This window comes from Dreissena polymorpha, chromosome 2 (genome assembly GCF_020536995.1).
Source record: "Dreissena polymorpha isolate Duluth1 chromosome 2, UMN_Dpol_1.0, whole genome shotgun sequence".
Classification (NCBI taxonomy): Eukaryota; Metazoa; Mollusca; class Bivalvia; order Myida; family Dreissenidae; genus Dreissena; species Dreissena polymorpha.
The window spans coordinates 88995645-89067733 of record NC_068356.1 but is presented as its reverse complement, the minus strand read 5'-3'; the positions used below and the strand labels follow the sequence as shown (position 1 = coordinate 89067733).

The window sequence follows — 72089 nt, the reverse complement described above, 5'->3', positions numbered from 1 at the left end:
ACTTAACGCAGACTGACTTGCAAAATTGCCTCTACATTATAACGCTCACAAATAAAAACAACGTGAGCGTAAAATATGCATATGCACGTAGGAGAACTTAGCTTACCTTGGAAAACCTTAAGGCGAGATTATACGATTTTGTCAAATATTTATGAATTTATATAAAATGTGTAAAAAACGTATTATTTATATATTTCAATATATATTAAAATAAAAGTTAACAAGAACATGTGTCGAAAAATGCGAAATAGTATTTAATTCTGAAATCGAAAATGTATGTACAGTCGAATTCGCCAGCATGTATATCATGCATGTACGATGAGAATCTTAATTTAGTTTAACGGTTCATTTAAATTCCTGCAGCGATATATATTCATACGACACACGAACACTAACTCTGCTCCTAATAAAAAGACGAATGCTTCAGTTATTGTAGGAAAATATGTACGAAATGTCTTCGTCACAATCGGCTCGGGGCGCGCATTTGTCTTTGCTGCATCTTATGAAATTCGTCTTCAATGTATATTTGTCCTTGCCTATTTGGTGTTATTGTAACATATGTTATCAATATATTACAATTAAACAAATAAAAAAATCGTATAATCTCGCTTTAACAACGCAACTTTGTTTTCGTGACCAGCACTGCACGTATTACAAAGTAAAAGAAAAGTGTTTGTTTTGTATTGTGCATTCTATTGCGATTAAGGGCTTGCTAGTTTGATTTATGGGGCTCCATAACTGAAGAACTTTTTTCATTCAAATGTATATCCTTATGTCGGACTTCAGTCAGTAAGGCAATTGGTATACTTAATAAACTCATGGGTAGGTCAAACGCCGTGTAAGTACGTACACCATTGTAGGACTCGTACCTCCACATCCCGCTCCGAAGGTGAACGCACTATTAACTTTGCCACGGATAGGATTTATGTATTATTTTTATTTCTCACTGTGTTCTCTGTATAATGCAAAGAAACAAACACAAATACATGAAAACAAACTTAACATCAAATGCCGTTATTCTTTCTAGCGCGACAGCTGAATTCTATAACTAAAGCGATTCAACCAAATAAAACACATTATCCTGCCTCAGTTGCAAACATTGACCAAATAAAGCAGGGTCGGATAAACTAGTTGATATCCGGCAGTACATCACGTGACCGTGATCTAACCGTAAGTATGTATTCATACGCGCCGATTAACATGTTCTAATATTTGACCTTTGAAATTTTTTGGGACGCATCATGAATGTTATCGTAATATTATATATCATCATTTTTATCTTCTTTAAAATGTATTACCGAACCAGACTTCCGTATTTATCATGTTCATTTACTTGATTACGCATTTTATGACGTATCTAGTGTGACGTCATTTCTCAGACAAAATATACTATCTAGTTTCTCTCAGGATTTTAGGGACAACACTTTTGACGTGGTGGTTTTAACAGTATTTTTTAATATTTTAAAGCATCGAACGAATCATAAACGATTTTCGGAGTGTGTGTTTGCCATTCATAAGTGTTAACTTCGATAGGAATAAAATAATTCGCTACGACAGGATTACGGTTTCGTTAATCAGGTTTTGGGTCAGAATGGTTAGCATTCGATACAAACGCTATCAAAAAAGAGTGTGGTTTAAAATACTTTCCGATAATAGAGATGGAAAAACAGAAAATGGATTTCGACAAAGGGATGGAAGAACAGACAATGAATGTGTATATCGTTGTACATTTATTGTTATAAGCAATGGATTAAAGTTGTCATTAAGGTAAATAAAATTTAGTTTTTGTTTTGCTGATGCATTTTGTTTTCATTTTTTTACGAAGAAAAATATCACATTCTCGGTTCGTTTTTTATTTCTTCTCTTAATATTTTCGATAGGAAAGTATTAAAAGGAACAGTTTAATGTGGAACTATTTTTAGCGTGACACAATCGGTAGTTATTCGGTCGTCAGGAATGTAGGAGGCCCGACAAGAATAATTATATTGTTATGTAAATAAATCATTAGTCTTTGATAAAATGTGTCAACGGCATGAAGCAGGATAAATCGAATACATGGTTGGTGCCGAGATGGAGAAAGTTTATCCGGTTCGGCCCGAAAAAGAAAAATAGGGCTCGCTAAAGCTCGCCCTATTTTCTTTTTCTAAGCCTCACCGGATAAACTTTCTTCATCTCGGCACCAACCATGTATTCTCTATTTATACCAGGGGAGATTGTTTCAACAATGCGCGCACTATGATGAAACAAAAGGTATAGATTTTATAAGCGCTTTGTCTCTTCGTGTGCTATGATGTAGCTAAAGCGATGGGTCAAGCGATTTACCGACGTTTTGTCCCGCCGTACGGAGCCAGTGAGAAGGCATGTAACGAATTTATCTCACCAATTCAATCATCACGCAAACATCTGCAAAAACATTCCTTTATTAATACTGTTATCTAAACTGTGAAATTAAGACATCATGAGCAGCACAGTATTATAATGTGTTTGTTATCACGGGCACACATTTTTATAACTTTATTCAATGTGGTTTTATAACCGTTACATGGTCTATAAAGTGTCTCGTTTCGAACTATTTGAAATAAGGTTTTCTGCCATTATAAAGTAACAAACATTTTCTACTGTTCGTAATTAGATATATAAGCCGATTGTCGTGTTAAAGTAATATTTCTAAATTAGTTATGTATGCTGATTGCTATACGAAGTCCAGTTGATCTCTAAATAATGATAGCCTATGATGACGTTGATGAAGATTCTTAGACATAACGTGTTTAAGTGCTTGGCATTGAGTTTAGTCTTCATAAATCTGTTTATGCATGCAATATAGTGCAATATAGTGTTGTTTGATTTTTTGTTTTATATCTGGTTGGTAATTTTTTTTTAAACGCATACGCCGACGCTTAATACGATAAGCCCTGTATCAAAATATGTGACGAGAATAAGGACCTGTGATATATACATTGTATTTTTGCCATTTACGCTACTGTTGCAGTTCTCTGTTTTAGCATTTTGATGCCCGTTTTACAAACTGGAATATTTTGCTATTTCCGTACTGAACTTACACGAAAAATGAAATCCCGTATAGCAAAGTAGCGCACGCATGTAATCATCTGTCGCGGCTCACGTATCACATTCAATAAACGTTTGCGTTCGCATAAAACATCCGCTTTTAAATTTGTAATTAAATGTGTAGAATTTTGTTTTGACCGGCGTTTACTTGCTGTACGCAAAAGTAGTGCGATATGAAAATGTCCACGTCTTCGCACAGAGATTTGACTTGTTGTTTACGTGAATCAATATGCTTCCGTGTTTTTAGTTTCACGTCGATCATTGCCAGCTTAGAAGGATATTTCAAAACCGCACAACTGACTAACAGAGTTTACGTATATGAGCTATTTAAAATAAGGGGCATATGCTTAAAGACCGTCGTCATTTCTATCATGACCCTTTTTTTTCGCTTCATTAAATTTAGCTTCTCGCCAAAAAAATACACTACGTTAGTGCTAATGTAAATTATTGCTTTGAGCGACCGAAGCAGGAAATTAATATTTTGAAAGCAGTTGATTAGCGTATTAACGTAAAATATGCCCTTTATATTTTCTTTTCAACTTATACAGAATGCATAAAGACCACTGAGATCAAAGGTTGATACAAATCACATTGAATTCATCGACACAGGCGTTAAGTTATAATCAATATCAGTTCAGCCCGTAACAACACCAACTAACATATAATGAGTTTCATGGTAATTTTGAATTATTTATAGCTGTACATGTATACAGCGAAAACTAGGGATTGAAACGGAAGGTATATGTTTGTATGAAACATGCGAAGTGTTGTTATCGACTTGAGGCATCGCGAACAAAAACGTTTTAGTGCAAAACATGTTATGGAAAATAGAAATTCGGTAAAAATAAATATCATGTGTGAGAGAATTTATATCAAACCTAGATAAGGATGATCATGCAGCAAGAATCAAAGTGCAATAACACGTCCGTCTGTTTTAACATTTAATACAGTATTGTAATAGAGCGAGAATTACTTCTCAATTATTTCAGAAGCACAACTAATGGAATATGAAACGATTTAGCAATCCATGCATTTCCTTCCACCATATATAAATAAATAAATATTAATTATATTATTACTGCTTTTAAATTTTATTTTGAAACAATACAAAATTCAATTCAGAGTTATGAACGCTAGTCTAAACAAATAGTTTAACCATGTGTGTTTGGTTGTAAATATTATGTTGTGAAATATACCGGTAGCTTTTCATGTGTTGTTAAATTTTGGTTGTTTTGCTGATGACTAAGGCTTACAAACACCGTTGACGATGACACACACTTTTCCTTTTCATTTTCCTCAATGTACATACATTATTACCAGTTACTACGGAAGGGAAAAGGTATGGTTCGAACCTGGGAGCCTGCAAGCAAAGCTGTAGGCTCTGCAGATGACCCTCCGTTTCATCCTTGCCTTAAGACTCAAATTGTTGCGGCGATCGAGATCAACTTTTGACAGTCGTAATTAACACTAGTTGATATTGTCGGGATGTTATATACACATGAAAACTGCATAACGGCAATAAATTGTTTGATTGGAAAAGGTATATACATATAGATGCAATTTTTTATAATGATTGGTACAGCGCATGAAATGCATATGTTCGCGAAATGTATGGACGCTTGCTATCAAAAAGCGAAGCACAACTTGTTCATTATCTTTCGTTCATGTCGAGAGGTAGACTATTTAAGCACATCCACTTAAAATAAAAGGAATAAATTAGACATGGTCGATATTTTTTCAAGATTGTTTAGCACATTTTTTGTCAAATGTGTTACTGAACCATGTGTTACCTCCACATAGATTTGCTTATTTGCAATTTTACAGTATACTTATTACAAAAGACATACGTTTAAAAGGCGCTTGACGTATCAAACGGCGTGTTGTGCGTTTTACAGTGCAAAATTATACCGATTTCATGACGGCGTCAATTGCCCGGGAATCATACGCTACAGACAAAATGTTCTTTATACAATACAGTACAGCTGTCAATGACTGAAACGAAGAGATTTAGGCAAACATTGACATTTAAACATAATGTCAGAGGACTACTTAAAAGAAATTGTTACGGCAGAAATAACTGACTGGAGTGTAATTGCACGGGTCTCACAATTATTAACATATCATTTATTTATATTTTTGATTAGGCTATATCCTTTCAAAGGTAAAGACTTGCCTTAACAGTATAGCATCGATTTTGCAGATGGTTTGGTTGAGTTAGTTATAAACACAAACTCAATGAGTTTTATTTTTCGTAAACTGTTTTCGTATGTTAACAGCATATTAATTTATATTATTCAACACCTATTGTAAAGCAGTGCCAATTTGGTCTAACTTAACCGTATATAACTAAATTCATTAAACGAAAATTTGTTTATTTTTTTTATTTTTTACGTAAACAAAACGTCCCGTGTGAGATTAATAGGGATATCGTAAAGTTCACAACATAATTCGTCATTATTTTTAAAGATACGTCAATACTGCGCCGTCTACCTGCTCTTCGAGAAGACGACACAGCAAATATGCCGCTGATTGAAACAGATAGTATAGAGGAACATCGACCTTTTGTTTAATTGCCAGAGGACCACCTAAATCAATGTATTCCATACATAAATGCATTATTATTCAACATCTATTTTAATGTTGTGACAATTTGATCTTTTTTAACTTTACCTAATATCATTTTCTTCTTTAAACGTGGATTTGTTTTACGTTATGATTACTTAAAAAAAACATTCAAAAGTCTTAGCTGAGATTGGTTAACATGGTACTTAATTTAATATTTTAATGACGGTTATTCATTTGTTCTTTTTATTAAGAAACATCAATACGTAGACTGCGCTATTGACCTTTTCCACGAGATATCCGATAATGAGTGTCGACATAATACCGTATAAACGACATTTTTCAAAATGAATCGCAAGTTTGAAATCAACACAAGTCATTCAAATTTATAAAGAGTGTGTCTTAACGCTATGTTCGAGATTTGTGTGCACTTTTTATCATCCTATTTACTTTATAGAGATAACTTAGACAAAACAACAACAACACGGCCCTTATTTGACGTCCAGAAAGCATAGTAAGTATGATGAAAATAGTAATGAAAACTAAATATAAAGACAATTTGTAATCACCATCATATTAAATGAATATTGTTTGAATATCGAATTCCTATCTTACTAAGAATATTATGTCATTGTGGAAATTCCCTGTACAAAACTTTTGATTTTTGACACCATATACAAATTCAAAATATACAATAATTGATGAATATAAATAATAAATAGATCTGCGAGCAATGCTTTTTACTCACGAATTAGGTAGTCATTAAGACAGCCCTGTTGACCCGTACTTTGTTGTTTATTCATTACTTGTTACCCTAGCAGTTCACACGGTGTCAACAACTCTGACCTAAACATGGCAGGGGCGGTTCCAGGATTTCTGGTTAGGGGCGGGATATTGAAATATTTTTAAAACACATTTAAGGGGGGTCCAGGGGTCGCTAGGATCCCTAGTGGGTGCAAAGCCCTGCTAGGTGGTCCAGGGGGTCGAAGACCCCTGGAAGGTCCACGATTTTCGTGATTTTGAAGACATCTTTGTTGACATAAAATGCAGCGAAAAGAGAATCAATTTCAAAAAGAGGGATACATCTGAATCGCAAAGTTCGACTTGAAAAACCGGGCGACAGAGAGTCTAAAGTTAAAACATTTTGTGATTGTTTGTGATTAGTGGGGAAAGTTGTGTACGAAAAAGAAGGAAAACGAATTTAAATAGGTAATTTTTTATCTAGTTAAGTGTGAAACACCAAATGCATTGACTTACTTTGGCGATTTTAGGGGAGGGGGGGGCGTACGCCGCGTCCGCCCCCTTGAATCCGCCTATGCATGGGTATAGAGCACTAATGCGTTTTTTCGGCGTAGCTGGTTTACCCAGCTTTTCACCTTAAATGACTTTTACATAACGCCAGCACAAAGGATGTATCACTATTCAGTGTAAGGAATTCCGGACTACTCTCTGTATGTTCAAAAGACACAAATTTTGGCCCAGTTAAAATAACGCGTTTAATTCCATCTCGCAGAATTTCAGGGTCAGTACTCATTCACTAAATCTTCCAGGAATATCTATTTAACTATCGATAAACACAGTTTTGCTTTCAAGATGAGAAAACAAACAAATAGTATAATGTCACGATAAGAGGAAAATTATTAAATTATCCAACCACAAATGTTTTCCATACTCGGTCAGCACGTCTAGAAATGGCTCCTTAACGCCTGGATAGGCTGCTCTTATTAACTAGTTTGCTATTATGAATACAATTTATCGAAAAGCATTGTGCTAAAATGTGCCATTTACAATGCGGGATGAGATTTTTAATGACCCTCGCGAAAATGGGTTTTATTCCATATGCCCCCATCATATGTATAGCCCACTCAGCCTGCGCATTTCTCAGTCTGGTCAGGAGATATATAATGAGACCATAACACATTTGGTGATTTTATAGTGAACAGCATCGCCTCTGACCAGACTGCGCAAATGCACAGGTTAGGCTTAAGATACGCTGACCGAAACGCATAAGACCCAAAATAGCATGACGCGGCTATGAAAGTGTGATTTAAATGTCTCGAAAGAAAACTGCGTGTAAATTAAATATTAACATACGATATAAGTCGATGGTGAAGAAATGCACTCATAATGGGGCATGTTATGACACATATGATGTGCACTCACGTAGTATAATTTTTAAACACTTACACTAATACGTGGAACTCCCGTAGTATAATCTACTTACACGTATGTTTCGTTTGACAATGATAAGTTGATAACACACATTTCATGCGGTGAATATGTGACTAACAAGTTAACAAACACAATAGTTAAACTTTTGTCATCAAGTTAATTATTTAGAAAGGTAAATTGCAAACTTTATTTCAAAGTCAGCATTTACGCCGACTACCTTATATTTGGTTTTAGCGATGATAAAGCATTTTTGTTGTTGTCTACAATAAACCTGTAGTAATTGACGAACTCATGTTCAACGTTTTATTAATTGAGAACTGTGAATGTAAACAAACTTAACCTTCTACTATTTCGTTGTTTGCATCCGTGAATACAAAAGATCGCCGCTATCTTTTCAGAACAAAAGAATGTTTCCCAGAAAGCATGCACTATGAACGAAGTTACACAACATGCCACTAAACTCGTTTATCAGCATCTATTAATAGCCTCAGATGCGGTGGTTATCGTTCTTAGTTAGTTATGAGCAGACCGACTTGCAAAGCGTAGTACTAACCTTAGTTGTTCGCTTGCGAACAAAATAGCAGAAAAAAGTACACACAATCGAATCCAGCCGTGGCTCTTTATTACGTTTTGAATTCAACTTTGCGTTTACAATTACAATGATGTGAGGTCCAAATTAAAGCCATTTATTGTTTAAACTATCTGTTAATGAAAACGCGTGTTTCACGATACGAATCATCCGTCAATAAGCTAATATGAACAATACTTGTATTCCATTGGAATGTGAATGTGCCCGTAAACGTCTTGGGTTGCGTGAACGTAAAAATCGTCAGATAATAGAACTGTTAGCTATATTCGACGTGTCCGTTGCGTGAACGTGAGCGACTCACGTGTAGAGTAGATGTAACTTTTCTGACGTTCAGATTTGTTCACATCCACGGGCCCTTAAGGCAAAACTACAGATCATCATTCATGAAGAACATATAGTTCCTGTAGGGCAGTTACCCGATCACAAACAACACGAAACTAAAACGAGGTTTTTATTGAATTCTGCGGAACAGCGGGATGACTTCACACTTTGCTATCAAGTCCGTTCTGGCATTTGTTATAGTCACAATAAGCCAAATGTGACAACAACGTGCATTTATCAATATTACCGATATGTGATAAGGAAAAATTAATTGAAAAACTTATTAATTTTTTTTCCTTTAAATAATTATTTATTAAAAACAGCATGTGCATTGTAAACGCAAATACACACATTATTCAATTTCATGTAATATGCGAATAATAAAAATGTCAGCTTTTTACCCGGTTTTATGCGCTTAATTGATGCGTGTTCCCATTCATTAAACAAATGGCATTGAAAACATTGCTGTTACTACCCAGCATGTCGATCATTCTTTATAGTAGCCTTACATACATCATTACGGCGTACAATACAGATCATTAATTATATTATTAAACCAGAGGGGTAGTTTTTATATATTACTCTAGTGCATAGTTCGTTTCAATTCCTATTAAACATTTACAATATAATAGTACATAACTCAGTCTTTGCCTTTAAAAACAATATGCAAAAACTATGGACAGAAATGGGGATACCTGGTATTTTATTTTTAGTATTAATTTGCATTGACAAAATTCATATTGCATGCTGAATATTACACATTATTAGGGTCTGCGCTGTTTGCTAAAAGGGATTTCTGAGAGAAATATTCTAAATATAGAAATAAATATACTTGACATCCCTAATTTTGGAAATAAATTATTCCAATTTAGATGGATGGGAGAGTCCTAGTATAAATGGGTTAATGAACCAAATAATGGCTTACTGATCAAAGGTGATGTGGCAAACCAATTTTCTAATACACGAGTTGCTACTTCCATCTTTTAACTGAGAAAAACATTATACGGCGCAGATGTCCGCACATAAGTCGTTACTTGCCTTTACGGACAAACTTAATTAATAAAATGTTTCGGAACATACACGTTTTATTGTTTTCAAAGCTGCAAATAAACTTATTTATTTCCTATAGAAAAAAAAGGCGTGTGTTAAATATACATTTGCACGTAGGAGAACTTAGCTAACCATGGAAAACCTTGACCAACACTGCATGTATTAAAAATGAAAGCAAAGTGTTTGTTTATTATTGTGCACTATCGCGATTAAGGGGCAGCTAGTTTGATTCATGGGGCACCTTAACTGAAGAACTTCTTTCATTCAAATGTATATCCTTATGTCGGACGACTACCAGTAAGGCCATTGGTATACTAAATGAGCTGATGGGTAGGTCAAACGCCGTGTAACAACGTAAACTATTATATGAATCGAACCCCCACATCACGCGCCGAAGGTGAACGCACTAATAACTTTGCCACGGATAGGATTTATGTATTATATTTATTTCTCACAATGTCCTCTTTATAACGCAAAGAAACAACACAAATACAGGAAACAAACTTCACACCAAATGCCGTTATTCTTCCTAGCGCGACAATTTGATTCTATAACTAATGCGAGTCAACCAAATAAAAATATTTTACCAGGGGAGATTGTTTCAACAATGCACGCACTATGATGAAACAAAATGTATAAATTGTATAAGCGCATTGTCTCTTCGTGTGCTATGATGTAGCTAAAGCGATGGGTCCAGCGATGGTGTACACAACTTATTTAACTATTGTGTTTATTCTATTTCTTTAGCTATCAATATTTGTTACAAACAAACACAAATTGATGATAAGGATCTTAACAATGCTACGAAGACGATCAAATCTAAATGTGAGACAATATGCGCATATATACCTTTGGAGCCAAAAACAAGCAAGCTGCACTATCGCTTATAATTAATTTACTGTACTCAATTGTATCAATCAAAATTCTGCCTGTAAGACAACGCTACGTCCTAGCTCAATATGCATTTACTGACACGTTTATCCTACCGTTCGGGACCAGAAAGACAGCGTTTCGACCTTTCTCAATATTAATAAACCGGATATGTGTACCACCGTACTTGACCCGTGAGACAATGTTTCGCCCTTGCTCCATATTTATTAATCGAATATTTGTACCTGCGTACATGACCCGTAAGACATAGGTTCGCCCTTGCTCTATATTAATTCATCGAATATTCGTACCAACGTACTTGACCCGTAAGACATCGTGTCGCTCTTGCTCCATATTAATTAACCAAATTATAGTACATGTACCTCCGTACTTGACCCCTTAGACATTGTTTCGCCCTTGCTCCATATAAAGTAAACGAATAATTGTACCACCGTACTTGACCCCTTAGATATCATTTCGCCCTTGCTCCATATTAATTAACCGAATATTTTTACCACCGTACTGGAACAGTAAAACAGCCTTTCGCCCTTGCTCCATATTAATTAACCGACGTTTGTTCCGCCGTATGGAGCCAGTAAGAAGGAATGTAACGAATTTTTCTCACCAACAATTTGAAATAAGGTTTCCTGCCAATAAAAAAAACGAAGATTTTCTACTATTCGTAATAAGATTTATAAGCCGATTATCGTGTGAAGAAACATTTTCTAAATTTGCTGTGTAAGCTGATTGATATACGAAGTCCAATTGATCTCTCAAAAAGGATAGCATATTATAACGTTGATGAAGCAGATAAAACTTAACTTGTTTAAGTTCATGACATTGAATTGAGTCTTCATAAATCTGTTTATTCATGCAATATAGTGTTATTTGATCTCTGTTTTATATATGGTTGGTTAATTAAAAAACAAACGCCGACGCTAAATACGATACGCCCTGTGTAAAATGTGTGACTTGATAAAAAGGACCTATAAAATGTAATTTTGCCATTTACGCTACTGTAGCAGTCCTCTGTTTTAGCATATTGATGCCTGTTTTACAAACTGTAATATTTTGTTATACCCAAATGCTTAGTGCGAGTTGTTGTAGTACTGCAGCAAAGTGTGAATGCGCACTGTAAGACACGACATTTGTTTATGTTTGAGTTTTCCTAACACCGTATCTATACATACCATAATATTTTGTGAGATTGCATTAAACATTTCCGTAAAATTCGTGTATATAGTGTCGCTCTCATTATAAAAAGGAAAGTATAAATACATAGTCGTTTCCTTTTTAGCATGTTTTATAGTATCGCCTTCGAGGGTCACTGGGCTTAAGTTTAAAATTTGGCAATACATTCAACTTGTGTTAATGGAAATTACATCGTGGGTCGTTTTAACAAAGTATCAAGCATTTTCAATATGGTTGTGTATGGCAAGGCAGAAATCAGTGTGTTTTCTGACACTTATAAAATTAATTTCCGACATACTCAACACATTGAAGGCAAAAATTTACGCAATTCATTACAGAGAAAGATGATCGGGATTTCAGCAAGATTGGTACCAGGAAACTTCCATTACTTCTTATCCGTTCATAAAATTTTGTAAAAAATGCTTCTATGCAGAAAGCTTCTTACAACCAAAGCCCAGACAGATACTCAATATTTAATGATGTGAACCACTGGACCCACACAGGTTAAGGTTGATACAACAATGTCGTCAGAAATGCTTCCCTTCTCCAGGCCTTAATAGAAAAAAGACAAATATTAACTACAATGTAAAAATGCTTTGTCATGAGGACCCGGAGTAATGTCATTAAATCATACAACTATATGTCTGTATAAACTGTTTAACCTTAGGTTTAACCCGTAAATTAGCTAATATGATAAAAACTTGACTTGCACCTTTGAACGTGCAAGAACAAAGTCGTTTGAGTAGGCCATATAAAATGTGAATGTTTATATTATGCTGATTAGTACATACAATGATTGAACTCGTTAATAAAAACATTAAAACATTGTTGTTAGTTTTAATGTATCTAAGAATGAACAATATATTAAAACATTTGCGCCATGCTAACGACAGTAAGTGTTCCCGCTGTACACGATTGTCGCAATAAATCTTGGTGCAAAAACAATCAAAGACAGGTGCGCCGAAAAACACAAATATTTCTGTATTGCTATTTGTCGTTTCCGTGCTAAACTTCTACGAAAAATAAATTCCCGTAAAGCGAAGCGGCGCACGCATGTAATCATCTGTCGCGGTTCACGTATCACGAAAACAGTCGCGTTTTCATCTACGTTCGCGTTCGCATAAAATATCCGCTTTTAAATTTGTAATTGAATGTGTAAAATTGTGTTTGGACCGGCGTTTACTTGTTGTACGCAAAACTAGCACGATATGAAAATGTCAACGTTTTCGCACATAGATTTAACTTTTTGTTTACGTGAATCAATATGCTTCCGTGGTATTAGTTTCACATCGATCATTGACAGCTTGAAAGGATATTTCAAAACCAAGAAACTGACTGACAAAGATTTTTTAACGTATATGAGCTATTAAAGATAAGGGACGTATTGTCAAAGGCCGTCGTCATTGCTATCATGACCCTTTTTGTTCGCTTCATTTAATTTAGATATTCGCCAAATAAATACATCACGTTAGTGCTTATGTTAACTATTCGTATGTGTATTTAGAGTGACCAAAACAGGAAATTAATATGTTGAAAGCAGTTGATTAGCGTATTCAGATAAAATATTACCTTAATATTTCCTTTTGAACTTATACAGAATGCTAAAAGACCACTGAGATCAAAGGTTGATAAATAATCAGATTGAATTCATCGTTAAGTTATAATCAATATCACAAACTAACAAATAATGAGTTTCATGGTAATTTTGAATTATTGATAGCTGTATACAGCGAAAACTAGGGATTGAAAACGGAAAGGTATATGTTTGTATTAAACATGCGAAGTGTTGTTATCGACTTGAGGCATCGCGAAAAAAACATTTTAGTGCAAAACATGTTATGGAAAATTCGGATGACCATGCTATATCAACAAACCGAGCAGCAAGAATAAAAGGACAATAAGACGTCCGTCTTTTTTTAAATTTAATACAGTATTGTAATAGAGCGAGAATTACTTCCTAATTATTTCAGAAGCACAACTAATGGTATATGAAACGATTTAGCAATCCATATGTTTACTTTCACTATATATAATTAAATAATGAATAAATATTAATTAAATTATTAATACTTTTAAATTTAATTGTGAAAATATACAACATTCAATTCAGAGTAATGAACGCTTGTCTTCATCAAAGTATTGAAAGTACTGGTGGGGCGATTTTGCTCAAATTGTGTTGTCGTTAAAACACTATACACCGTGATGCAAACCATTCACCTTCTTTGAATAAAACAGATGGATTTAAGGAAGGGTGACAGGCTGTCAACATAATGTATGATTTAGCTATTGGGATTAAAAGTAAATGCTTCTTTTTAAAACAAGCCATTGTCGTACGTGCCAATTCATAACTGCGAAACGTTTGTGAACACAATTTTGATTATTATCATTTTAACTGGTGACCTAGGTTTTTACTCTGACTTAGTGTTATATGTATCTGAGATTTCTCGAAGACAAACGTTGTCATAAGGTTTCTATACATCATGTAGATTCAATTATTATTCACATATATATTCAATTAACTTATTTTCTGGATTTTAAGTCACACCGACACAGTGTAGGTCATAAAGCGACTTTATGAGAACAAAAAATAATTTTGTTGATACTGTTCTACTTTTAGGACGGGCATGTACGAGATTGTTTTGATTACTTGGAAAACATTAACTCAAATTAATTAGCTGCTGTAAAAGTGACAACCACAACATGTATTTCGTGTGTAAGGAAAAATTTCAAAACTGGCATGAAAAGCACGGGCGATTGTCATATAAAAACTTTGTAGAGCAGAGAAAATTGAGATGTTTACTTTGACAGTAAAAGATGTAGCGCGTGGTAATTAAATGTGTTGCCCATATCGCGAACGCAGTTGATTACTTAAATCGAAAGAACATAAATCCGCTGTATCGGTTAAGTGTAGATAGTTCAGTATTGAACCGATATTTCGTCGCTGTATACATCTTTCTTGAGGACTGCGTGTTACTCGGGTGCTAATGCCACAGTGAAAAGACGTTGCCATGGATAAAACGCGCTCATCGGAGCTATTGTGTTTGCGAATGCAGAATCTGGATGCAAAGTGGTTAAATGCAGTAACGGACTACATTCTTCGGTAAACGTATATTATGTTACCTAATAGGCGAATTGCAGAAGGCAATCGCCCCAAAAATAGCTTAACAATTTGTGTTTGGTTGTAAATATTACGTTATAAAATATACCGGTAGCTTTTTTTGTGCTACTAAATTATTTGTTGTTTTGCTGAAGACTAAGGCTTACAAATACTGTTGACGATTACACACACCGAAATTAATTTTCCTCAACGGACATGCATTATTACCAGCTAATACGGAAGGGAAATGGTATTGTTCGAACTTGTGAGCCTGCTGGCAAAGCTGTATGGGCAGGTAGAGGAACCTGCGAGCCTGCAGGCGAAACTGTATGGAGAGGTGGAGGAACCTGTTAGCCTGCAGGCGAAGCTGTACGGAGAGTTGGAGGAAACTGTTAGCCTGCATGCGCAGCTATATGGACAGGTGGAGGAACCTGTTAGCCTGCAGGCGAAGCTGTACGGACAGGTGGAGGAACCTGTTAGCCTGCAGGAGAAGCTGTATGGGCAGGTGAAGGAACATGTTAGCCAACAGGAGAAGCTGTATGGACAGGTGGAGGAAACTGTTAGCCTGCATGCGCAGCTGAATGGACAGGTGGAGGAACCTGTTAGCCTGCAGACGAAGCTGTATGGAGAGGTGGAGGAACCTGTTAGCCAGCATACGGAGCTGAATGGACAGGTGGAGAAACCTGTTAGCCTGCATGCGCATGCGAAGCTGTAAGAAGAGGTGGAGGAACCTGTTAGCCTGCAGGCGAAGCTGTACGGACAGGTAGAGGAACCTGCGAGCCTGCAGGCGAAACTGTATGGAGAGGTGGAGGAACCTGTTAGCCTGCAGGCGAAGCTGTACGGAGAGTTCGAGGAAACTGTTAGCCTGCATGCGCAGCTATATGGACAGGTGAAGGAACCTGTTAGCCTGCAGGCGAAGCTGTACGGAGAGGTGGAGGAACCTGTTAGCCTGCAGGAGAAGCTGTATGGGCAGGTGAAGGAACATGTTAGCCTGCAGGAAAAGCTGTATGGACAGGTGGAGGAAACTGTTAGCCTGCATGCGCAGTTGAATGGACAGGTGGAGGAACCTGTTAGCCTGCAGACGAAGCTGTATAGAGAGGTGGAGGAACCTGTTAGCCAGCATGCGGAGCTGAATGGACAGGTGGAGAAACCTGTTAGCCTGCATGCGCATGCGAAGCTGTAAGAAGAGGTGGAGGAACCTGTTAGCCTGCAGGCGAAGCTGTACGGACAGGTGGAGAAACCAGTTAGCCTGCAGGAAAAGCTGTATGGACAGATGGAGGAGCAAGTTAGCCTGCATGCGAAGCTGTAAGAAGACGTGGAGGAACCTGTTAGCCTGCAGGCGAAGCTGTACGGACAGGTGGAGGAACCTGTTAGCCTGCAGGAGAAGCTGTATGTACAGGTGAAGGAACATGTTAGCCTGCATGAAAAGCTGTATGGACATATGGAGGAACATGTTAGTCTGCCGGAGAAGCTGTATGCACAGCTTGAAGAACCTGTAAGCCTGCTGGAGAAGCTGTATGGACAGTTGGATGAACCTGTTAGCCTGCAGGATAGCTGTATGGACAGTTGGAGGAACCTGTTAGCCCGCAGGAGAAGCTCTATTGACAGGTTGATGAACCTGTTAGCCTGCAGGAGAAGCTGTTCGGACAGGTGGTTGAACCTGTTAGCCTGCATGAGAAGCTATATGGACAGGTGGAGGAACCTGTTAGCCTGCAGGAGAAGCTGTACGGACAGGTTGAGGAACCTGTTAGCCTCCAGGAGATGCTGTATGGACAGACGAAGAAAACTATTAGCCTGCGGGAGAAGCTGTATGTACAGGCGGAGGAAAATGTTAGCGTGCAGGAGACGCTATATGCTCAGGTGGAGGAACCTGTTAGCCTGCAGGAGAAGCTGTTTGGACAGGTGGATAAACCTGTTATCCTGCAGGAGAAGCTGTATGGACAGGTGAAGGAACCTGTTAGCCTGCTTGAGAAGCTGTATGGACAGGTGGAGGAACCTGTTAGCCTGCAGGAGAAGCTGTATGGACAGGTGGAGGAACCTGTTAGCCTGCAGGCGAAACTGTATGGACGAGTGGAGGAATCTGTTAGCCTGCAAGAGAAGCTGTACGGACAGGTTGAGGAACTTGTTAGCCTCCAGGAGAAGCTGTATGGACAGGTTGAGTAACCTGTTAGTCTGCAGGAGAAGCTGTATTGACAGGTGGATAAACCTGTTAGCCTGCAGGAGAAGCTGTATGGACAGGTCGAGGAACCTGTTAGCCCGCAGGAAAAAATCTATTGACAGGTTGATGAACCTGTTCGCCTGCAGGAGAAGCTCTTCGGACAGGTGGAGGAACCTGTTAGCCTGCAGGAGAAGCTGTATGGACAGGGAGAGGAACCTGTTAGCCTACAGGAGATGCTGTATGGACAGACGAAGGAACCTGTTAGTCTGCAGGAGAAGCTGTATGGACAGGTGGAGGAACCTGTTAGCTTGCATGAGAAGCTGTATGGACAGGTGAAGGAACCTGTTAGCATGCAGGAGAAGCTGTAAGGATAGGTAGAGGAACCTGTTAGTCTGAATGACAAGCTGTATGGGCAGGTTGAGGAACCGGTTAGCCTGCAGGGGAAGCTGTATGGACAGGTGGAGAAGCCTGTTAGCCTGCAGGCAAAACTGTATGGACAAATGGAGAAATGGAGAAATCTCTTAGCCTGCATGAGAAGCTGTACAGACAGGCTGAGGTACCTGTTGGCCTCCAGGAGAAGCTGTATGGACAGGTGGAGTAACCTGTTAGCCTGCAGGAGAAGCTGTACGGACAGGTTGAGGAATCTGTAAGCCTCCAAGAGAAGCTGTATGGATAGGTGGAGTAACATGTTAATCTGCAGGAGAAGCTGTATGGACAGGTGGAGGAACCTGTTAGCTTACAGGAGAAGCTGTATGGACAGGTCGAGGAACCTGTTAGCCTGCAGGAGAAGCTGTATGGACAGACGAAGGAACCTATTAGCCTGCGGGAGAAGCTGTATGGACAGGAAGAGGAACCTGTTAGCCTGCAGGAGAAGCTGAACGGAGAGGTGGAGAAACCTATTAGCCTACAGGAGAAGCTGTATGGACAGGTTGAGGAACCCGTTAGCCTGCAGGAGAAGCTTTACGGACAGGTCGAGGAACCTGTTAGCCTGCAAGAGAAGCTGTATGGATAGGTGGAGTAACCTGTTAGTCTGCAGGAGAAGCTGTATGGACAGGTGGAGGAACCTGTTAGCTTGCAGGAGAAGCTGTATGGACAGGTGGAGGAACCTGTTAGCCTGCAGGAGAAGCTGTATGGACAGGTGGAGAAACCTGTTATCCTGCAGGCGAAGCTGTTTTGAGAGGTGGAGGAACATGTTAGCCTGCAGGAGAAGCTGTATGGACATATGGAGGAACATGTTAGCCTGCTGAAAAAGCTATATGGACAAGTTGAGGAACCTGTTAGCCTGCTGGAGAAGCTGTATGGACAGGTGGATGAACCTGTTAGCCTGCATGAGAAGCTGTATGGACAGGTGGATGAACCTGTTAGCCTGCAGGAGAAGCTCTATTGATAGGTAGAGGAACCTGTTAGCCTGCAGGAGAAGCTTTTCGGAGAGGTGAAGGAACCTGTTAGCCTGCAGGCGAAACTATATGGACAGGTGGAAATACGTGTTAGGCTGCAGGAGAACCTGTACGGACAGGTGGAGGAACCTGTTTGCCTGCAGGAGGCGCTGTATGGACAGGTGGAGGAACCTGTAAGCCTGCATGAGAAGCTCTATGGACAGGTGCAGGAACCTGTTAGCCTTCATTTGAAGATCTATGGAAAGGTGACGGACCATGTTAGCCTGCATGAGAAGCTGATGGACAGGTGGAAGAACATGAGAGCCTGCAGTAGAAGCTGTTTGGACAGTTGGAGGAAACTGTTAGCCTACAGGAGAAGCTGTACGGACAGGTGGAGGAACATGTAAGCCTGCAGGAGAAGCTGTATGGACAGGTGGATAAACCTGTTAGCCTGCAAGAGAAGCTGTATGGACAGGTGTAGAAACCTGTTAGCCTGCAGGAGAAGCTGTATGGACAGGTGGGGGAACCTGTGAGCCTACAGGAGAAGCTGTATGGACAGGTGGAGGAACATGTTAGCCTGCAGGAGAAGCTGTTTGGACAGGTGGAGAAACCTGTAATCCTGCAGGCGAAGCTGTATGGACAGGTGGAGGGACATGTTAGCCTGCGGGAGAAGCTGTATAGAGAGATGGAGGACCCTGTTAGCCTGCAGGAGGAGCTGTATGAACAAGTGGAGGAACCGGTTAGCCTGCAGAAGAAGCTGTATAGACAGGTGGAGGATCCTGTAAGCCTACAGGCGAAGCTGTATGGACAGGTGGAGGAATCTGTTAGCCTGCAGGAGAAGCTGTATGGACAGGTGGAGGAACATGTTAGCCTGCAGGCGAAGCTGTATGGACAGGTAGAGGAGCTTGTGAGCATGCAGGCGAAGCAGTACGGAGAGGATGAGAAACCTGTTAGCCTGCAGGAGAAGCTGTATGGAGAGGAAGGGGCTCTGCAGATGAACCTCCGCTTCATCCTTGCCTTAAGATTCAAATTGTTGCGGCGATCAAGATCAACTTTTTACAGTTGTAAGTAACAATAGTTATACACCGTTATTTAATTCCATCACTAAAAAAGAGCATTTTGTCAACAAAATGACAATTTGTTGATATCGTCGGGATGTTATATATACATAATAATTTACTTATTTCAATGAATTATTTTATTGAGAAAGGTATCACAATATAGATGCAAAATGTTAATAATAATTGGTGCAGCGCATGAGATGCATATGTTCGCGAAATATATGAACGATTGCTGACAAAAAGCGAAGCACAACTTGTTCATTATCTTTCGTACATGTAGAGAGGTAGACTATTTAAGCACATCCACTTAAAATAAACGGAATGAATTAAACAAAGTCGATATTTTCAATAATGTTTTATCCGACTGCAAAGTGTGTCCTTAATTTTTATGTCACATGTTTTACTGAACCAAACGAGATTCTACACATGGATTTGCTTATTGGCAATTTTACAGTCCAATTATAACCAATGACATACGTTTAAAACGCCCTTGACGTATTTTGCCTTTTACAGTGGAAAATATAACAGATTTCATGGAGGCATCACCTGCCCAGGATTTATACGCTTCAGACGAAATGTTCTTTTTACAATACATTACAGCTGTCAATGACAATTAAACTAGGAGATTTAGGCAAACATTGACTTTTAAACGAAATGTCAGAGGACTACCTAATAGATTTTATTACGGCAGTAATAACTGACTGGAGTGTAATTGCACGGGACTCACAATTATTAACATATGATTTATTTATATTTTCGATTGGGCTATTTCCTTTCAAAAGTAAAGACTTGCCTTTATAGTATAGCATCGATTTTGCAGATGGTTGAGCTAGTTATAAACACAAACTCAATGAGTTTTATTTTCGTAAACTGTTTTCGTAATGTAAACAGCATATTAATATATATTATTCAACATCTATTGTAAAGCAGTGATAATTTGGTCTGTTTTAACTAAACCATATATAATTCAATTCATTAAACGAAAAATTGTTTTATTTTTTAGTTGTTTACTTAAACAAAACGTCCCGTGCGATATTAATAGGGACTTAATTTTTGATATCGTAAAGTTGGAAACATTATTCCTAATTATTTTTTAAGATACGTCAATACGTAGACTGCGCCGTTTGAACAGGGAGTCTAGGGGAACATTGACATTTTATTTAATTACCAGAGAACCAGCTAAATTAATTACAAAATAAGACAAAGTTGGCATGAGAATAAGCATACTGCTGCTATAAGTACGATAGGATGCAAAACAAAGGTTTGTATTGTGGACTCAGTTTGTTTTGCTATACTTAAGACTAGTCAAAATATCGCCGAACAGATGCTGTCATTTGCTTCCACTTTGATCGCCAAACATTTTGTAAAGACTTTTTTACGATTGCCTTATGTGGTACAATTGTACAGAAATGTTTACAATTTGTATCGCAACTTATCATTATATCAACTTATTTAGCAGTAATTTAGCGAATATTACCAAACGTATCGCAAATTTAATAGTTAATTTATTTACAACATTTTTACTTATTATTAATGTATTACTCATTTATCATGGACATTGAAAGTTAGCTTGATCAAAAACAAGGACTATAATGTGTGATTGTATTTATTTCTGTTAGTCTAAACGAGGTATACCCCCTATTAAGACGGTTTTATTGGCCATTTTAACAAACGTGTAACAACGCTGCAAAACCTACGCGTTAAGGGCCCAATGAAGACCGTCTGTTTTTGGCCTTCATTAGATTTGTTATATCAGATTAAGGCGCCTAACCAAAAATGTTTGTTACCTGCCAATACTCAAAACTAACCGTTTCATTGCAGGAAATATTGACCTTTTAGGTGAGTGTCATTTGAGTTTCAGATTTCTGTGCTTTAAGTTTGTATTTTTCACCAAAATGTATTAGACTACATCCTATATATTATGGCTATGCTTTAAAGCGAAGACACAACCCAATCGTACTTATTACACATCCTGCATGTCATCGTTCTACTGTGCTTAGTGTTCAAAGACGCGTTCTCATATGTAGCTATTGTATAATGTTGCCCTTATAAGGATCTTCATGTATATATTTGAGTTATGTATTAACCTACATGGGCGCCTCCTCCGCGAACCTTGTCAATTGGCATACATTTTTAAATACAATTTATAGTTAACATTATTTCTGTTCTTTTTCAAGACACATTTTCATAATTCTTACTGAATAAACAATTTATCTATAAATGTTTGTGCTATTGATATAAATCAATGTATATTCGGTAGTTTTAGTGATTTCTATTATTGATTGAGTGTTGTATCGTAATTCCGCATTAGATGATTATTATATTTTCGACAGCCCCTTGTGCACAACAGGTGTCGCTAAATAGCCTGTCGGTGTATGTGTATGCCAGTTTTGTTACTTCAGGGCGCGCCGAGTCAGTATGGCTTGCTCGACAGCGTTTTTACTGCTTATGCATTGACCAGTGCATTGACAGCCATGTTTCACGGTATAAGTTGTATGTACAGAGAAACATCCATTGTTCCTTCTGCAAATCTTCTTTATATTGGGAACCTTATGCCAATCAAGCTTGTTGGTATTCATTTTCTCAAAGTTTGATCAATGTAAAGGTGGTTATGAGGATGTGTTTCACTTTACCTTTTATGTAACGCAGTCGCATGTCGCAATCAGAAGATGACCACCGCTTCAAAAACAAAGCCTTGTTTAAAAAATGTTTGCTTATTACCCATTCCCAACACCATTCTAATCAAGTCTTTGAGACTCATGTCACCAAAGAACTGTTTAACGTTGCACATGTTCAGGTGAGCCAGACCATATCTGTTCACCCCATGGGTAATCCATCAGTTGAGCGATTTAACCGTATCTTGCTCAGCATGTTAAGTACTCTATGTGATTGGAAGTAGTCATATTAGATATACTACAACATTACATTGTACAGACATACATTTTTTATCAAAACAGTCCCACTGGGTATTCCCCACATGTTCTTATGGTTGAATGGCACACAAAGCTACCAGTTTATGCACCACAAGGCACGGCTCCAGAAACCAAACGAGTGCACTCGTACAGTGCATACAATCCTATATTGAATACACGCTTCACATGCAAATACAGAGTGGCAGCTGATTGCGCTAAAAATCGGGCCCCAAACACTTTTTTACAGTTAAGTGAAAGAGGATTGGATCTGCATTAATGATATCATACTTGTTAAGCAAGTCGAACGGCAGACATAAATTGATTAATTAATGGGCGAGAGAACCATACGCGGTTCTAAATATCCCATATAAACTAAGCCTGTGAACCGAGTACACAGAGAAAATCGCACTAGGAATATTCAAACTCTGCACAGGAACATATATTGCTCTTTGTCTGCAAGGTAACCATACTAGGCCTTTAGATACTACTGACAGCGATAGTTACTTTAGTTCTTATGGTGTTGTACGGCTTTACAGATTTCTACAGAAAAGAAACGTTAACACTAATACACTGTATTAACTCGATTCCCAGTTACCAGCATCAGTAACAATGCCATTTCTTAGTATTCTTCATGTCGTTCTTCTGATTGTTTTTCACAACAAAGTTCTCTAAGTCACACTACCCCCATCCATCACAGCACTCAATCCCCTTATGTAGGCAGTCAAGTAGGTTCACCTCTTTCACATTTATCGGGTTCTAGCAGTAGTCTTTCTCTGAACTCGTTAGGGTAGGACAGTCGTCCACCAAGCAGACATGTACGCAAACGTCGCTCACCTAACTCATTTGGCAAACGGCAATTTAAACAGACTGACGAGTATTTTGTTTATTGAATTGTATAATGCTTCAACTTTCAGATTTTCAAGTTGTGTACTATATAACCTCTAATGGTTGCATGTTACCATTAGGCAAGTTTTGCTTATAAATTTATTTTTAAGTGTAAATACATCAAGTGTGCAATTTTAGGAAATGTATATCATTTTTTGTGCACCATTGCTGGTTATAATAATTATGTACTGGTTATATTGACATTTTCAAGACAAATGCAAATAATATATCCATGTATGAAAACCTTTAGTCTTTGTCTTTTAGTTCTATCAATTTCTCAGTTTCTCTGTAGCAATTGCATTGTGCAAACCTTGATTAAATATCTTAAAAGAACGATTTCCATAATATTTATGCAAATATTTTAGAAAATGTGTTTAAAATTCCAAATAAAGCTACATAGGGGCACGTTATTTTAACATTGATTACATTTAAAACAGACACATTAATTATTTGCATTTGTCTGTTTCACAAATTTAATATCTATGAATAAAAATGGAAGTTTTCAATTGTTTGAATATTTCGTTCGTGCATGTAATAATGTTAAATGTGCTAAAAGTTTCTTTGAATTTCTAGTATCTTCAGTTTTGTCTCTTCATTACTTCCAGTTTCATAGAATATACTTATGGAACATGGGCTACTACTCTTGTTAATATTGAATATAGGATTGACGTAGTTTCTCCATTTTGATTGTAATTCCGTTGTTTATAGTACAGTTAACTTGTGTGTATCATATTTGTGTTTATTAGTTATTCAACTCTTGATTGTTTTTGAATTAGGTCTGTCATTAGGTTTTCTTAATAAGTTTGCACCTTCTATTAAAATTTAATTAATGTTATTCGAAAAAAATCCCCCTTCTGGAAATTATTTATTACATGTTAAAATGCCTGTAGACATGTTGAAGAAGGAAACCACTGTGTAGGATAGATCATTTTACTTGAAAGCTGTACATCTATGTGCCATAGTGTTTATGTAATTGCATTGTATTTATCCATATGTATATGTTGTTAGTACAGGTTCATCGGCTAATTTTAAACAGTAGCAGTTTACAAGCCATAGGGCTGTACAAGTATTTATTGTTAAAAGTAAAACTAGTTGTGTTGCTGTTGCTTCAGATTTATTTATATGCGATGTTACCTGTGTCAAATGTCCGCTTTATAAACTGTTTGTACTACACTAAATAATGAAGTTCTTGCAACATATGAGTCTGTGAAAATGCATAAGAATTAATTTTGATGAAATTATGATGACGACGATAATGATATACACTATGAAGATATTGCTGCTACATCTAATGCTGCTGTTGCTGATGGTGAACTGTTGAAAAAAAAATACGAAATGAGCATATTGTCCTAAAACACAATATACACGAATTCAATTAAACCAGTTGATTCATTAAAAGCTATAAAAAAAATCATTTCGCCCCTAGTTGTCTTTCATAAGACCAATTATTGCGAATTATTGTTATCGACTTGAGGCATCGCGAAAAAAACATTTTAGTGCAAAACATGTTATGGAAATTTCGGTGAAAATAAATATCATTTGTGAGAGAAATTATACCAAACCTAGATAAGGATGACGATGCTATTTCAACAAACGAAGCAGCATAAATAAAAGGGCAATAACACGTCCGTCTTTTAAAAAAGTTTATACAGTATTTTAATAGAGCGAGAATTACTGCTTAATTATTTTAGAAGCATAACTGTTGGAATATGAAACGATTTAGCAATCCATACGTTAAAATAATATATATATATATATTTATATAAATATAAATATTAATTAAGTTATTACTGCTTTTACATTTGATTGTGAAAATATACAAAATTCAATTCCGAGTTATGAATGCAAGTCTAAACAAGAGTCCACTACTGCGCTTTGAAGTCGCACGGCAGCTCTTTTAGAACAAAAATGACCATTGAAAATGAAGGATGACCTTGACCTTGACCTTTCACCACTCAAAATGTGCAGCTCCATGAGATACACATGCATGCCAAATATCAAGTTGCTATCTTCCATATTGCATAAAAATAGTTTAACCAGGTGTGTTTGGTTGTAAATATTATGTTGTAAAATATATCGGTAGCTTTTCATGTGTTGCTTAATTGTGGTTGTTTTGCTTATGACTAAGGCTTAAACATACTGTGTTGATGGTGACACACACCGACATGCATTTCCCTAAATGGACATGCATTATTACCAGCTACTACGAAAAGGAAATGTATGGTTCGAACCTGTTAGCCTGCAGCCAAAGTTGTAAGGACAGGTGGAGGAACCTGTTAGCCTGCATCAGAAGCTGTATGGACAGGTGGAGGAACCTGTAAGCCTGCAGGCGAAGCTATATGGACAGGTGGATGAACCATTTAGCCTCCAGGCGAAGCTGTACGGAGAGCTGGAGGTACGTATTAGCCTGCAGGCGAAGCTATACGGACAGGTGCAGGAACCTGTTAGCCTACAGGAGAAGCTGTGTGGACAGGTGGAGGAACCTGTTAGATTGCAGGAGAAGCTGTACGGACTGGTGGAGGAACCTGTTAGCCTGCAGGCGAAGCTGTATGGACAGGTGGAGGAACCTGTTAGCCTTCAGGCGAAGCTGTACGGACAGGTGGAGGAACCTGTTAGCCTGCAGGAGAAGCAGTATGGACAGGTGGAGGACCCTGATAGCCTGCAGGTGAAGCTGTACGAACAGGTGGAGGAACCTGCTAGCCTGCATGAGAAGCTGTATGGACATGTGGAGGAATCTGTTAGCCTGCAAGCAAAGCTGAATGGACAGGTGGAGGAACCTGTTAGCCTGCTGAAGAAGCTGTATGGACAGGTTTAGGAACCTGTTAGCCTGCAGGAGAAGCTGTATGGACAGGTGGAGGAACCTGCTAGCCTGCAGGAGAAGCTTATGGACAGGTGGAGGAACCTGTGAGCCTGCAGGCGAATCTGTATGGACAGGTGAAGGAAGCTGTGAGCCTGCAGGAGAAGCTGTACGGAAAGTTGGATGAACCTGTGAGCCGCTGTACGGAGAGGTGGAGGCTCTTCACATGACCCTCAGTTTCCTCCTTGCCTTAAGACTCAAATTGTTGCGGCGATCGAGATCACCTTTTGACAGTCGAAATTAACACTAGTTAAACACCGTTATTTTATACCATTACTGCAAAAGAGCATTTTGTCAACAAAATGACAATTTGTTGATATCGTCGGGTTGTTATATATACATGAAAATTTCATAATTGCAATGAATTGTTTTATTGAAAAAGGTATCAGAATATAGATCTAATTTTTTTATAATAATTGGTACAGCGAATGAAATGCATATGTTCGCGAAATGTATGGATGTTTGCTATCAAAAAGCGAGGCAAAACTAGTTCATTACATTTCTTACATGTCGAGAGACTATTTAAGCACATCCACTTAAAATAAAAGGAAGATATTAAACATGGTCGATATTGTTTCAAAAATGTTTTATCCGACGGCACAGTGCGTCGGAAATGTTTGTCACATGTGTTACTGAACCAAACGAGATCCTCCGCAAAGATTTGCTTATTGGAAATTATACAGGATAATTATGACAAAAGACATACGTTTAAAAAGGCGCTTGACCTTTCAGACGACGTGTTTTGCTTTTTACAGAGGAAAATGTAACCGATTTCATGACGGCATGATGTGTTACTGAACCATGTGTTACCTCCACATAGATTTGCTTATTTGCAATTTTACAGTTTAATTATAACAAAAGACATACGTTTAAAAGGCGCTTGACGTATCAGACGGCGTGTTTTGCGTTTTACAGTGCAAAATTATACCGATTTCATGACGGCGTCAACTGCCCGGGAATCATACGCTCCAGACGAAATGTTCTTGATGTCAATGACTGAAACGAAGAGATTAAGGCAAACATTGACATTTAAACACATTGTCAGAGAACTACCTACCAGATTTTGTTACGACAGAAATAACTGACTGGAATGTAATTGGACGGGACTCACAATTATTAACACTTGCCTTTATAGTTTATAATCGATTTTGTTGTGCAGATGGTTTGGTTGAGCACACAACAAACAAGCTTTATGAGTTTTATTTTCGTAAACTTTTTTCGTATGTTAACAGCATATTAATTTATATTATTCAGCGGAGTATTGTAAAGCAGTGATAATTTGGTGTTTTTTGTAACTTACCCATTTATAATTCAATTCATTAAATGAAAAAAAATATGGGAACATTGACATATTATTTAATTGCCGTTGGGGCAGCTAAATTAATTAAAAAATGAAAAAGCTGGCCTGACAATAAGCATACCGCTGCAATGAACAATTGGGTGCAAAAAAGGGTTGTATTGTTTTTCTATACTTAAGACTAGTAAATACGGCCGAACCGATACCGCCATTTGTTTCCAATTGTATCGCCAAACATTTTGCAAATACTGTTTTACCATTGCCTTATTTGGTACAATTATACAGAAATATTTACAATTTGTCTTTAAAAATATCATTATTTCAATAATTAAGCAGTAATTTAGCAAATATGATCCAATGTAACGAACATACCGCAAACTTAATGGTTTATCTATTGATAACAGTATGGCTTATTATAATTGTATTACACATTAACTCTTGACATTGAAAATAAGCAGGATCAAAACAATGACTTAATTTTTTAATTGTTTTTATTGCTCTTAGTCTAAGCGAGTTATTCTTCCGGTTGACGTAAACGAAAACATGATGCAAAACATACGTGTTAAGAACACAGGAAGACCATCTGGGATTGTCCTTTATAATATTTGTAATGCCATATACTTTACGGCTTTAGTTGACATCAGTTCAGGGCGCCTAACCAAAATGTGCATTACCGACCACTACGAAAAATAGCTCCGTATCATAACAGGAAATATAGACCCTTTTTTGGTTAAGAGTGTTCTTTGAGTTTCACAAGTCAGTGCTATACGATTGTATTTGTCATCAAAATTTAGTCTGTTACATCTTTTATATTATGGCTATAAATTGAAGCTGAGACACAAACCCAATCGTACTAATTACACATCCTGCATGTCATTGGTCTACTCTGCTTAGTTTTCAAAGACACGTTCTCATATGTAGGAATTGTTTAATGATGCCCTTAAAAAGATCTATGTACATAATTGATTAATTACTTCACCCACATGGGCAATTTCCTCCGTGAACTGAATAAACATCTGTCCCAGCGACGTGCTCACGTTGATGACAAAGATCATTCCGGCAGCCTTCTTGCATCTTTTAAATGATGATGAGGAGTTTGGCAATTTTTCCTCAGATTCTCAGAAGACTCACCATTGAACTGATGATCTGGCCCAGCACTATGCAAAACCGGTCAACATCAAACATTTGGATACCAGTTAGTAGGAGGACATTTTTCTACCATAACATATCAAATATATAACTATTTAATCGGCTTATACAAAAATATTCAAAGTCATACATTGGATGAATACAATTTATAACTTTCATTATTTATGTTCTATTTTTGGGTTTATCATACTATATACTGAACATACATTTCCGTAATATATTTCGTTGTTATTAATATATAATAATGAATATCCTGGTAGCTCATGTTGTTTAAGTGATAATTCTTGTTGACTGAGTGTTGTATCGTAATTCCGCATTAGATGAATAGAACATTTTCGAAAGCTCCTTGTGCACAACAAATGTCGCTAAATAGCCTGCCGGTGTGTGCATGCCAGTTTTATTAATTCGGGGCCCGCCCAGTCAGTATGGCTTTCTTGACGGCGTTTTTACTGCTTAGGCATTGAATAGCGAATTGATAGTAATGTTTCACGGAAGAAGTTGTATTGACAGGAAATGATCCATTATTCCGTCTGAAAATCGTTCTTCGATTGAGACATGTATGCCAATGCAGCTTGTTAGTATTGCTTTGCTTGAAGTTGATTCATGTCAATGTGGTAACAAGGATGTGCTAGTAAGAACGGTTCACTTTACGTGTTATGTAAACGCAGTCGCATATCGCAATCAGAATGTGATTACCACTTCCAAACAAAACCTTGCTTGCAAAATATTTGCTTATTACCCAATCCCAACACCATTCTAATCAACTCTTTGAGATTCATGTCACCAAAGAACTGTGTAACGCTGCACATGTTCAGGAGAGCCGGACCATATCTGTTCACCCCATGGGTAATCCATCAGTTGAGCGATTTAACCGTATCTTGCTCAGCATGTTAAGTACTCTATGTGATAGGAAGTAGTCATATTAGATATACTGCAACATTACATTGTACAGACATAAAATTCTTATCAGAACTGTACCACTGGGTATTCCCCACATGTCCTAATGTTTGAATGGCACACAGAGCTACTAGTTTATGCATCACAAGGCACGGCTCCAGAAACCCAACGAGTGCACTCGTACAGTGTATACTCTCCAATATTGCACACACGCCTCAAATGCAAATACAGGGTGGCAGCTGATTGCGCTTAAATCGGGCCCCAAACGCACTGTAACAGTTAAGTGAAAGAGGATTGAATCTAACGATATCATACGTGTTAAGCAAGTCAATCGGCCGACATAAATTGATTAATTGATGGGCGAGAGAACCATATGCGGTTCTAAATACCCCATAAAAACAAAGCCCGTGAACCAAGGTACACAGAGAATGTCGCGCTAGGAATATTCGAACTCTGTACATGAACATGTATTTGCTCTTTGCTTCTGTCCAATAACCTAAACAGGAACCGGAAACTGTCTGCAAGGTAACCATACTAAGCCTTTAGAAACTACTGACAGCGATAGTTACATTTGTTCAATTATTATGCTGTTGTACAGCTTTACAGGTTTCTAAAGAAAAGGAACGTTATTATGTATACTGTATTTACTTGATTCTCAGTAACCAGCATCAGCTCCAATGTCATTTCTTAGTAATCTTCATATCGTTCTTCTGATTGTTTTTCACAACGAAGTTCCATCACAGCACTCAATCCACTAATGTTGGCAGTCCAGTAGGTTCACCTCTTGCCCATGTATCGGGTTCTAGCAGTAGTCTTTCTCTGAACCCGTTTGGGAAGGACAGTCGTCCACCAAGCAGATCCGTACGCCAACGTCGCCCACCTTACTAACTTGGCAAATGGCAATTTTAACAGACTTACGAGTATTTAGCTTATTGTATTTTATAATGCTTCAACTTTCAGATTTTAAAGTTTGGTATTATGTAATCTCTAATGGTTACATGTTACCTTTACGTCAAGTTTTGCTTATAAATTTGTTTATAAGTGTAAATAAATCGAGTGAGCAATTTTAGGAAATGTATATAATATTGTTGCATTATTGGACGATTAAGTTATAAGAATTATGTACTGGTTATAATGACATTTTCAAGACAAATGAAAAGTAATATATCCATATATGTTCTGAAAACATAAGTTCTGGGGGCATATAAAAATCGCACCGTCCGTAAGTCCGTCCGTTAGTCTGTCCGTTAGTCTGTCCGTTAGTCTGTCCGTTAGTTCGTCCGTCCGGATTAGTCAAGCAATTGTCATAAGATCTTCACCAAACTTCATGAAACTGTGTAAGGCAATAACATCTAGGTCAAGTGCGATAATCGGCCAAATTGACCCAGACACTCTTGAGTTACGGCCCTTTAATCATCGTAAAATTGTTTTTTTCTCGTTTCCGCTCATTAACTCGAGCAATTGTCATCATTTCTTCACCAAACTTCAGGAAAATGTGGAAGACAATAACATCAAGGTCAAGATTGATAATCGGCAAAATTGACCCAGACACTCCTGAGCTAAGGCCTTTGAATCATCGTTTTGTGTCTCGTTTCCGCTAAATAACTCTAGCAAATGTCACAGGATCTTCACCAATCTTCATGAAAATGTGTAAGGCAATAACATCTAGGTCAAGTTCGATAATCGGCCAATTTGACTCAGACACTCCTGAGTTACAGCCCTTGAATCATCTGAAAATTGTGTTTTTCTCGTTTCCGTTTATTAACTCGAGCAATTGTCATCAGATCTTCACCAAACTTCATGAACATGTGTAAGGCAATATCATCTAGGTCTAGTTCGATAATAGGCCAATTTGATCCAGACACTCCTGAGTAACGGCCCTTGATTCATCAAAAAATTGCGTTTTCGCTCGAAAAATGCTCATAACTTCTATGTCGCATCAGATGTAACCTTCATATTTGGTATGCATGTGTTTATGGACAAGGCCTTTTAATACGCACACAAATTTTGACCACTTTGACCTTAACCTTGAACTTAGGGTCCGCGTTTAGGTTTCGAAATCTGCGTTTATGTTTCGAAAAAGCGTTTTACGGGGGCATATGTCTTCCGATGGAGACAGCTCTTGTTTCTTTCAGTTCTTTCAATTTTTCAGTTTTTCTGTAGCACATTTATTGTGCAAGCCTTGCTCAAATATCTTAAAAATACGATTTCCATATTATTTGGGCAAATATTTTAGAAAATGTGTTTGAAATTCCAAATAAAGCCACATAGGGGCAAGTTTTTTGACACATTAATAATTTGCATTTGTCTTTTTCATATATGTAATATCTATAACTGAAATGGAAGTTTTTAATTGTTTAGATAGTTCGTTTGTGCATGTAGTACTGTCAAATGTGTTAAAAGTTTCTTTGAAATTGTCGCATTTTCAGTTTTGTCACTTCATTACTTCCAGTTTCATATAATATACTTATGGAACATGGGATACTACTCTTGTTAATATTGAATATAGGATTGATTTAGTTTCTCCCTTTTGATTGTAATTCCGTTGTTTATAGAAAAGTTAACTTGTGTGTATAATATTTATGTTTATTAGTTATTAAACTCTTGATTTTTTTTCAATTAGGTCTGTCCTAAGGTTTTCTTAATAAGTACGCACCTTCTATTTGAATTTAATTATTGTAATTCGAAAAAAATTATCTTCTGAAAATTATGTATTACAAGTTTAAATGTCTGTAGACATGTTGAAGAACGAAAACCCTGTGGAGGATAAATCATTTTACTTGATGCTGAACATCTATGTGCCACAGTGTTTATGTGAATTGCATTATATTTATCAATATGTATATGTTGTTAGTACAGGTTCATCGGCTAATTTTAAACAGTAGCAGTTTACAAGCCATAGGGCTGTAAAAGTATTGTTAAAAGTAAAAGTAGTTTTGTTGTTGTTGCTTCAGATTTATATGCGATGTTACCTGTGTTAAATGTCCGCTTTATACACTGTTTGTACTACACTAAATTATGAAGTTCTTGCAACATATGAGGCTGTGAAAATGCATAAGAATTAATTATGATGAAATGATGATGAAGAGGATGATGATATACACTATGAAGATATTGATGCCACATTTAATGCTGCTGTTGCTGATGATGAACTGTTGTAATAGAATACGAAAGTCTTACACAAATACTCATGAACATATTGTCCTAAAACACAATATACACGAATTCAATTAAACCAGTTGAATCATTAAAAGCTATATAAAAAAATCATTAAACCCCAGTTGTATTTCATAATTTTTACACTTCAACGATTGGCTAAGAACATTCCAGTGTTTGATCACCGAAATTCTTGATGTCAAGGGCCGTCTCGTTCGTGGAGCAATCTTTTGGCATTCTTCGAATTAAGGTTTGACATCACTTGTCCATAACTTAGGAATATATGTAAGACACACAATGAAGTACGATTTCAGGATATATTTCAAAATCTTAAATAACTACATGTTATTAACCATTAAATAATTACATGAAATTAACCATTAAACAGTAAATACACGACACTTATAGCGTCCTGTATTCCGTTGGTACTTCGAATCAAATTCATTTTTAGTTTTGGGCGTTCAGCTTTTAGCGTGTTGCAGCTAAGAATTTGGCACTTGACAAAAAGCGATTTGCAATACAAGTACAAAAGTATATAAATATTTATAAGACAATAAATAATGTAGTAATAAATATTTGTGAAAATAATAAGTTATATTGACATTTTGCTCCGAATACTGGTTTTCACTGCCCAGCTGTTTATAATCGTAGTTCTATTAATCGTATTTATAATTAAAACAGTGTAAATAAATTAATGTGATGTGTGAGTACTTCATAAATGCCATTTTATTGTTTTTCTGATCAGTAAATTCAGCGTGTTATAATTCCTATCAATTCCATCATAGTAGCTCTGAAATCTAATGTATCGCCTTTAATGTAATGATATGATTGCACTTACCTCTCATGCGATAATCCTCTCAATGTAATGATATGATTGCACTTATCTCTCATGCAATAATCCTCTCAATGTAATGATATGATTGCACTTATCTCTCATGCAATAATCCTCTCAATGTAATGATATGATTGCACTTATCTCTCATGCAATAATCCTCTCAATGTAATGATATGATTGCACTTATCTCTCATGCAATAATCCTCTCAATGTAATGATATGATTGCACTTATCTCTCATGCATTAATCCTCTCAATGTAATGATATGATTGCACTTATCTCTCATGCAATAATCCTCTCAATGTAATGATATGATTGCACTTATCTCTCATGCAATAATCCTCTCAATGTAATGATATGATTGCACTTATCTCTCATGCAATAATCCTCTCAATCTTATCACTTTCCACCTTTTTAAAATATAATTGCGTGTCCATGACATAACTGGTTTACCCCAAGTGAACTGTTATTTAAAAATGTTATATTGCTTAAAAATCATATGAATGTGTCTGAAACATTTAACCGTTTTTGTCTTCAATTCCATGGCAAATTCCATCGCATGCTCGTTCCCTCTTTTATCCGCTTTATCCTCTTATTGACAAACTTTAATGCATGCCAAAATCTGTGAAAACGCACCTTTTAAACGTGGTTTATGTTCAACAAAAAATACAAACAAAGTCCAGCATTGCTATATCATTATGAATAAGTATCCGCAGTAAATAAAATGTTTCTCTTCTTACATGCATATTTAAATAACCGAGTTAAAGTTGATTCCTTTTCTTTTTAATATGACTATTCTTGTGTAGTAAATACAAATGAAATTAAATATACCGAATGTGCGGCCTCTTTATACGATATAGTAAAGCTGATAAAGGAGCGAAGCTGATAACAACTGTTTAGAAAGATGACAGTAAACATGGTTCAATGGAAACCGTCGAAGTAGATTTTAATTATTGAACATGTCGACGGTTGGGGAAAAGTGTGAAGCATGTCCGAGACTCGAACCCGGGGCCTACCGCTTACAAGGCGAGTGCTCTGTCGTGCGAGCTGACCGGGCGGCTAACAAATCTAAGCATCAATCCCGTTTAAGTTCCTTACAGGGAAACACATATTGCGGTGGAATGATGGAAGTATGCCGATAAAGATGTCTTACCTTAGACATGGGCCATTAAGCTAGGGGACAGTTTGTAAAAGTGAATAGCCATATGCACATGGTGAACTTTTGTTGTGTTTTCTGTAAGCTGTAGTCTGGAACAGATGTATACAGTCCAACCTTTGTACAGCGGTCAGTCAAGGGATATGACCAAAGTTGTCGTTGTTAGCAGGTGACAGTTATGCCCATGTAAATTCGTTTTATATGGTTGGTTAGATGATGGTATATTTGTCGTTCAAAGAAACTGACACAAACAGCAGATGTCTTTATATTTAAACATCACACACACACAATTTTTATTTATACAACTACACAAGCTTATCCTAATTTATCTAAAATAATCCTTCTGCTTCTTAATGAAAGGTCAATATCATATTTGAAGATCAGATCTCATAATTCTTGTTTCTGCTCTGTGACTTTTACTCAGAGTGTTTCAATAAAGCTTTGAATTGGTGTTTTCCATGACCAAAAGATATGTTGCAAAATAAATCTAATGTTCCTTAAAATTTAAGGTCACATTGTAAGGTACAATTTCATGGATTTTATTTCACTACGTAAACTTTACATGCCTAATACGATACGTATATACTTTTGGATTATTTTTCATCATGCTTAGACCACGTCAACTGCCATAATCCTCGGTGAATGGTATATGTAACAAAAAATGTAAATTTAGTTTTTTCTCTGTATTTTTTAAAGTTTAAGATGATGAAAATATTATTTTTCATTATAAAGATATGGTAAGAATAGTTTCACGTGTCCACTTTGAATCTGGGTCACGTGTGTTTAAAGGTAAGGTTATGAGGTCAAATCATAGAGAAACCCATATAACAACTCTAGACTCCACGTTAATTACTCAATCTGGGAATAAACTAGGTCGCCGTGTAAGGTTTTCGACAACCAGTATGTATTGAACCCATGTGAGCACTTCAGGGCCATCATTTATCTTTTTTATTTGGTTATCAAAATTCTCAAATATAACGACTATAAATACTAGAAAAAAAACATTAATATGTGAATCCACAATCATCAAGTCATGTGTAATGGTTGCAGGGATATGATAGAACTATTCTTACAACCAGTCATATTTCTTCACGGTGATAATTAGCCTCCATATGAGACTGGAACCAAGTACTTCCTTTTCCTTTAGGGAACGTCAATGTGTGATCTATTGACAGATGACTAACTAGTTGTTTAATATGCTGTAAGAGAAACAGTTCTTGATTTACAGCTTTTTGTCAGTCAATAAACAAAACCGACCTGGGTTTTTAGTTGTAGGATTGAAATCTTTACTAGGGAGCCAGTAGAAAACGGAAGAGTTGTTTATTTACCAATAAATAACGGTAATGAACAAATAATTCGATTATAATATGATTGGACAAAAACGAAATAAGTACTATATTTAAACTTCCGCGAGTACTCTAACATCGCTGACAGTTAAAAGGAATCAAATATTTAAAATAATGACCGAAAATTTTGATAGATGTGTACTAACGAATATTTCAAGATGTCAATGTTTGACGATTGCAAGACCCCTTAAAATATACATATTGCATCGACGTTTTGATATTCCTCTTTATGACGGCTCTTGTCAAAACAATATTGTGCACTGCTAAAGACCACGTTGTACAGTATTAATTTCTTTAAAGTTCATCCATTACCAAATTATGATGTTTCTGTAAGAAAAAAACAACGACTTACTATATTCATGTATTTTGTATTATCATTTTGTTTAACACTAGAAACTGTAAAGTTTATGTGTAATAAAATTATGTTCTGTTCTGTTCTTTAAAATATATTTGCAATACTTTGCAGTTGGTCCGAATGTGCTACAAACCGTTAAATCTGAATACATTAAGCATGATCGATTGGTTCCTTGCAAAGAACATTTCAACTGAAACCCCGCATTACGCATGCGGGAGAAATAGTATCTTCTGTATTTTGTTTTTTGACGTTTATCAGGTCCTTCCGCGCCTGAGGCTGCAACAATTATTTACAGTTTATTCGGAACACATGCATATAAAACCAAATAAAACAAAATGAACGGTTCATGCACTATTTGCCAGGCTTTATGACCATTATCCGATTGTAAAAACACGTATGCGATAGTAAAGACATTGACGCACAGATGGGAAAAGCTGGGTGTCATAATATAAGTGTAACAAAGTAAAATAGTTTTTGCTAAACTGAAGGTGTCTGAAAATTGTCGGAAAACTTACAGGCATTACAGTATTGGAAGATCTATAACTAGGATCAGGGACTTAACTTCATTAATGTGCAGCTTCGGGGAATATTTAATTCCGTAAACATTTCACAGCGCGTTAATTTAATCGGTCTTGACTTTTAATGAAAACAAAACATATTTGTGAACATTTAATCTACAACTATTAAATGATTTGTTCATGTCAAGTTAATGTTATATTTGTGTTAGTAAAGGTAGTAATGCCTTAAGTTACCAGGTTGTGTAAGTGTCTAATTATATCGCTGTAAAACTTTTTTGAGCAACTCATCTCTGAAAAAAAAATAGTATAATATATATTCTTGAGGTAAACGTTGCCAAGGGGTTTGCCTAATCAGTAGTTGTTCAGGGGAATTTCAAGCTGTGTTAAACACGTATAATTTTAGAAGATAAACTCGGCCTGTTTACTTTTTTCTTAATATCGTTTACACTTAGCAATTACAAAATTGTATGTTTACAAATTTACGTTGATACAATTATTACTAACGATCATTACTTATATACATACAATAAACGTGCACATACTGTTTACGTAGAAAAATACACTATACTAGTTTAAATGCATTTTACCCCGTGAATTTATAATGTGTGGGCGCGTTTGGTTAAACAAGGAATATAATGATTATTTTAATATGAACTTAACATGTTGGATGTGATATTTTGAAGTGACCCCAATTCAATTTAACTCTTAACTATAACAAGTGCATACGTTTCGGTAACAATTGATTTTGCAATCACTTAAATAAATGCAACCCAAATTTAGTAAAAACATTTCATTGAATTTAAGCAGCAATTGATCCTATTTTAATGATCGATGAAAAATTTTGATAAACTTGGCGTCACTTACTACCACGTTCTTTCAATCAAAGCGGTTGCAATTAACCCTTTTATGCCTAGCGTCTAGAAAAAAGGCCTTGACAAACAGCGTAGACCCAGATGAGACGCCGCATGATTTGGCGTCTCACCATGGTCTGCGATGTTTGCTTAAACAAATTACTGTAAGAAATATTCTAAATATAGAAATAAATATACTAGACATCCCTAATTTTGGAAATAAATTGATCCAATTTATAAGGATGGGAGAGTCCACTAGGCATAAATGGGTTAAGATTTTTTAACTTGATAAACACATCACTGTTTACGAATATTGAATACCAGTCTCCCGTACATATATCCTACCATGGTTTACTGCCTACTAAAACTTTGATAAATTAATCGTATACGTGTGCGCATCGAACAAGATTAAACATTTCAGGTAATGTCAAATGTTAGACGTTAAGATCGATCACGAGTGAATATTGAGCCAAATCTGAGGTCAACAATAAGCTTTAAACCGCGAATACAAATCAAGCTCAGACATCTATATTCAATCATAAACCTTGAGTTTTGAGCTGATACAACCTCGAGTTGGTTCTGATAAGACACATAAAATGAACAGGAAATATGTATTTAGCTCTTCGATCAAAATTAACTGGACCTCGAACAGTAGGCATGGTAAAATATCGAAATATTTCCGACACATACATTCAAAGCGCAAGTATCGAGCATTGCCAATATCGGGCTTCATATGATATCAAAACTCAAGCATGCAACAAATTGTACACGCTCAAGAAGTTTCATTAAGTCCAAACTTCATCAAACTTGCTCAAAACATTCGTTTTAAAGATCTTTCGACCGCGTTCAAATTTGTATTAATTGAAATCCATGGTGAAAAGTTGGTGGGGCAACTTACATTTTACGACTATTAAAAAACATGTGAACACTCTACAAATCTCAAAGTTGTGCCAAATAAAAATAATACAATTTGCTAAGAATGGAATGTGTTAATTGATATTCCGGCCGAGCTCATTTATAGTTCAAGTTTTTTGTAAAGCATATCTGTACCCAATCATCAGTAAATGAACATTGTTTTTAGGTCTCGACTGCAATATTCAATCAAACAGCAAACCACAGAAAAAGATGCTCAGCTTGAGACTTTATGTGAGACATATATTAAATGAAACCCTCCTAATAATATGTTTATGCAGTGCTTTTCATTTGCATAAATAATATACAATAAATGCTTATTACAATTCCAAACAACAGGATATTTATTTACGAATATAGTCGATATTCTCACAACTCAGGTTAACACATATAAATAACCATGAAAAAGGCAAACTTGCATTGACAATATCAATTATATATCATATATATCATCCCTTCACAGTTGAATTTAAAGTGGCATGTCATATGATATATAATTTAAGAAATAAAATCGCCTGAGCGTGACATAGTAACAAGGTACATGTTTTCAGGCAAAAACCAGTAAAATTATGTTAATATATTCAATGTTTAGTAGAGCGCATGTTTTTGATCGCCTAGACGGCCTCTTAGGCCAAATTTGGTTGAAATAAGAAGACCTGCGTTCGAAATAAAGTAGAAATCTTAAACCCCAAACACACAAAAACACGTTATTTATTTTTAAAGAATTTCAACCAGTAATTTATTTGTTAAGTACTTCAACCAAATAATCGCTTTATTGCATTACCTATTTGGCTATAAACTGACTTTAAAACTATATTATTTTTGTATCGTTTTCACAACCTTTTCTTGTTATTCGACCTAGGGACCTTTTTACCCACCAGGTTCAGTTTCAATCTCAGTCGAGATTAATTTGATGAATTGTCATAAAGATTGGGTAAATGTGACCCCGGGATTGTTCACGAGGTAAATTTTGACGACGCACGAAAAACGACGATCAAAGTTTCAGTACAGTCAAGTTACCATTACCGGATCATTACCCATAGCGGATCACTTTGATGTTCAAGACTGCGTATCGCAATAAATAGTTGACATTTTTAGATGATATTGTGCACACAGCATCTTCAAGGCATGTTCTTTAAAATGCATTGATTGAGTCGTAATCGGAGCTACTCTTTGTCAAACATTTCAGTATGTTTTGCTGACATGTATATACGTCTTTGTTAACTTCCGTCTCGTTTTAAAATCGAGGTTAAACATTTTTCACGGCCACATGCTATAACTCTGGATGAAAGTAAGAAGTTTAGGCATTAATTTAAAGTCCATTTAGTAGTATTTCTGTCTTCCAAAGTCCAATTCAGTTTTGATTCGTATTTAAGATTTTGCAACACCTTAAATGAAATGAAGAATTAGGGCAATAACGGATCAAGCGTGATACTATCCGTATTGATAATATACTATATTAAAATATATGTAAATCTTGTTGATTCTTACAATAAATGATCTCAATCTTAATGTTTTATTTATTTTTCATGTTCAATATCGATGATTAGATATGATTAAAACAATTTGCATGGTTTATATAGATGCCCATATCTTTTCGATCTATTTTTATAGGATTTCAACAGATAATTCATACAAGAACAACATGCGTAAAGTGTAGATACTGATCACATATAGAAAACAATTAATAACAAAAAAATGAATATAATTTATGACTGGCAATGTAACTTGGTCATTGTAAACAACACAGTTCATGTTTCGACAGTTCAAATAGCTCGTAAGATGCCCCCTGAGTGATTTCGATCACGTGATCCGTTATGGCTACAACTGATCCGTTAATGCATGAATTCTACGGCGAAATAAGTATCACAAATACATTTTGCCTGCGTTTAAAAATAAGACTATTTGCTGAATTAGTAAGCAAATGTAATATTTAATCAAACTGGTGTAAAAGAAGTCTCAAAACCGTAAATGCTTTTCACCAGAACAACTTTATTATGTTACTGATCAGGTAATGGTAACTTGACGGTAGTAGTTGTAGTAGAAGTGGTAGAAGACAAGGTATGCGGTGTTGGATGTGGTAGAGGTTATAGAACTTGCGTTATCAAGTGGTGGTGGTGGTGGTGGTGGTGGTGGTGGTGGTGGTGGTGGTGGTGGTGGTGGTGGTGGTGGTGGTGGTGGTGGTGGTGGTGGTGGTGGTGGTGGTGGTGGTGGTGGTGGTTGTGGTGGAGGTGGTGGTGGTGGTGGTGGTGGTGGTGGTGGTGGTGGTGGTGGTGGCGGTGGTGTTGGGGGTGGTAGTAGTGGTGGTGGTGGTGGTGGTGGTGGTGGTGGTGGTGGTGGTGGTGGTGGTGGTGGTGGTGGTGGTGGTGGTGGTGGTGGTGGTGGTGGTGGTGGTGGTGGTGGTGGTGGTGGTTGTGGTGGTGGTGGTGGTGAAGGTGGAGGTGGAGGTGGCGGTGATAGTGGTGGTGGTGGTGGTGGCGGTGGTGGTGGTGGTGGTGGTGATGGTGGTGGCGGTGGTAGAAGTAGTAGTAGTAGTAGTAGTAGTAGTAGTAGTAGTAGTAGTAGTAGTAGTAGTAGTAGTAGTAGTAGTAGTAGTAGTAGTAGAAGTAGTAGTAGTAGTAGTAGTAGTAGTAGTAGTAGTAGTAGTAGTAGAAGTAGTAGTAGTAGTAGTAGTAGTAGTAGTAGTAGTAGTAGTAGTAGTGGTAGTGGTAGTGGTAGTGGTAGTGGTAGTGGTAATGGTAATGGTAATAGTAGTGGAAGTGGTAGTATTGGTATTAGTGGTAGTGGTAGTGGTAGTATTAGTAGTATAGTAGTAGAAGTAGTAGTAGTAGTAGTAGTAGTAGTAGTAGTAGTAGTAGAAGAAGTAGTAGTAGTAGTAGAAGTAGTAGTAGGTGTAGTAGTAGTAGTAGTAGTTGACTTGGAACGGCCGATGTTAAGCAATAGGGGTATGGATAGGGGGAGAAAGGATGATCGCAATATCTAAACATGAACACTTCGGGCTCAGACAAATTTAAAAAAAAAGAAATTACATAACAATTAACGAAAACCAAAAGACCAAAAAACAACAACACACTTTAAATACAAATTTATTCGCACTTAATTTGTTCAACGTTGTATTGCTTATTACAAAATCCATTGGCATGGCTTCTGGCATATAAAACACTATATTACAAGATATCCATAAAGACCTTTCAATTTGAACAGCTACTTTTTTCCCTCATCGGTTGAATTACTTGTTAATGAGCGGTATTTTTGATGTCCCGAATAGGATGATAAATAATGACACAATTCTAGATTATAGTCTTACAGAGATAAACAATCAAACAATCCACGGCCTTCATCCTATTTGCTGTTGCTGTAATTTGCAGAGTTGTACTGTTTTTACTCATAAAATCGAAGAATCAACAAACACGTCATCATAAGATTACTAGCTAACCCCAAACTGTTTCCAGAACTTCCCTTGTCATTGATGTTGGGCCATGTGGAGCCGTCAACCGACTGACAATGGTGCCCATTGTATTGGACTGTCTTAAATTGGGCAGACAACGATGATAGCGGGGAGAGGAAGGTCGCTTTCTGCTCGGCCTCGACGAGGTCAAGAATCGGTGTGCATTTCGGGGTGTCACCCATAAGGACTATACAACCTCTGGTCACGACGGACATCTCCATAACCGCATCTGAGAACAATTAAATTGAGCCGTGCTCTGTGAAAAGGGGTTTAAAAATCTGGATCCTAGATTAGCCAGTGCATTCCACACAGGCTAATCAGGTACGAATCTTTCTGCCTAAACTAGATTTTGCTAAGAAGAGACTTTCTTTATAACAAAAATATCATAACAGCGGAAAGTATCGTCCCGGATTAGCCTGTGCGAACTGCACAGGCTAATCTGGGACGACACTGTACCCACATACATTAAACCCCCTTTTCACAGAGTACGACCCAAGTGAAGCATTATTTTTAACTGTAAGTTATACCATAATGTGATAGCAACGTACTATGAATATCTAACAACGCTAAAGAGTCTAGTTTTCAACATTTAAGATTAAAAGATTTATTTACAAATGCCATATTTGAGATGGGGTTTTTATTCATTAAATAATCAAGAACGGCACATCAATGATATAATTTGGTATATATACAAATATATCAAATTAAACAGATAAAATACAATATAATTTGAATCATATGGTATTTAAGTGATGAAATATTTTGCTTTCAAATTATATACGGTAAAGGAGAAAATTACTGACTCAATACTATAAATGGCGTGATCAGTTTGACGTCAAGACTGAAGTATTACCTGATTCTTTCCAAAGAGAGTACTTCCCATATATGCAGAGAAAATTATTTATGAAAATACAACGCTAATAAAAGTGCATGTTTCATAAATAAAATACACAATATAATCGTAATAAAATGTATATCGGACATTTTATCCTTCATAAATATATTGATTTACCAGGAAGGTTGGCAGCGGTCATCCCAATTGCGGTTACTTTAATATTGTTTCTGTCGCAGACAATGGTGCCATTCACGACGGTAAAGTTGCACATTTGAGAAGCCGCTGTGTTACCCAAGCAGGCTGTGTTGTTTTGCCCACCCAAAATAGAGTCCAACATTTGGTTGACGGAGTCAGCAAACGTGGCGGGAATGTTGATCAGCTTCCATCCAATGTGAATGCACTGTGGACATTCTGAAATAATGACGTCAATCGTAGATATCATGCCATGTTTAAATGTAAATGCAATTATTAGATACGATACGTGATAAACAATACCGATTGTCTGACCAATGGGCTCTTATAATGTAACACATATCGCTAAGTTGAGATTGTTTGGAGTAGAACATCCCATCTTAATAATGTGTAGCGGCACCATTTAAGTGTATGCTAAACGTGTATGTAAGTGAAACCTTAATGTGTACAATAAGTATTAATTGGAGCCCGCTTTCGCTCAAATCAACTCTGCTTCTTGATGTACACTAAATAATTGAACGAAACCAGTGTTATTTGTCACACATTAAGTTTCGTTTATTTCATCTTTATACCGATTGGCGAATTCGAGTTTGTACCGAATCATTATGTCAAATGTTAAAAATAAAGACTGCCGTAGTTATGCAATACATTTATCAGAGGGGTTACTCACGTGATAGTCAAACTGGCGACGTCCACGCTGAGACAATTAATTTTCGCCGTTTTATACCCTTTATTACCCTTATTTAATTTTTAAACGACGCTCACTTTCCAGCCATATCAGTAAAAAAAGTGATTAGCGTTTATTTCGTATTTAAATTCGCTTTGTATCTCGACTTTACTGCACGCAAATTTTCTTAGTGGAGCCCTTATTAGGTCATCCCGCTAAGAAAGTTCACACCGAGTAAAGTCGAGATAGAGAGCGAATATTACTATGAAATAAACGCCAGTAACTTTCTTGCTAATATGGCTGGAAAGTGGGTGGAATTAAACAAATAATACAAGTTATTAAAGGGTATAAAAAGGCGAAAAATACGGGCCTCGGCATGGACGTCGCCATCTTGATAATCACGTGATTACTCCCTCTGTTTATGTCAATGACAATTCAAACACCCTGCGTCTGATTCACTATCAAGATAAATCCAGTTATTATACAAAAGGGAGTACATTAAAGTGCATACTTAACTGTCACTTTATATTTACGGTAAAACACTGTTGTGGTAAAATTGTATCGATAGCGCTTATTTTAAAGAACTTTAATGCCGAGTCTGTAAAGTGTGCATAACAGGCAATACATACAATTAAAAGAAGACAGACTATGTCTGATCAAAAATTGATTGAACAACTTTCTGCGATTTTATAACCAATACATTAAAAACGTCTTGTTTCGTATTTGGTTATTTGTGTTGAAAAACATTTTTCTAGTATCTTATTTAAAATTAACTCAGCCCCACTTATCAGCTTACCAAAATATTTAACTAGTTAATTAGGAAGCAAGAAAAAGGGCCAGTTACTAACTATGGCTTCATAATAATTGACTAGTTAATTGGTATGTGATTAACAGGGCTAACATCCTGCAAGTGACTCCAAAGTGACACATTCTCCCGCCGCGAATTCTTGCGGACAAGATTAATATAATGTCATAGGGTGTACATATAATTTTAGTATATATTGATTACAGAAATAGTTAAAGTACTTACGGTAATTTAGTGTAGCTTTAGTGCAGCGTATATGTTGAATGTATTGAATGTATAGTTGAATCTAACCTAGTTATATTTAACATTCCCGCCTTTCTGCACGAGCACCGCACAGCTCACACAAACATTGAACGACGCAGGTCGTCAATCTTTGCACTTTAAATATTTCCATTTGTGTAGGCTTCTATTAAAAACCTACAGGTAAATACAATATTTTTATATATGCCATTGTTAACCATTCCTGGTTTAACGTTTTATTGTATTTCAGACGTTTGTTATTTTGTATTGAGTATTTGTGAAGTCTTTCGCTTATCATACCGCCATTGGTATTCATTGTATTTCGTTCATTATTATTATGATTATTATTATGATTATTATGATGAATATTATTTTTATTATAATAATAATAATAATAATTATTATTATTATTATTATTATTATTATTATTATTATAATTGTTATTAATATTTACATCTTTGTTACAGGGATGTTATAATTCTATCCAAATTAATCAGACAAACGAACCACGACTTGTTGTCATTTAATCTAGCGCATAAGCGTCGCTAAGTCGGACGACAATAACAATCAAACGGAAATTGACAACTGCAAACTCTTTTTTTTTATTTTCCAGAATGAGAAATCGATGAACTAACATACCCACAAAAAAGTCTTTTTAAACCACGAAGTTTCATGCCGACGATAATAGTTCATTATGTTGTTCCCAACGACGGTTATTAGTGCGAATATGGTGTTCGATGAATACGCTTGTGAGAAAAGAATCGTGCCTTGCCCTTTTTATTTAACAACTTGAGTTAGGGTGTACTGTGTACGGTTTATTAAGAGGGCAATACATGTTGTATAGATTCTGACATGCTATAATTGCATGAAATGATTTACATTATTTATATGTTATTCATAATCTCTTCTATACTATCTCGTTTTGCTGTTATTATTCATAATATTTCTAATACTGCTCGATAAAATTTCGACATATTTTGTTCAAAGTCTGTCCGCCTAAGACAAGCACGTGTGCATTTGACGTAAATTAATTTTAAATAAGCACTTCAGGATACAAGTGAAGCTACATAAGACCGTGATGTATTCATTCAAACTTGAAAAACAAAACGTTCCAAAATAGAATGAAAAACTTAATTACCAGAAAGAACTATTCTTACCTACTGTACCTGACAGTGGTCCACTTTGCGATAATCCTACAAGGACGAGCGCAGATAGCACATATATCATACAGGTATTCATTTTGTTGTTAATCTCAATTCGTTCAAACGGTTGAAATTTTGTATGACTAAATTGTATCTTACCGTTTCTTATATACGTGATGCAAGTCATCCGTAAACAAGAGGAGAAAGCCCAATAAGTATACTGTACCGTTTGTGTCAAAGTAGCCGTACACACAGCAGATTAAAATAGCCTACAGGCTCAACATTATGCCGACAGGGTGATGTTTCGCATAAAGGTTTAAATGTATGTCTGTCAGAATATATTTTTGTTTGTTTTTACCCAAAGAGAAATGAGAGCCCACTGTCTTAAAAAGTATACTTACCCAAAACGCTTCAATAGTTGTTTAAATCAATATAGGTCAATACTTAATGAAAACTTTACTAACGAATAAACGTTCTTCCTTTTTCAAACACAATTTACCAGAATGTATTATTTAATAACGACATACTACTTATATTGTACCTAAAGGCTAACATTTTACCTCAATTAGAATTTATTATCGGTTTTAAATGTAAGGAAACACGTCCTTTACATGTTATTTAGAAGAGACATTACTGTAATGGTTTAGCGCGACAAAAGCACGGGTTTCTCGTTTTGAGTATTTAGTGAGTTGCAAATATTTTGATTCGACATTCGAGATGTGTAATTGTTAAGGAAACAGTGCGGGTAGACAACCAGCCCTGACCCCCTAATGATCATGTATGTGTGTTAAACTAATCGGCTGCATTATTTTTAACGTGTGCAATTCAAATAGTGAATATTTCGTTTATTTCAGTCTGGTTTTTTGTTTCAATAAGATGCGATCCTAACACGAACATACTGTATTGCTAAAGAAGGATGCCAAATCGTCAAAGAGCGCCTCGGGATTCCTGCAATGAGCGGTATCATTAAGGTCGATCTCTGTTGCGGATTGGAGACATACGGACGGCAGCAGATTTATTGCATCAGTGTGCTTGAAGCCCTGTCAAATAAGAACTCCAATTTCTAATCTGTCGTGTGTAATTATATATAAAGAAAGTTGTAAGGATAAACCTGGTAAAGAATTATGATGATTCTGATGAAAATGTTTATAAGATTGATGATTGTTTCACATTATTTAGCATAAATAATAATACATTTACTCATAACTACGAGTAAAAAAAGTACTACATATATACAACTATGCCGACAGGCACACGTTTTAGCCTGCACGTGTATTTTTTCGTATATAAGCTAAAAGGTATGTCTTCCAGCATGTATGTTTAAATTCTTGTTGACCCAAAGTACATTAAGAGCCAACTGTCCATTTAGGTTTAATAGAAAAAAGTTCTTTATTCGAATATAACAATATCCGTTTTACAATAATGTGTTATTTTAAAAATGTAATAAATTACAACTATGCAAATGAGTACCCATTATTTAGCATTAAAACATAATGCACCAGAAGGTATACATTAAACCTACAGGCTCAAATTGGATCATAATGCATATATTTGTAAATGTGCCTGTTGGCCTTAATGTATGCATGCAGGCACAACATATTTGCTGATATAGTATTTTTGCATCGGTAGATATACCTACTTATTTTTGACACGAATTGGACGCCATCTATAACAGCGCGGTGGGAATATTTTGAAATTGCAGTTAATCCACAAACCGGTGATTTCGTTTTAAAAAAACATAAAGCCAAATTACAGTGCATCCGGTGTATTTTGAAATTACCTTTGTCAACAATCGCCGCACCTGTTGCAAAATGTAACCCTAACATATCAACGGCTCGAAACGAATGTGATATGTTATGATGAAAGCGTAAACAATATAAAGACCAGTAGCGAATTGTATAAATGGTGGGTTACTTTAGCAAATCCAAAAGATAACCTAATTTGAATAAAGATAACCGAAGTCAAATACCTTGGCTAAATCTTATCCACAACTAAACCCAAACGTGCTATTGTTTGGTTTTCTTTTTTTATACAAATGCTAACCAAAACATAAACCTAAAATTGACGAACAAAAGTTATCCGCTGGATAAGAGTTATCCAGATATTTATTTTGATTAGCCATTCGATGTGTGTAATTGTCAGGGAAACAGTGCAGACAGCTATGTGACAAACCCGCCCTTCTCCCTAATGACAATGACCATGTATGTGTGTTAAGATTATCGGTTGCATTATTTTAACGTGTATAATTAAAAAAAAATACAGTGAATATTTCGTTTATTTTTAGTCCCGATTTTTTGGTTTATAAAAGATGGTATCCAAACATGAACCTACTTCATTGCTAAAAACAAAAGTCCCATCGCCAAAGAGCGCCTCTGGATTCCTAAACGGTGCGGTGCCATTTGAATTCCATCTCTGTTGCGCATTGGAGACATATGGGCGGAAGATGATCGTTGCATTAGTGTGCTGGAAGTCCTGTCAAATACGAACGCCAATTTCTAATTTGTTTGTGTGTAAATATTTATAAAGAAAGAAGTTGTAAGGATTTTACCAGGTAAAGAATTATGATTTATATAATGGCGGTGTCATTGACTGTTGATGATGATTGTATTGATTAGGATGATGAGTGTTTAACTATATTTAGAATTGATAACATAGTAGAATATATAACTCTTTCAGTGCGGGAACCGAATTTTGAAGGCCTTTGCAAACAGTTTGGATCCAGATGAGACGCCACAGAACGTGGCGTCTCATCTGGATCCAAACTGTTTGCTATTCTGATAGTATTCTTTGAAAACAAAATCGAAGAAAATGCTAATTTTAGAAATTCAGCAGACGACATTTTAGCAGACGACAAATTTCCCAGCATGCAAAGGGATAACTACGAGTAACAAAATACTACAGATATACAACTATGCCGACAGGCACACTTTTAAGCCTACACGCGTAATATTGCGCATATAAGCTTAAATGTATGTCTTTCGGCATGTATTTTTAAATTCTTGTTGACCCAAAGTGCTATTTGATTCAAATGCCCACTAAGGTTTAATAGACAAAACGTTCTTTATGTGAATAAAACAATATCAGTTTTAAAATAATGTGTTATTGTAATAATGATTGTGCGGTTTGTCGAAATAACATAAGAACGAGGTCGCCGTGGCGTAGTGGATATGGTGTCCGCCTAGCGATCGGGAGGTCACGGGTTCGATTCCCACTGTGGGAGCGTTCTTTAGATTCCCCCCCATAGACACCAAGGAAACTGACTCGATAGCGTTTCATATAAGCCTTAGGCTTGTTATGCAATCGAGCTTAAATAAATAGGTTAAAAAAACAACAACATAAGAACGAATGTTCGGGTTGTCAAAACAACGTAGGAACGAATTCCCTTGTCAAAATTAGCGTAATAACGATTGTCTGCTGGAACGGATGTCGGAATACTTTATAAAGTGCTAAATACCTATAAACATTTTAAATATTTTTAAAATTTAATGTTAAACACTTAACGTATTTAGCGGGTACCGGTAAAATAAAACTCCGTCATTACGAAGTGCTACAAAGAGTGTACGTTAGTGTACGTGTCGTAGGGTAAAAAATTAATCGCATAAAATCTAGACTATTTATTTATTTTAATCTGAGTGTTTAGATATGAATTTTAATACATTTCAATGTTCATAGGGAATCAACCCAAACAGTTTACCCTCATGCATGATTTACTAACATTAGAGTTATCTAACCCTGGTTCGTGATCCACGTGCACTAAAATTTCAAGAGTCACTATTGTTTGACGTATTTCTTATGTTTTGAATGAAATAATCTATTTTCTCAGGTAAACAATTACTTTTATTTTATAACTATTAAATTACATATTATTGTGACATGTTTGTACTAGGATATATTTTTCGCAGTCATTATTAATAATGCGTGTATTGTAGTTAAATTTTCATAGACGACTCGCCGTACCTACTCTACGTGTATGTGAATGTTTCTATCACTTTTTAAATATATACATTCTTGTTCGTTTGTATATTGATTTAATATTTGTTTTAGAGAAATCCCTTTCCATAACATCGGGGAATGGTCAAATAATAATAAAATATACAAAAATTTCATCTGCGATCCTAAAATAAAAATCATCGCAGAACACGAAACCCGAAAATGGCGCCCAACGTCGTTTGACTTTCGATGTCGGACGTTTATACAAGAAATACAAGTGACGCAGAGCAATGCTGGATGCGTTATCCTATGGCGCACCAAAGGGGTCGAAACTTTATCTTCTGCTGCAGCAGAAAACGAGAGCGCCAATGGCGCTGAAAGCATAGTTGCAAGATACAGGGAAGTTGCTGCTAAAATAAATGTTAGGTCAAAATATACTAAATACTTTCCTTTTATGTTTCGATGTAAAAAAGCGACAACTTTGAGCGAAAATAAATACAACATCGTGCAAGCGAAAATAAATACAACATTTTGCACATAGAGAACCCCATAACCATACATTTTCTTGACGGGCATTCTTAGCTGAATCGATTTAAGCAATAAAAAAGATATGTCATGTTCAAACCAAAAACGAATTCGACTCAAATCAAAATCGACTGTTTTTGCGCCTTTTTTTCGGCCGTTTTCTAGTAGATTGTTACCTTTTGCAGTGCCATTTTTTACTTTAATCTCCAACTTTGTCCTATTTCAGGGATTTAGTAGTGAACACCTATGCTGACCATATCAATATCTCCAAACGATAAAACCAGAACAACAGTCTAAAGTGTATAACATGCCTTCGAGGAAAATATGATGATTTGTTTAGAGAGTACAGCGCTTCATGACTCGATTATTTAGTATATTGTAACCTTAACGATTGCTGACATCACGAGTCGCCCCCCTTGTTACCAACTTGTTATATTTTTTGAAACGGGAATTCCAAATAGTGACGAATGTGAATGGTTACACAATGACATAACTATGAAAATAAATACGTAGAATTACATTATTTCACGCATACCATTATGCAACCATCCGTTTTCTTTTCCGACTTGATACATTTACAGCTTTCCATTTAATATTTTACAGACACAAAACTCGTCCAGAATTCGCGCGAATTCATTAAATCCGATGTCACATTTAAACCGGTTGCTCTACTCGTAACGTTAATTTCTAGCTCAAAGTAAATCATTTTAACTTCAATTAACACATCTCTATTACTTTCAAACTCTACTTCATCAATCCATAGAAAGGCAGGTCAGAATCCATGTCATAAATCAGAAAACATTCATCGTACTCCGCCATTTTTTACACATTTTCAAAGAATAAAAGTGCTTTATGCCCCACTTCCTGCTGAGAACATGTTTTAATATCTATTTAAAATAAACCGATGAAATGTTACATATCCTTAAACCAGGGCCTTATGAATTCAGTTATGTAAACATTTGACCTCTCACAAAACAGTAAACAACGGAAATAGAAATTAGGTGTTAGGTCACTAGCAACAAGAACAGAATTGTTTTACGAACGAAATTTGTTTTAGTTTCTAAGGTTTTTTCAGGTAAAACGGTCTTAGAAAAATTCACTAAAAACGGTGTCAGCAATATTCTTGGAAGAAAACGTTAGAAAAACGTTTCCAAAAAAATTGTAAGAATAACCATATACTAAATTAAATAGATATGTCGTCTGATTTTTGATCAGGTAAGGCTTCATAATGGGCAACCGATCGATGTGGGTTTTCGAAATGTCGTATATACCTTAAGCATAGGTGCGTTGCACCTATGCTAAAAATGCGGCTCGAGCAGCATTTAAATTACTGCTCGAGCATCATATTTGCTGCTCGAGCGGTATCTAGATGCTGTTCGACCAGTAAAATTCCTGCCCGAGCAGCATTTTTTTTCTGCTGCAGCAGAAAAATCCTGCTCGACCAGCATTTTTTTTTCGCTCGACTACTAGTATATATATAGTGGAGCTATCCTACTCACCCCGGCGTCGGCGTTCCCGTTGGCCAATGTTAAAGTTTGCGTACCACCTCTAATATTTTCTATGTACCTTGTCATATTGCTTTTATATTTTGCATATTTCTTTACCAACATTACCCCAATCTAAGAACAAGAGCAGACAACTGTATCAAGCATTTTGTAAGAATTATGGCCCTTTTTTCACTTAAAATATGCATATTATTGATAAATCTATGTTAAAGTTTGCGTACCACCTCAGATATTTTCTATATCCCTTGACATATTGCTTTCATATTTTGCATATATCTTTACCAGCATGACTCCAATCTACAAACAAGAGCAAACAACTGTATCAAGTATTTTGTAAGAATAATGGCCCTTTTTTCACTTGAAAATTTGGTTTAGTTTTGTGTTTAGCTCCACTTTATTCCTAAAGTATCAAAGCCATTGCTTTCATACTTGCAACACTTACAAACTATAATAAGGGGACTGTGCAGGCAAAGTTATGTTACTCAGACTGGCATTTTGACAGAACTATGGCCCCTTTTATACTTAGATAATTGAACATTTGGTTAAGTTTTGTGTGTTGGTCCATTTTACTCCTAAAGTATCATAGCTATAATTGCTTTCAGACTTGGAACACTCGCTAACTATCATAAAGGGGACTGTACAGGAAAAGTTGCATAACTCTTGTTGGCATTTTAACGGAATTATGGCCCTTTTTTGACTTAGTCGCTTTGAATATTTTATTAAATTTTCTGTTTAGATCCACTTTACTTCAACAGTATCAAGGCTATTGCTTTGAAACTTTAAATACTTTCTTATTATCATGAGGGTACTGTACCTGGCAAGTTGAATTTGACCTTGACCTTTGAATGACCTTGACTCTCAAGGTCAAATTAATAATTTTTGCTTCAATTGCCATAACTTCTTTATTTATGATCAGATTTGATTCATACTTCGACAAAACAACACTTACCTTACATACCACAATGACCTCCTCCCAAACCACCCCCATCCCCACCACAGAATTCCCCCCCCCCCCCAAAAAAAAAACAAAAAAAAAAAAAAAACAACATTTGTTTTCCTTTTTTTCTTATTTTTGAAAGATAATCTTATAAATGACCACCCCCTCCACATTATACCCCCTCTCCACCCCCCCCCCCACCCAAAACGATTTTTTTTAAACATTGCTAAAAAAACACAAATATTTATTTATTTCATTTTTGAAGGACCATCCAAACTATTTTTATCAAACTTGAAAAAAAATCATATTACTTTGTTTTATGTCTTTAGAAATGTTCAATAGATTGTGGACAATATACATGAACCCTTAACCTATAAAGTACAACTTCTTTAAAACAAAAGCGATCAATATGTTTCAAGAATGGTCCTCTTCCACTTAGAATATTACTATATTACATTGACCTTATTGAATATGAACAATTTCCACATGATGGCTTACGTTATACTGTCAAGCACTCGAATAGTCGAGCGCGCTGTCTTCTGACAGCTCTTGTTAGAATAAGCACTTGAATCCGCCCGCCAATCTTATTTGAGCTTACAAACGGACGACATAAGCTACCTCTACGGAAACGAAATAGACCTGACAATAACTAGAAAAACTGCAACAAACTCATAATCTGTGTTTTAATCAATTATTATTAATCCTCATCCTTTTTTCGTAGTTGTTCATAAAATAATAATTAGGCTTTATAATCTATAAATCATGTAGGAATATGCAAATTTGGTTGATCAATTGCTCCAACGTTTCATGATTTATGCCTATGTGTAATATGATACTGATTGGCTGATGATATAATCTAAAAATAAATGCTGGTCGAGCAGGATTTTTCTGGCGCAGCAGCAAATTGCTGACCGAGCAGCATTTTTTCTGCTGCAGCAGAAGTTAAAGTTTCGACCCCTTTGGTGCGCCATAATATCCACCGATATGGGAACTGTGAGTGTTATTCTAGTCAGTATGACGTGCCCTTTGTGTCACAAGTACATATACGCCAACAGCTAAAAATAGATATCACCGCGGTGACAAAATGGTCACGGCGGTGAAATTTTTGTCACTGCGGTAATTTTATCACTGCGGTGATAAATTTGTAACTGCTGTGATACTTTGTCTGACCCAAAGAGTTCGATAAGAGCTAAATCAAACTGACCAATGAAATAACGTCTTGTAAAACTGCACATTGGCGAATATCTACTGCGAAGTTATCAAGATGTCTGCCTCCATGAATTACTGTAGAAAATTGGCGTTCAGACCATGAGTTTTGTAATTTTAATCTTCTGACACAAGGATTGCGACAATTAACAGGGGGGCATGCGTATACGGGAGTTTACCGGGTTTAAGTGAGGTTAGTTGGAACTAAACTTCCAAGATGACGACGTTTTCGTGTTTTTCTTGAAGGAGTAGCGGATATAAGCCATTCGGCTCTACGGTGTGTGTGCTTCCCTCGGATTTTTGTTTGAATAACATAGACGTCGGAATAAAAAAGTTATTGAAGCAAAACCGTCGACAAATTTGTTGCTTAATTTCTTGACCTCCGAGATGTTGTATGTTCGAATATCATTTTCTTTCATAATAAACACTATTTGTGCATGTTTACAGTAAATTATAACATAAATCACGATTATTTTATTATCTCGACGCGCTTGTATGTCTATTAATTCATTTAATGCCGAATTATAACGGGTTAATCTTCCTTTTTGGAACTAACTTCCTTTAAAACACATTTTGGGAAATCTTCAAAATGATAAACAGCTCTTTCCTATGTTAGAAGTTTTTATGCGAAATAACTGTCGTGCATTAATTCCGCATTGGTGCAAATGTTTTGGAAAACATTTTCACTTGAGGAAATTGCTTAGTTTGTCAGTGTGTCAAAATTTCAATTTTCAGGTCTGGTTTTAAGTAGGTTATTTAACGGCAATGTGCACGGTTTTCCTTAATAATAGCATGTACACAGGAAAAAAAACTAAATATTAGATATTTTTTTTAATCAGTTTCTTGTCCGTGCATAGCTATACATGTTCATAGATAATGTTAACTTTTACTAGTATATACCAACTTTAAATAAAAGATTGTATCTTGCATCTTCTAATCCTTTAAGTGGCACAGTGGCCTAGTGTGTGTGTTGTTTATTTTTTTTAATGAGATTTATATAATAATATCTAGGCTACATATAATGTACTACACAAAGAATTGTTCGTTTAAAATGCAGGTTTATTCTAATTTAAATACAGTTACAACTCAATCCTGTGTTCTATATAGCCGAGTGTCTCTTATTTTCACTGTTATCTTTTAAACATTGTTCAGGTACACTTCCCTTGCATATAACTAGGTCAGATTTGTCCCGTAGAGCGAAACTATTGTCACTTAATCATGGTATACTCGTTATTGGCAGTTCACTTCTGTCGTTTTAGTCCAATTGAAATGTTAAATTGTTGTTACCAACCTTCACTCTTCATATAGTTTTAGTAGGATGCTTAATTTCATTTATTTTCTTTTCAAGTGGTAATTAGTGGGCTCTGTGTTTTGATTTGTTCCAAAATTGAACACATGTTTAAATTTCCTTTGTTAAATTTTATAACATGTTAAAGCAGAATCTTGCTAATATACATTGTTTGAAATGTGACCATCTTGTTTCAAATAAATGTATTTTATAATTCACTATCTAGTCCTACTTGCAAAAACGGTATGTTTTCCTTGTCAAATGTAAACTGTGCATTGTAATAAACTAATATCGAATGTTGGATATAAAAAATTTAAACATTTAATTTCAAGTATATACCCGTTAGCCTTACTTCAGTCGTTAACAGTTCGTAGTCATTTGTTATCACCCGCCATAGGCGGAGGGATAATTTTTTGGCGTTGTCCGTCCGTCTGTCTTTCCGACCGTCCATCCGTCCGTCAAACACTTTTGCGTCCAGCGCCATATCTTGGAAGTGCTTTGGCGGAATTCATTAACACTTGATATGAGTATATACATGGATAAGTGGATGATGCACGCCAAATGGCATTGTACACCATCTGTTAATAACAAAGATATTGCCCTTTGTATCTTGAAAAATGCTTTTGAATATAAGCTTAGAGCTTTATCTCCATTAACACATCAGCCAGAGCAATGAAACTTGCCATGATAGTTGTTCTCAATCATCTGGGGGTGCTTAACATTCAACACCCATAATCCTAGGGGCTAAGGTCATGGTCACACTTTGAGGTCAAAGGTCACAAATTTGATGAATTATTCATTATTTTGTCATTCCTTTACTATGCATCAAAGGATTATGTAATTATTGTCCACGATTGTTCTCCATTATCTAGCTGAGTGTCAGATATAAGATCCAGGTTACTAGGGTGGTGGTCAAAGTCACACACAAAGGTCAAAATCACACATTTTGATTAAATATGCCTTATTTGGTAAGGATTCTTCCATACTAAAATGGATTCTGAAAATGTCCTGATGTAATTGTTCTCAATTATGAGGCAGTGCAAGACCTATGTGTTTTTTACCAAAATCAAGGTCACACATCAAAGGTCACACATTTGTAGAAATATTTTTTATTCGCCATTAATTTACTATGCATCAGTGGATTCTGTTATAACCTTCCATAACGCTTCTCGATCTTCTTCCTTGCTGTGTGTCATCTGTAAGATTCATGTCTTGGGTGAAGGTTAAGGTTCATGTATAGGGTTAAGGTCAACATCACACAATATACTCCATGTAAGGTCATACGATTCACATTAAGGGTCAATGTTACACAAATGCTTCATGTGAGGTCTTACGCTAAACCCTTAAACTGGCCAGCATTTTTCCGAAATTATGTATACATCTTTGTACTTATAAATTACAGGTTAGAGATTGTGTGCTCCAACAAGGGAAAGCCTATAGTCGCTGACTTGTCTGACCATCCTTCTCTCATAATTTTATCTGGAGGAGGAAAATGTTGTGGTGTTGTCCATCCATGCTTAGATCTGGATAAGATTGTTTTGGCGTTGTCCATCCGTTCAGAAAAGTTTTGTGTCCAGAAGCATATTGTGGAACTGCTTTCGTGCATTTCAATGAAACTTGGTGTGAGTGTTATATGGATAAGCGAATGATGCACACCAACGTTCTTTGCACACCACGTTCTAATGCAGATTAATCACCCATTGTTCCTTAAAAGAAAAAACATCCTGAGCTTTTTTACCTCACCTGCTTGCTGAGGTGAGCTTTTGTGATCGGTCTTTGTCCGTCGTCCATCCGTCCGTCCGTCGTCCGTCCACATTTGTTTGTAAACACTTTAGAGGCCACATTTCTTGTCCGATCTTCATGCAACTTGGTCTGAAGATTTGTCTCAATAATACCTCGATCGAGTTTGAAACTGGGTCATGCTGTGTCAAAAACTAGGTCACTAGGTCAAAAAAAAGAAAAACCTTATACACTGTAGAAGTAACATTTCGTGCCCAATCTTAATGTAACTTTGTCAAAATGTTTGTCTTAATGATATGTTGGTTGAGTACAAAAGTGGTTCCGGTCCGTAAAAAAAACATGGCCGCCAATGGGCAGGGCAGTTACCCTTAGTTGGCTATAGAGAAACCTTGTGAGCACTCTAGAAGTCACAATTGTTGCCCAATCATCATGAAACTTGGTCGAAACATTGGTTGAATTGATATCCCGGACGAGTTTGAAAATGGTCTAGATCAGTGAAAAAACATGGGAGTTATACAGGAAACTCACAAGTCGATGTTTACTCTTGGTAGTATGAACCAATGAGATTGCGGGAATCTACCAAGATTCGTAAATCTTGGTACCGTCAAGCAATCGTATTACTGGAATTTACTAAGAATTGCGAGAGGAAATTCAAGATGGCTGCGCCCATATCTGAAATTGCGATTGTAGATAAAATGATCGATAAACGATATTTTTATTTAATTTCTTTGATCAGTGACGTTATCAGTGACTGTTGATGGGTTAAGGTAAGTAGTACTGATTTATTTAAGCAACAACGGTTCTGAAAATTTAAATGTGATTGTACAGCCGTGTGTTCATAATCGTAAAGTGCTGATCTTATTTTAGGTTTTTGCTTTGTAATCAATGTTGATGATGTTACATGGTAATTCATGCATATTTTAAATGTGTCATTCGTCCGAAGAATACGTTCAAAAAATGGCTTTGATACGTATTTGTTTTATGTGAATTGGTAAGATAATCATGTATTAAATCATTATCATTACCTCGAACTCTATCAAAGTTCAAACACTTGAAATTTCATCTGATATCCTCTGAGGTCAACATTTCACCACCTGAGTGTATTGTCTCATAGTTATACTTTTTTTTATAACAATGCTTGTGTCATAGAATAAATTAATGTAATTGTATATTTTAAAAGTTCTATCTGATAAACCTTATTAAAAGAACCAAGCCACTATATTTCATGATACACAGTTAAGTCGTATTAGTATCGTATTTGAAGTATTGGTAGTGTTAAACCGTTATTGTTATTGTTCATGCTGGTGTTTATGCGCAGAGGCACGTGATTGCTAATCCTTTGCGATACTTTTCAAACACGATATCGGCAGTCAGATAGCTAGACGCAATGTTTTTGTTCTCAACCATTTTCTGATTAAGCAGCTGTATTTACTCATATCTGCAGATTAATTATATATATATATATATATATTGTCTGCGAGGGGATTAAACACAGAACCGTTGTTGGTATTTTTCTCCACCCACTGCGGCTGGCGAGGCCGGCAACACTTGTACAACACATTTTATAAGTATTTGCATAAGGTCTTAACATGATAAGAAACATTTGAAAGTTTGCTAGTCCTTTTTGTCTATTATATGTCTAAGTAACCACATGGTTACTGGTAAGATGATATTAAATACATGTTTAATAGTAGTTTGAAATATTCTTAGATGTTTTACTCAACACTTTTGTTACAATCCAGTATTACATTTTGCACATATGCTATTCACATATTAACTACTTGAAATAAAGATCTAAAGATTATTTGCCTATGTGTCAATTGATATCAAGCACAGTGAACAGTCATCGTAAGAGCCAAGACAGAGCGTTTGTGCAAGCAAGAGTAGGAGAGATGTTAGATAACAGAGGAACTTGCTTCGAGGTTTCAAAATTCAATATGGTAAGTTTAGTTCAATTCGTTGTTGTTGGCACAGGTACTTAAAAGTGCCCCGGATATTCTTAAGTATACTTCAATCTAACCTTGGTATTGAAAATACCCTTAAAGGCACCTGGCTATACGCGGGGATTCTTGTACGTATATTTTCCTTACCCCGGGTATTTTGTAATATAATTAAGTATGGTAATCTTTTTTAAGTAGTACATAGGCCAATATTCACAAATCGTGGTTGACTCCATTGGTTGTTGTCGGCTCAGGTACTTAGTACATTAAAGTACCCAGGGTACTCTTAAAGTATATAACAGTTTACCCTGGGTATGGAACATATATTAAAAGGCACCTGTCCGGGGTATTTTTTCCATTCCAAAGGTAGTTTGCAGTATTGTACCCAGGGTATTTTAATTAGTATATTTGCCAACAGTATAATAAAACCAGTATACTAGAAATCGTCAACATTGACATTGAATGAATACAATCAGTTGTTTTCGAAATAATACAAAACATAATATGAGAAAACAATACTCAGATCTTATTGATTTCCTTCCGAATATAATTTCAACTTCGAAACTTCTTAAAGCTATCGGATTAACTCATTCAGAACTACTTATTACAAAAACTAAGCAAAAACTATATTGTGCGGATTTGCTAGGAAACATACATAGTTGCTATCTGTGAACAGAGTTTCAAAACAATCATGTTTATCACGAAGAATATGCACTTTAAAAAAATTCAATCCATAGTTACAAGTGTACTGTGAATGTAATAAGATGTATATTTCATGCATATACTTATGCTCAAGTAAAATCTGTGGTAAATGTACCTTGAATATATGACTTAGTACGCATTCACCGCGAGCTAGTGGATACACTAATGTGCGTACTTAATCAACAGATATTCTAAGAATGAGCGCAATTTCTTAGAAGAAATGAAATGCAAACTTTATCCTAGTATGCTCGGAAAATCAACTAGGAAATATATACAATCTTCATATAAACATGGGCTGATTTGATTTTCCAAAGAAGACGATATCAATTGACCTTTTTAAGAAAACTATTTATTACTACAAATAGCCACACACACACTTACTAATCAATTAACAACACGTGACCTGCTACTGGTTCAAAACTTAAAGTTTCGTTTCCTTCTTGACAAAATATTGTTGAAATAGCCACTATGTTACAGACTCTCTACGAGGATATTGTCATAGAAACAAACACTTTCTAAAATGATTTAGTATTATTTAACATATATACTAGTGTTCATGTGATGTTTATGTAATTTTCTTATAAATAAGCTCACATTTTTTTGCACAATTGTATTCCTTTTAAATCTGTGAAAATGAATACAGTATTGTTCCACATGTAAAAAATAATTCTTTATCTGAAGAATCTGGAACAAAACCGTCTTTTGCTATGTTTTGTTTTAAATATATAACGCATCTTCATGCATCTTTTCGAAGCCCGAAGCGTTGAATAGACAACACTTCACATTGGGACCAACTGGCTTTGTTTATTTTACAATGCATTCTCATACTTTTGTATAACTTGTTTTCTTCGATTCGTTATCAATGCGGATGAATTTTCGTCACAAAAAGCTGGTGGTTCATTACAGCGGAGTTAACTTATTTCGTCACGAAAACGCACGTGATTCATTACAGCGGAGTTAACTTATTTCGTCACGAAAAGCTGGTGGTTCATTACAGCGGAGTTAACTTATTTCTTTCATACACATGGAACCCTGAAATGATCATTGCTAGATGTCTTAGATTACTGACATCCGTTAAGTATCCATACCTTAAACACAATACTTGTTTCATATCTGATAGAAGTACATCTATCGCATAACTTGCTTTGGAACACGCACGTTTCGACGCTTCTATTCATGGCTTAATACTGTTACTCTCCGTTGGATCATATACATCATTTATACAATAAATCCATGTAATGCTGGACAAAATGGATGTAACAACGTTATACGATTTTCCTAAATCCATGTAATATGTATGGTAAGCTAGGATGCGACTTATGAATTGTCTTTTACGCGTTCGACCATTCTGTTCTCTATGTCTTCTACGTGTAGTCCATGCAAACCCGGTCGTTTAATTGCTCCGTCAGAGTGCCTTTCAAACAAATACCTCTCGAACAGAAGTACTATACTACAAACATATCTAAATGAATGCCAGTATTTGTCTTAGGGATGTATTATATATCAATAAATAAATATATTATGGTATACCAATACCTGTCGAAGAGACGTTATACATCAATATATGTATATATAATGATAGGCATTTAAACGCAATACTATATAATTATATTTGTATATACTATTTGTACCAAAACAAAACAACCTATTTCCATTTCCGGGAATCACAGAATACATCCTCAGTGTTTTTTTTAATCTCTTAACTTTCTGTCTGCAAAAATCGACATTTGACCATGTGGCGTTTTAACTCGTGTTGCGACAAATAATGCATTTTGCATTCTTCGAATATTTTTGTTCAGCATCAACTGTCACTGTGGCAGGAAACCACCATGGTAAATTAAAAAGTTTACATGTATTGATTACATGTGATGCGAGTAGGTGAGCCGAATGTTTACCCCACAATTGTAAAAATTGCATCGTTTTGTCTGCCAATCTAGATCGAAACAACGACTTAACTTTTTTTTTGCTACATGTGTGTCCATTCCGAGGGTCGTTAGACATGTCGCAGTATCATTTATCAATTTAATGTGATCACTTATATAATTCTGTAATTTGCCTCGTAGGATCATATCAGCATTTTTTCGCAATGCCACGTGTTTATATACTTTGGCAGATATAATATCCGATTGTTTGTCCCTTTTTTTGAATGTATCTTCTGTACATAGCCATGTCATAAGATCATACATTCTCATTGTGCCAAAATCTTCATCAATGCATGTGTAAGAATTTGATATTGAATTGATTCTTTTGTTTAATTTTTCTTCTGAATGAAATCGATGAATTATGATAATGTCTGAATCAGCTTCGATTAACCACCACCATCTTTCGGCCATGATCACGACAAATACGTGACACATCAATCCACACACTCGGATAAGATAAATTTCTTCACTCGTTTCTTTACTTCGCATGTTATAAGACATAAGATCTTCGGCTCGTATGCGGCTTTTTTTCAGATCGTAATACCCGGTGTCTTCTAGGTGCAAAATAAAACATTTTTCAATATCTTCATAATGGCCTGGGTTTGTCACAAAAAGTTTACATGTATTGATTGCATGTGATGCGAGTAGGTGAGCCGAATGTTTACCCCACAATTGTAAAAATTGCATGGTCTTGTCTGCCAATCTAGATCGAAACAACGACTTAACTTTTTTTTTTGCTACATGTGTGTCCATTCCGAGGGTCGTTAGACATGTCACAGTATCATTTATCAATTTATTGTGATCACTTATATAATTCTGTAATTTGCCTCGTAGGATAATATCAGCATTTTTTCGCAATGCCACGTGTTTATATACTTTGGCACATATAATATCCGATTGTTTGCCCCTTTTTTTGAATGTATCTTCTGTACATAGCCATTTCATAAGATCATACATTCTCATTGTGCCAAAATCTTCATCAATGCATGTGTAAGAATTTGATATTGAATTGATTCTTTTGTTTAATTTTTCTTCTGAATGAAATCGATGAATTATGATAATGTCTGAATCAGCTTCGATTAACCACCACCATCTTTTGGCCATGATCACGACAAATACGTGATACATCAATCCACACACTCGGATAAGATAAATTTCTTCACTCGTTTCTTTACTTCGCATGTTATAAGACATAAGATCTTCGGCTCGTATGCGGCTTTTTTTCAGATCGTAATACCCGGTGTCTTCTAGGTTCAAAATAAAACATTTTTCAATATCTTCATAATGGCATGGGTTTGTCACATGCTTAAATACACGATCAGCAAAATGTTGGCAGTTGCTGAGCCTAAAATGGTACGTATTGTGCAGTTCATCTTCGTAATACAACCATTCAATAAGGTCATACACGCAAATGCCCCCATCGTCCTCGTTATGTTGCGTCGGGGAATTACGAGACTTTTGTCTGAAAAGGTTTAATACGGCATTCCATTGATTGCTGCGCTGAATCGTAATACAGGCACAGTGTTTTTCAATAGACCACCACCTTTCGTCGGTTTGGAAAACTATAAATCTATGATGGATATGATTGATAAAAAAATCAGTAGGCAGCGGCGAATTATATATCGAATCCAGCGGCGAGTTATATGTCCACACCTTAAGAATGTTCTCATTTACGCCAATAAGTTCTTTGAGGTTAATTAAAAGATCGTTATCTTTGATATCATCGTATTTTTCTCCATCTGAAATGCTTGCTTCGGGATCGAAGTAGATTTTGTTCATCCATTTGTCCCCTAACATAGCATTACTTTCACTTGAAGTCGAATCTGGACTAAACGCTAAAGACTGAAAAGAAAATAATAAGCAAATGAAACAGTTTTATACATGTAATCAAGTAATCGCTTATGTGGTACCGATAAGTTGTCATAAACTGTATTACAGATGCCCCCTTCGCAAATTTGTTTGTCATTACCACGATTATGTATATCTTTACATGAAAGAGATTCTTAACTCATTGAGACGGCATAGTTACTCTTGGGAAGGATATTTTGAATCATGGTTACGACTGTTTAAGGTGATAGAACGACACATATCCATACAACCAATATAATCAACCAAATGTCTCATTGAACTAGTGTAACGATAAAATCAACCAATCGCAAATAACACGGTTTGTAAATTATTTAAAATCGCTGATTTGTATGATGTTTATTACACTTTAAAAATTAGCCTATCTTGTATTATCCTTTTGAAAGATGCATTACACGAAATGGCATTACCACGTGTTACTTATCCTGTTCCGACAACGTGTTACGTCCCACGACTGACTCAATAAAATAACTTTAATAGTGTGATAACTAGTTCTTACGCCTCAGTTCATCAATGCTATTAAAGTAACGTCGGATGCCATAGGTTGACCACGACATAAGATGTTTATCTTAAGTCGTGGTTCACCTATGGCATCCTATTCAGACGTTACTTTAAACCATAAGTTTATACACATTATCATAATTGCAAGTCCCTAAAAATAAAATGCTGGATATTTTTTTAGGAAATGTAAAGGAAATCTTTTTCTTGTGTTAATTAGATATCATTTTAGCTCAAGCTTATTATCATTTTGTATTTTTGTTTTTACACAATATTGACTAGTATTGTTATTATTAGAATACCTTTGCTAAACTCGAATCTTTACTAGATGCTGAACCCTGAAAAAAAAAGAAAGCTAGTTAAACATTTCGGCGAAAGTATGCAATCAATCGCTTTTTCATGAACAATGGTTTTCAGATGTAAAAATAAATACAGCATGACGCATAAGACTTTGACAATCGGCATGTAGTATGAGTTGAATGTTGTTATGTTGCTAACTGCCATTACCAGTTTATTGAGATAATAATAAAGTATGAAGACGATTTTGTGAACGGTGCTAAAATACGGTGTTTTTGATGATTATTGGTTCTGATACATTGTAATTAACAAACTTGCTGACAGTTCTGTATAGATAAATCGTTAACCGTTACATAACTGTTTTCTTTTGAACTGTTTCGGTAAATGCAAAAATTGGATTTTTAATTCAGATGTCGCATACAAGATCATTGTGTTAAATAATATTTACCATTTTTTGAATGTATTACAGCAACTAGTCTCGCGCTTTTAGTTCAAACCTCTGCAATTATATAAATAAATCAAACATACATAGTTGAAATGTATTATTATATTTATATAAACATATTGACTACTGGAAGGTTATTTGTAATTATGAAAATAAATGGGAACATAAAATCGATAGAATGACTGTTCAACCTTTGTTAACGTCAGAAGTTAAAGTGAAAGTAATGGTATATTCTACTTTTGCGACTATCCTGACTTCGATCGCTATTTACATACAATTGAATTTGATTGTTTGCAGTAGATATTGACAATATAACTCATTTTCAAAAAAAGTGTCTGGCAGCAAACAAATCTCAATCAGACATTTTAATTTGTTTTACTGTCTGACATATATTTTGAAGACTTCCGTTCGTTAAATAGCCGGTATTTCAAACGTGTGTAAGCGCAAAACACATATTGTTAAATTATCAATGTTTTTAATTGTCGTTTAATGTAAACCAATTTACTTTTGCTCAATTGCATCGAAAGCCACAGGCTTATAGAAACGCTATCGAATCCGTAATGTTGTTTCAATTTCATTACAATTATTGTTTCGTAATGAACATTATATAAAGTGTTAAAGTGTGCATGAACCTAGCAGTGATGCAATTTATTATCCAAACAGATTGAGGAAAAGTTTAAATACAGTATATGTATAATGCCAACAGCAGGTCTATTAAAGGTGTAATGCAGAGTAGTATTGTTTGATGGTTGACAATAGATATATCCTTATACAATAATTTCTTAACATGAGAAGATATTAAGATTTGTTTTAGAAGTTACATTAATTATTTTGAAATAATATAGTATTTTTTAGAGTACTGATAACATATAAGTTACGTTGATAACCCCTTAGGGAAAGGAAATTTATAAATATAAGCAGTTTTTTACCAGTTTAATTTAGAAAATTGGGTGTTAAACTACATTAACATTATTTACGCAAGAAGTAAGCCTGGTTGTGGTATAATACATTTACATGTAAGTGTTATTATTGAATTTTTTTTTTATTCAAACTGTAAATAGAAGCTCATGGAGTACACATTTACATTTTATAGGTATATACATGCAATGTGGCAATGTTAAAATTTAATTTTCATTATAAAGTTATGTTGGTATTGAAGAAGAGAAGAAAAAAAAGAAAAGGTATTTTAACAATTTTCATTACTTTAACATGATTTCACATATTGACATTTCAATGGAAAAACACACAGTAATTATAAATTTGTTTTTAACATATACATAATTTGCATGTCATGTTTTGCGTTACACAGAATATTCATATTATATTTGGAAAAAAGAAAACATGAGACAACATTTTATTAAATGATCACACAAATTAATGAGAAAAACAGCACCTTGTAAACTATTTACAGTCAGTTAAAAAGTTTGTACTATGGCTTTAGTATTATGTCTTTTTGATTACTTTTTTGTTGACACATTCATGTTATTTATTTGTAATTTTATTGTTAAACATCAATTTATTATAATTATATAAGAAGCTCTTTATGTAAAGTATGACGAGAAATATGGGTACAGTTTAAGTTACATACAATAAGAATAACACACAATTTTGACAATTTACATAACTTTTACATTATTTGGATGGCATTTGTTACAAACATTGGAGTAGGAGTAATCACATTATGTAAGTAAATAGGCAAATATTTGCATTGTTGTAGGTAAAAAAGTCAGTGAGTATATGGTATAATGAGTTTACTTAACATGGTTTCACATATTGGCATTTTAATGGTAAAACACACAGTTTTTATGGATTTGTTCATAACATATACACAATTTGCATGTCATATATTGCATTCACACAGTATATTCACAGTATATTTGAGTAAAAAGGAAAAAAAAGAGACACAATTTTAGAAATTGCTTCCACAAATTATTGGAATACAACACCTTCTAAATTATTTATTGTATGTAAGTTATTGTGTAATATGGTTATGGTATAATGTATTTTAAATTACTTGTTTCTATGCATTAATGTAATTCTATTGACAATTTCAATTGATCAACAGAAATTTGTTTTAATTATATGAGAAGCTCTTAGTGTAACATGTGACAACAAGTTTGAATATACCGTTTAAGTTATATAGATCTACAGTTAAAAAAATAGTAATAATAAAAAGACACACAATTTTGACAGGTTTTTCAACATATTACAAATTAGCATGGCAATCGTTACTTTCATTGGAGCAGGAATAATTACATTTTTGTAAGTTAACATGTTAAGTTATATACAATAAAAATTACACACAATTTTCATAATATTTACAAATGTGTATGGCATTCGTTACATACATTTGGTCAAGAATAATACCATTATTGTAAGTAAATAGGTTAATATTTGCATTATTGTATATATGTAGAAAGTGAGTATCTGATAGAATGAGTATACTTAACATGGTTTCACACATTGACATTTTGATGGAAAAATACACAGTTATTATGGATTTGTTCATAACATATACATAATTTGCATGTCATATATTGCATTCACACAATATATTCATAGTATATTTTAGCAAAAAGGGAAACAAGAGACAACAATTTAGTAAATGGTCACTCAAATTAATGAGAAAACAGCACCTTATAAATTATTTACAAATTAATTAGAAAACAGCACTTTATAAATTATTTACAGTGTGTAAATGAGTATGTACGATGACTATAGTGTAATGTTTTGTTTTGTTTTTATACTTGTTTTAACACCTTGATGTGATTTATTGACACTTTTTGTTGATGAACAGAATATAATTACATGAAAAACTCTTTTATGTAACATGTGACAACAAGTTTGTATGCAGTAAAAGTTTGATATATCTAAGATATATAAATTTAATGAACATAGTGAGTTGAAGACTAAGATTTGGTAGACATCAAGTTGAAATAATACATGAATCCACTCTGTATGACTTAGCAACATGTGGTCAATGTTCTCTACTTGGGTTTGTATCCAAACTTGCAAAGGTCCTGGAGGCAGTTTATCCTAAAGCTTTCTTTTTGGTTGGAGACTCTGATGTATAGAGTCCCATCAAATGACCATGTGTCGGACACTGGAGACTGGGGGTCCTTTTTCAATTGTCGGCATTGGTATGCTATTTGTCTCCGGATGGGTGTAAGCTGCTCATTTATAAAGATTTTGCTTTTGTTGAGTCTTAGTTGCTTTCTGGATTTCATGAAATTAGACTTTGCCTTGTAGTTTGTAAACTTGCAAATTATGTCTCTGGGTTTACCGTTAGTACTGTTCTTTGGTCCATTCCTGTGAGACCTATCAATATCATTGATGTTGATGGAGCAACCACTGTCTTTCGCAATGTTTAGAATAATCTCATCAGTTGACTCGTCCTGTTTCTCATCGATGTTGCTGATCAAAACACAATGTCGTCTACTGTATTGATTATTGTTGTCCACTTCAGTTTCAAGTTCAGCCAATTTAGAATTTAGTTTTGCAATGGTGTTTTTCATCTCTACAAGTTCATTCTGCAGTGGAGCTACGTGTTCTGCTACTGTAGCAGAGACCATTGACTGAATCTCATTTCTCAATGACATGCGGAGAGTTTGTACTATTCTTTGTATGTCGAAGTCAGTTATGAATGAGCTTGGTTGGCCGTGTCCTTGGACAGGGGTTGACTGTAGAGGTGGCGGTATGGTGAAACTCAATGAGGTCTGAGGAAATGACCCTAGTGTATAGTTATGGCCTAACTCAGGTGAACTCATGTTGTCTGTAAGGGCTCTAATCACCGTAATGTCTGCGTTTGTATTAGATGGATTGGACATCACTGGCTCGACTAGGGGGGAAAAGTAATTTGACGTGGGTATGTCTATGTCTAAATCAGCCCAACCACCACACGAGCTGTCAGTGTCTGACTCGGAAGTCGGTTTGCTTTTTTTCTCAGCTTTCGCGATTTTTTCCTGTTCAGGGGAGATAACTTTTCTCTTCCTTGAACTTGGTCTTTTGTTCCGTGTTTTAGGGCTATTGTTGTTAACCGAAGCGGATTGATTACCTGTGTCAGATACACCTTTACCCATCTGAATAGTCTGCTTTATAAATTCATTGAGGTTTTAAGTTGGTTTAGTGTTAAATTTACATTTCTTTTTGCGAATTCAAAAGATGCAAGTGTTTACACCGGAAGCGGAACCCAGTTTTTTGATTTTTAAATGAATGTTTAAAAATGACGTTTCTTAGTTATTAAATTAAGTTTGAGTAGTGCTGTGTTATTTTTTCACTTTATAGTCGCATATACACAGCATAAAATGTGTGTCATGCAGTGTTCATAGTATACTTATACAGTATGCAAGTCAAGTTACTTTGAACGGCTTAATTGAATATGGGTTATATCGGCGCAAACGTAATCTCTCTTTTCTATCAATACATCGCATTTTTCGATTACAAATGAAACGCAATGTATCAACACATTACAACCATAGAAATACCCTTACAAGTATCTTCATAGCCATGCTTTGTACAAAACGCATCAATGGAATTAAAAGTACAAATCAGGCACAAACGTAGATTGCATGTTTGTGAATAATTTAATAGAGAAAAACAATTATCAAGTAAAACTGTTTATGGAAACCTGACCTTCTGACCGTCAAAGCTGTGGAGTTGTGTATGGAAAAGTCCGCCCTGTAGCCGATTATTTAAAAAAAAATACTTTCAAAGATTTAAAAACTAAACGTATGAGTATACGTTTCTCATCATTTTAAAGGCAATGTCGCCAAAACTGTTTTCATTTTGTGTATTTAAAGAGGCCTTTTCACAGATTTTGGCATGTTTTGAAGTTTTTCATTAAATGCTTTATATTGATAAATGTAAACATTAAATTCTAAAAGCTCCAGTAAAAAATTAAAAATAAAATTTAAAAAAGGAATAAAAGTAGCCTGCAGCAGGGCTCGAACCAGTGACCCCCGGAATCCTGAAGTCAACACGCATAAGCCAACTGAGCTATCCTAACAAGTATACATAGACTGCGTATTTTTTACGTTATATAAGCAATCTTCGTAGTTTCGCAAATTTAAACGACAACAACAGAACTCTCCAAATTATTCGATCGTTTCGCGTTGCAACGCTTTATAATTTTTTTTAGGTTTTTAAATCCCCGGGGTACATGTAAGTAGTACCCGTGCCGACAATGACCAATCGAGCTTCAGGCTCGTGCGTATCCCTTTGATATATCAGTGTTTGTTCACCTACGAATGTTTGACGCGTTTGCCACCATTGCTATTTCGGCATTTTCTTAAGACGTTTATACCGGTTTATAGCCCCGAATGGTGTAAGTTTCCACATGTTATCAATGCATTATAACTTGTATTTTGTTAAGGCAGTAATTATTTTTGATGTTTATTCATTCATTCAGGGTTTTTCAGTAAATGCTATTCGTACCCAAATTACGTCGTACCTACCATTTCGACCCAGTTGAGGCTATATGTCCTACATGTTAGGGTAACTTCCAAAGCTTTTCTTTCGTAACTATGTCATTGTTTACTAATTAGGTATAGGCTATATGTTTTACCTTTTTTCAGTCATTTTAAGTATTTTTTTATCACAATACACCAGTTTCTTTGTTTCATTGATACTTAATTTACTGCAGAACTGAACGTCTTTTATTTTGTTTTGCAGCAATTTACCACATACATTGAGTTGAATCTAAGAATAAATACTGAAAACCACCACATACAGTATTCTTTTTCGACACGATCGGTTCACTATCTGTTTCCAGAACAGAATAGTAAATTGACCTACAATTTGCTAGTAGCAGATGGAGATGACGGGTACTGGACATTGAACTAAATCCACGTTCAAAATGGTCACACTCAAGTCTCATCTGTATTTAAACCGGCTTTAGAAAGTTTATTGTATGTCAACACAGCGTGAACGTCTGTTATCTGTATAAGGAATGGCTCTTTATGAAGAGAGAATTGATGACTTTAGGAAGCGCTGTTCTGCTTCATGGCGCAAAGTGGCTGAAAGTTTGGACAAATTAAGTAAGAAGTTTAACTTATGAGAGTTATGTTGGTGAAATTAACCTGATTTAACAGCAATTACAAGAAACCTATGAATGTTACGTAAAAGTAAAAGACGCATTTGAAGTGTACTTAAAAAATGTGTAAAGTGAAGGAAGTCTTAAAGAATTATTGGCTCTCACTATACAGACGCGTTGCTACAGGAAAAAGCAAAGTAACACGCGCTGGAAAAGATTGACTAAATTAAACAATAAATATTAAGAAAAAAGTCATGTTAAGCATGAAGCCAAACTCTGTTTATGGTGGTGTGAATTAAGACACACAGTTCGAGATATTCTAGCCGTTGGAGTGAAGTTCAGTGAACTCATCACATTGAAACAAGCAGAAGCTGAATCTGCAAAGATAAAACAGAAATATACTCAACAGGAAGCAGCTCTTTTGAAACAAAAGGCAGAATCAGAAGCGAATTTTCAAGTTCTTTCTCAGCAAAAAGCTTTTGAAGCCGCGGCTGCAGAAATAAAGGTACTACAAGAGCATGATGAGCATGAGGCTCTGATGGGTCGGTAAGTCATGTTGCACCAGACATTAAATTCAAATTGCAAACTTTGCCTGTTGTAACACCTGACAATCTAGTTCAAGATTACATCAAGAAATCAACAAAAAATCCAACAGTATCTGACACTAATATTGGAGAAAATCTGTGCAAATTCCTCCTTAAAAAAGACTTTGCTCTCTCGCGACTGACTATATAATTATTTAGTGACAAGGCGGAGTCTTATCAAGCCTGGAAAACGAGTTTCAAGAACGTGATGTTCGAGATGGATACAAGCGCTTCTGAGGAAATGGATTTGGCTGTGAAGTGGCCAAGTTCTCGCCAGCACGCAGTTAGCTTGAGATCATCGTACCGCAGAGATCCAGTCTTAGCATGCGAGAAACTATGGTCTCGACTGGATGAACGTTATGGAAAAGCGGAGATTGTCAACCAATCTATCACAAGGCGTATTGAATCTTTCCCTCAGCTGACCTATAAACACTCAAAAAATTTTATGAGCTTAGTGACTTGCTAAATGAAATACGTGCCTTGAAAGAAAACAATGAGTTCTCAACAGCCTTATCGTTCTACGATACCTCGATTGGCTTAGCCCCTTATACTAGCCAAGCTTCCAGCTAATGTTCAAGAACGTTGGGCAGCTAAAGACAACGATTACGAGAAGAAACATATCGTTAGTGTCCCTCCATTCACTGCCTTTGTGGAATTCATAAGAGACCAGGCTACTATATGTAAATTGTAAATAACTAATATTGA

The 72089-nt window shown here is 35.7% G+C and overlaps 2 protein-coding genes across 2 annotated transcripts; one reads left to right on the top strand and one right to left on the bottom strand.

Moving 5' to 3' along the window:
• Positions 1-17584: 17584 nt before the first annotated feature.
• Positions 17585-18253, top strand: LOC127869889 (variable charge X-linked protein 3B-like). Its single transcript, XM_052412547.1, has 3 exons — positions 17585-17668; positions 17777-18058; positions 18113-18253. Exons 1-3 carry the CDS (start codon positions 17585-17587, stop codon positions 18251-18253), a joined length of 507 nt encoding a protein of 168 aa, XP_052268507.1.
• Positions 18254-42000: 23747 nt separating this feature from the next.
• On the bottom strand, positions 42001-43379 carry LOC127867987 (uncharacterized). Its single transcript, XM_052409531.1, has 2 exons — positions 43100-43379; positions 42001-42316 (listed from the first exon to the last, which is right to left on the bottom strand). The coding sequence occupies exons 1-2, from the start codon at positions 43362-43364 to the stop codon at positions 42021-42023; spliced, it is 561 nt and encodes a 186-aa protein (XP_052265491.1). The 5' UTR covers positions 43365-43379; the 3' UTR covers positions 42001-42020.
• Between the last annotated feature and the right edge of the window lie 28710 nt (positions 43380-72089).

What these genes read in the sequence shown, in the direction of transcription:
- LOC127867987 (XM_052409531.1), bottom strand. Translation starts at nt 43,364, where the DNA reads ATGATATCTACGATTGACGTCATTATTTCAGAATGTCCACAGTGCATT. An exon ending in GACCGCTGCCAACCTTCCTG is followed by an intron (nt 42,317 to 43,099) that starts GTAAATCAATAT and finishes AATTGTTCTCAG; the next exon opens with ATGCGGTTATGGAGATGTCC.
- LOC127869889 (XM_052412547.1), top strand. Translation starts at nt 17,585, where the DNA reads ATGGAGAAATCTCTTAGCCTGCATGAGAAGCTGTACAGACAGGCTGAG. An exon ending in AGGAGAAGCTGTATGGACAG is followed by an intron (nt 17,669 to 17,776) that starts GTGGAGTAACCT and finishes GTTAATCTGCAG; the next exon opens with GAGAAGCTGTATGGACAGGT. An exon ending in ACGGACAGGTCGAGGAACCT is followed by an intron (nt 18,059 to 18,112) that starts GTTAGCCTGCAA and finishes GTTAGTCTGCAG; the next exon opens with GAGAAGCTGTATGGACAGGT.